The sequence below is a fragment of the Mya arenaria genome, chromosome 3, assembly GCF_026914265.1.
Source record: "Mya arenaria isolate MELC-2E11 chromosome 3, ASM2691426v1".
NCBI classification, from domain to species: Eukaryota; Metazoa; Mollusca; class Bivalvia; order Myida; family Myidae; genus Mya; species Mya arenaria.
The window spans coordinates 70,574,735-70,646,823 of NC_069124.1; the positions used below are offsets into that span (position 1 = coordinate 70,574,735).

General features: G+C 38.3%; 1 protein-coding gene and 1 pseudogene across 1 annotated transcript; both read left to right on the plus strand.

Moving 5' to 3' along the window:
* The first annotated feature begins 11,825 nt into the window (after positions 1-11,825).
* On the plus strand, positions 11,826-12,824 carry LOC128229393 (uncharacterized). Its single transcript, XM_052941294.1, has 2 exons — positions 11,826-11,940; positions 12,381-12,824. The coding sequence occupies exons 1-2, from the start codon at positions 11,892-11,894 to the stop codon at positions 12,734-12,736; spliced, it is 405 nt and encodes a 134-aa protein (XP_052797254.1). The 5' UTR covers positions 11,826-11,891; the 3' UTR covers positions 12,737-12,824.
* A 533-nt stretch (positions 12,825-13,357) lies between these two features.
* Positions 13,358-20,018, plus strand: LOC128226245 (opioid-binding protein/cell adhesion molecule homolog; annotated as a pseudogene).
* Positions 20,019-72,089: the final 52,071 nt, after the last annotated feature.

A 72,089-nucleotide genomic window follows, 5' to 3' on the forward strand; every position in this document is an offset into this window, starting at 1 on the left:
AATATCTCTAGAAAACATATCTTTTTTCTACCTAAAAGAATGAAATCAGATCGATCTAAACAGATATTTTGGTCTCCAAATTTCCACAGTAACAAGGCATGTAATAAGTTTGAAAATAATTTCAATAATAAATTGGGCCTTCTTTTTAAACCAGACTGAAGTAAAATATTAAGACATTACAATTCACTGATAATACATGTCCTTTTTGTTTCTTAAGTCGATAAGAGTTCAGTAAAATAGTATAAAGTGCCGGTGCTAGCTTGTTTGAGCTACATGTTACAATTTTCGACTTTGCTACTTTGTCAATTGATTGGTAACAAATGATTTGGAAAAGAAGTTTCGTTCAACGAATGCTAAATCAACCGAGACTGGACTTCTTTCTTCCCACTCCTTCTTTACTTGGTAGTATTCTCTTTCCTCTCGTTAAAAGGTTATTCTCTGCTTTACACAAAGTTAGTGTTTGCCCTTCTTTTTCAACTATTTAGGAGGGCTAGATTTTTAAAATGTTTAGTTTCTTATTTGTGACGAATCGTTACTTATTGCTCAAACTACTCTTAATAATTAAGTAATTTGGTGTAACTGCGCAATGTCAGTGTCAACGCTTATTCAAAAGACGTAACTATATCCAGGGGGTAATTTTATTCTGATACAAACTCAAGGGTGGTTTCAAACAAAACGAAACATTTATCTTTTTACTGAATGAAGTTAAACAATGTAACATGCAATGTGTTGTGAAAGAAAAATACACAACCGAAGTTTTACACAAGTCTATTGTCAAATATACAGAAAACGTTTCAAAGAGGGAACAAGAAAAATATGCTAGAAGTAATCCACATTAAATGTTAGGGGGAAATCCGTTGTTATTTATAACAAATGTGGAATGAAAGAGCAATTCTTCGCTACCTGAATATCCCGTAGTAATCTGCCAATTCGCTATCGCCTTGTCGCGCTATGCAGTGATTGACATTTGAAAGCTGATGCAATTTGGGAGTGGCTAACAGTAAGTCGGTTAGAATCAATTAAGTAATTTCTTCATGAATAAGTCTTTACAGTTGTCTTTTGGAGTGTTTCACTTGTAACGCGCTACCAAGAATGACCTGATAGTTTTGGTGTGTAAGTTTATTTATACTCGCACTCGGGCAAGGCACATTCGACGAGTGCTCCGATAAGATTGTTAGCCATATAAGGTTTTGAAACATAGTGCGCAGACAGAATTACAACAAATTACAACAAGTTAATGCCAAAAGAAATAAAACCATATCCAATAGTCAGAGCTGTGGGACCACTCTAGATGTCATTCATCGTAGGGCCCGCGGCATTTGGGGTTCAAAATTACTCATTTTTATATATCCCACAAAACGGTGGAAATAAAACTCCCCATTTGGCATCAAAAATATGTTTCAGTCACACTAGGGATGTGACGGGATCAAGCCATAATGCAGCCACTGTAGGGCACGGGCAGACCTTTAAAAACTCAACAACAACAACAACAACTGCGCAGACAGAATGTTACCCTTGTTAGAGCTTCCATGGCTCTTTAGCGTGCACCAGTGTAAAGCATTGTCACACGTCCGGGAGCTCTCGTTAACGTCCCGCCCGGAAGACGATTAGTAATTATTTTAGTGATATGGCGGACAATCGAACCTACGGCCCCTGGATTGACAGTCACATGTGTTACCACGGATCCGCTACTAGACCTTTAACCAACGAGCTGCTACGCATGGTCGTGTGACCAGATTTGGCGAAGCGAACTGTTTGGGTTAGTGATGAAATGATTATCGAGTACAATCGATAAATCGTCGCTGACAATGCTATGTCGGCGACAATTGATAGTGGTTGTCCAAAATCGATGTCGCTAATGTTTCTTCCGGTAACTACGTATTTTTTGTTACGCGGTAAAAGTAGAGTAAATGTTAATTTTTCTTTCCGGTAAATTCTCGTTGAGTTCATTTTAACAAGGGGGGTCACTCTCTTACACAAATGCGTATGAGAACACTTTTGCTTAAAAACTTACAAACTCTCCCAAAATTACAAATTGTTTTTTATTGTTTATATATTTTATAAAACCTCAATAATCTGTCTCTATGTACTGGTCCAGTCTTACCTGCAAATACCGGGGATCCCGGTTCGATGTATTCTGTTTTTGAAAACTGTTTTTGGTATCGTTTGTTATTAACAAATTTACTCTTTTTTTTGTGAAAGTTTTATGAAATTGAGATATTTAAATGAAATATTCAGTATAACATGATGCGGTGTGCATCATTTTGTAATCGATGTATTAAGAATATGTTGTGTTGTTATGTTTTTCGTTAAGTTATTAAAGACAGAAAAGGGCAATGAATACTTACTTACTGTTGAAAAAAGCATGACTATAGCATCACACGAACTGATTCCAGGTTCAACCATATATATGATCATGATTATACTATGTATAAAAATGTATTCTTAAATTATATTATGAACTTTCGATTATTGTCCAATAGTAAATCGAAATACTTCGTTCGATTCGATTTTATTATTGATAGGAAATGGAGTCCGATTTTCAAACACTAGTTTGGGTTTGTTATTTAACCGTAGGGGAATCACCATACTAGTTTGCGTCCTTCAAATATTGACCAAGACATCGTTAATCCGTATTGTTTGCACAATAAATAATACAACGATAACAACTTTCAAACCATATTCATGCGCTACACTTAAAACAATACATTTTAATCAATTAAAACTAAAAAATAGCGTGCAGCACTCAACGGTTTCCGAAAATATTGCTCGGTCAAATATACTTCAGTAAGTTCCAACTGTTCATTATACGTGCTGAAATATAAGAAAAAATTCCACCGTTGCATGTTCACCCATTTTTGGACTGTGATTTACTGATGATACAAAGAGAAGTGTTATTACATTCTGTTATTTACGAGTCAAATTAAACTTGCTTAATGGCAAAAACATTTGTCAAAAGGATGGGGAATTTACTATCGTTCGCATTGTCTCTGGAAATATATATATAAAAAAAGGTAAATAAGTAAGGGTTACAAAATTTGTTTTCAAACTGTTTAAGTCACCAAAGTAAGTTTACGGAACTACGCAAAAGTTTATTTGAAGGACCAAATAGTAAAATGTTTCAAAATTGCATCTTTTATTTTGTTTCGAGGTTCAATTTTAGCAACCATAATACATACATCCGTACATACATACATACATGTGTACTGTGCATACATTAGTTTTTTATGTCTACTTTATTCAGTATGTATATAAAAAAAACTTTGTCTATGAACTGGATCATCACTCGAATACACAAATATGTGAAATATACTGCGTTAACCAGACACATTACAAAACATTATTTGTTTGCTGTCTGAAGCGGATTTCGTAGATTGTTTCCTGCGGCATTGCTGACTTTGTTTGAAAAGTCAAAGTCAATAGATGGCAATTATTTCTGAAAATGCTTTCAAAAGTTCTTCACAGATACTTTCAGTGCATTTCAAATATTTGAATTTATTTCTAACAGGTTTGAGTTGGCAAATAATAGCAACCTGTCTACGTTTGATTCGATTTCAGAGCATTCTATTCATAATAAAGCGTTAAAGTTTAAAAGTTAAAGTTAAAGATAAAAACAGCTTACGTATGTTACGTTGAGAGAGGTAGATGACAAGAATAGGTAGTGTTATTTAACATATTAAACAAATGTCACCTTCGTCATGAAATATTTGCAGGGAATGATGTGAGATTGTATTTATGAGTCCATATCATGTACGATGTATCTTTCCGAAGACAATAAGCAGTTCAACCACCCGTAACAAAGCACTTAGTCAGTTATTCTACACCAAATAATATGAAAGGAAATATTCATAAAATAAAAAAATACATACAGGATAATTGTTTGTGTCAGTGTAAGAACGCAATATAACTTACCGACTGATCACAAAAAGTTATATATGACGAATTAAATATTCACTTTTGGTGTTCACAAGGTGAAATAGTTTTCGCTCTGGGCGGAGCACACACTTACAACATACTGAGATGAGACAACGCTAATGAATGAAAAGCTTGGAAATACAAGCCTTCATTATATTTGATTTTTAATATTCAATCATATACGGATAATTGCTATAGTTTTGTTTGCGATCTCCAGTGGTTTACATGATTTTTTTCCTGCTGTATTGTTACGTTGGTTTGTGATTTTAGAAATATATATAGTTAATCAATTCATGTCCATTTTTTTCTAAAATTTCTTTTGATAGTTTTTACAAAAGGATTCCGTGAACTTGAAAACATTAAAATGTTTTCTAACACTTAAAAATGAAATGACGTATATCTTTCAACAGCAATATCTCATCGTTTTCAAGCATATGCCCATACCCGATGTTGCCAAAACAAGGAGTCGTGTTACCCGTCATGACAACCGCCTTAAGTATATACTTTTTTATTTATACCGATATTTTCTTATTAAATGCTTATATTAAACAATGCGAAATTTATATTTTTGTTGTTATTTTCAATTGTTTTCTTTTTATGAAAGGTTAATCATCAGAGAGTATTATTAAAGACTGCGAAGGCATTTATGAGCATGCATATACTTTCTTAAGATATTTATGTTAATTTGTTTTACTTTAACATTATTTTACTCACAAAACGTAGCCTTTGTATTCTTTAAGCGCTTTGATTAAGACATTGTGAACAGCCTTTTGGATAACTATTTCACCTAATCTTTGCAACTCAATTGCCAAAGTGGCTCTATCAATGCCATTTTTTCTAAAGATTGTTCATAATAGATCGTCCGTTATGTCAGGTCAATAACTAAGTCAATTTGTGAAATTTGTAGATTGCCGCTTTATATTCTCGAGTCGAATCTTCATGAAACTTTCCGTAGAGTTTGAAGGTTAAGGTCTTCATAAAATAACAATATATACGGTACTAATAAACCTAGAATAACCACGATCCCAAACAAGGCACCATTTAGTTCCAAAAATCCTTCAAAATTGTTCAAAATATATTAAACCGTTAACTCAGAATTGAATTTGGATAAAAATGGTAAATACGTAAGTTTAAGTCATAGTCTCATACATATCTTAAATATAGCTTATTTCCGTCATTTAAAACTATAATGAAGGTCATATAATTTACATATTATCTAAGTGTCACAAAAGTTATTTAATCTATACCAATTCTTCTTCCGTTTACCACGAAGATGGATTCAATACTTTAATGGCCATGTGCACAACATATCAACGGATCAATGCAGGAGCTCTGATCGGGGGATCGCCGGTTGAAAAAACACCGCATTAATTGCAGTGCGCAAGAAAAACGAGTTGAGGATAATTTTATAATCTGCTTTGATAACACTTCATGAATTAAATACATCGCGTACATGTAAAATAAAGGTAACAAATACTCTCCTACACATAAAACATTTTGTAATTGTGATGAAAACAATAGCGTAGTTATATGTTGCGTATGCCACGTCCCGTACCATCATATCCTGTCACTAGCTATTATGTTGCGTCCCGTACCGTCACATCCTGTCATTAACTATTGTGTTGCGCCCCGTACCGTCAAATACTGTCACTAGCCTGTCAGTAAATAATGTGTTGAGTCTCGTACCGTCATATCCTGTCACTTACTATTATGTTGCGCCCCGTACCGTCACATCCTGTCAGTAACTATTGTGTTGCGCCCCGTACCGCCAAATCTTGTCACTAGCTATTGTACTGAGTCCCGTACCGTCACATCCTGTCACTAAATATTGTGTTGGGTCACGTACCGTCAAATCCTGTCACTAACTATTGTGTTGCGTCCCGTACCGTCACATCCTGTCACTAGCTATTGTATTGCGCCCCGTACCGTCACATCCTGTCACTAACTATTGTGTTGCGCCCCGTACCGTCACATCCTGTCACTAACTATTATATTGCGCCCCGTACCGTCACATCCTGTCACCTACTATTGTGTTGCTTCCCGTACCGTCACATCATGTCACTAACTATTGTGTTGCGTCTTGTACCGTTAAATCCTGTCACTAACTATTATGTTGCGCCTCGTACCGTCATATTCTGTCACTTGCTATTGTGTTGCGTCCCGTACCGTCATACCCTGTAACTAACTATTGTGTTGTGTCCCGTACCGTCATATCTTGTCACTAACTATTGTGTTCCGTCTTATACTGTCAATAAATATTATGTTGCGTCCCGTACCGTCATATCCTGTCACTTGCTATTGTGTTGCGTCCCGTACCGTCATATCCTGTCACTTGATATTGTGTTGCGTCCTGTACCGTCATATTCTGTCACTTGTTATTGTGTTGCGTCCCGTACCGTCATATCCTGTCACTTGCTATTGTGTTGCGTCCCGTAACGTCATATCCTGTCACTTGCTATTGTGTTGCGTCCCGTACCGTGTTATCCTGTCAATTGCTATTATGTTGCGTCCCGTACCGTCATATCCTGTCACTAACTATTGTGTTGCGTCCCGTACCGTCAAATCCTGTCACTAACTATTGTGTTACGTCCCGTACCGTCAAATCCTGTCACTAGCTATTGTGTTGCGTCCGTACCGTCATATCTTGTCACTAACTATTGTGTTGCGTCCCGTACCGTCATATCTTGTCACTAGCTATTGTGTTGCGTCCCGTACCGTCACATCCTGTCACTAGCTATTGTGTTGCGTCCCGTACCGTCATATCTTGTCACTAGCTATTGTGTTGCGTCATGTACCGTCATATCCTGTCACTAACTATTGTGTTGAGTCCCGTACCGTCATATCCTGTCACTTACTATTGTGTTGCGTCTTGTACCATAATATCGTGTCACTAACTATTGTGTTGCGTCCCGTACCGTCATATCTTGTCACTAGCTATTGTGTTGCGTCTTGTACCGTCATATCCTGTCACTTGCTATTGTGATGCGTCTTGTACCATCATATCCTGTCATTAAATATTGTGTTGAGTCCCGTACCGTCATATCTTGTCACTAACTATTGTGTTGCGTCTTGTACCGTTAAATCCTGTCACTAACTATTGTGTTGCGTCTTGTACCGTCATATCCTGTCACTTGCTATTGTGTTGCGTCCGGTACCGTCATATCCTGTCACTTACTATTGTGTTGTGTCCCGTACCGTCATATATTGTCACTAACTTTTGTATTCCGTCTTATACTGTCAATAAATATTATGTTGCGTCCCGTACCGTCATATCTTGTCACTAACTATTGTGTTGCGTCTTGTACCATCATATCCTGTCACTAACTATTGTGTTACGTCCTGTACCGTCATATCCTGTCACTAGCTATTGTTTTGCGTCTTGTACCGTCATATCCTGTCACTAACTATTGTGTTCCGTCTTGTACCATCACATCCTGTCACTAGCTATTGTGTTGCGTCTTGTACCGTCAAATCCTGTCACTAGCTATTGTGTTGCGTCCCGTACCGTCACTTCCTGTCACTAACTATTGTGTTGCGTCCCGTACCGTCATATCTTGTCACTAGCTAATGTGTTGCGTCCCGTACCGTCATATCATGTCACTTGCTATTGTGTTGCGTCCCGTACCTACCATCATATCCTGTCACTTGCTATTGTGTTGCGTCCCGTACCGTCACATCCTGTCACTAACTATTGTGTTGCGTCCCGTACCATCATATCTTGTCACTAGCTAATGTGTTGCGTCCCGTACCGTCATATCCTGTCACTTGCTATTGTGTTGAGTCCCGTACCTAGCGTCATATCCTGTCACTTGTTATTGTGTTCCGTCCCGTACCTACCATCATATCCTGTCACTTGTTATTGTGTTGCGTCCCGTACCGTCATATCCTATCACTAGCTATTGTGTTGCGTCCCGTACCGTCATATCCTGTCACTTGCTATTGTGTTGCGTCCCGTACCGTCATATCCTGTCACTTGCTATTGTGTTGCGTCCCGTACCGTCAAATCCTGTCACTAGCTATTATGTTGCGTCCCGTACCATCATATCTTGTCACTTGCTATTATGTTGCGTCCCGTACCGTCATATCTTGTCACTTGCTATTATGATGCGTCCCGTACCGTCAAATCCTGTCACTAGCTATTATGTTGCGTCCCGTACCGTCATATCCTGTCAATAAATAGTGTGTTGCGTCCCGTACTTTCATATCCTGTCACTAACTATTGTATTGCGAGTAGCTCCATAAGCATTGTACCAACTCATGAAACTTTTTTGAGAATGGAAAATGGTGCACCGTTGATCTCTGTTCACTTTGTCTAACAAGTGTAGTGGCCCTTCAATAAGGTAAAAGCACCATCTCTATGATAGGTGTATTTATACATACATCACCAGAACTGCCCTTGATCAGGTTTGGGCAATCCACCCATGTATCATAACTGTGCAGGAGCTCTGATCGGGGGATCGCCGGTTGAAAAAAACACCGCATTAATTGCAGTGCGCAAGAAAAACGAGTTGAGGATAATTTTATAATCTGCTTTGATAACACTTCATGAATTAAATACATCGCGTACATGTAAAATAAAGGTAACAAATACTCTCCTACACATAAAACATTTTGTAATTGTGATGAAAACAATAGCGTAGTTATATGTTGCGTATGCCACGTCCCGTACCATCATATCCTGTCACTAACTATTATGTTTTGTCCCGTACCGTCACATCCTGTCATTAACTATTGTGTTGCGCCCCGTACCGTCAAATACTGTCACTAGCCTGTCAGTAAATAATGTGTTGAGTCTCGTACCGTCATATCCTGTCACTTACTATTATGTTGCGCCCCGTACCGTCACATCCTGTCAGTAACTATTGTGTTGCGCCCCGTACCGCCAAATCTTGTCACTAGCTATTGTACTGAGTCCCGTACCGTCACATCCTGTCACTAAATATTGTGTTGGGTCACGTACCGTCAAATCCTGTCACTAACTATTGTGTTGCGTCCCGTACCGTCACATCCTGTCACTAGCTATTGTATTGCGCCCCGTACCGTCACATCCTGTCACTAACTATTGTGTTGCGCCCCGTACCGTCACATCCTGTCACTAACTATTATATTGCGCCCCGTACCGTCACATCCTGTCACCTACTATTGTGTTGCTTCCCGTACCGTCACATCATGTCACTAACTATTGTGTTGCGTCTTGTACCGTTAAATCCTGTCACTAACTATTATGTTGCGCCTCGTACCGTCAAATTCTGTCACTTGCTATTGTGTTGCGTCCCGTACCGTCATACCCTGTAACTAACTATTGTGTTGTGTCCCGTACCGTCATATCTTGTCACTAACTATTGTGTTCCGTCTTATACTGTCAATAAATATTATGTTGCGTCCCGTACCGTCATATCCTGTCACTTGCTATTGTGTTGCGTCCCGTACCGTCATATCCTGTCACTTGATATTGTGTTGCGTCCTGTACCGTCATATTCTGTCACTTGTTATTGTGTTGCGTCCCGTACCGTCATATCCTGTCACTTGCTATTGTGTTGCGTCCCGTAACGTCATATCCTGTCACTTGCTATTGTGTTGCGTCCCGTACCGTGTTATCCTGTCAATTGCTATTATGTTGCGTCCCGTACCGTCATATCCTGTCACTAACTATTGTGTTGCGTCCCGTACCGTCAAATCCTGTCACTAACTATTGTGTTACGTCCCGTACCGTCAAATCCTGTCACTAACTATTGTGTTCCGTCTTGTACCATCACATCCTGTCACTAGCTATTGTGTTGCGTCTTGTACCGTCAAATCCTGTCACTAGCTATTGTGTTGCGTCCCGTACCGTCACTTCCTGTCACTAACTATTGTGTTGCGTCCCGTACCGTCATATCTTGTCACTAGCTAATGTGTTGCGTCCCGTACCGTCATATCATGTCACTTGCTATTGTGTTGCGTCCCGTACCTACCATCATATCCTGTCACTTGCTATTGTGTTGCGTCCCGTACCGTCACATCCTGTCACTAACTATTGTGTTGCGTCCCGTACCATCATATCTTGTCACTAGCTAATGTGTTGCGTCCCGTACCGTCATATCCTGTCACTTGCTATTGTGTTGAGTCCCGTACCTAGCGTCATATCCTGTCACTTGTTATTGTGTTCCGTCCCGTACCTACCATCATATCCTGTCACTTGTTATTGTGTTGCGTCCCGTACCGTCATATCCTGTCACTAGCTATTGTGTTGCGTCCCGTACCGTCATATCCTGTCACTTGCTATTGTGTTGCGTCCCGTACCGTCATATCCTGTCACTTGCTATTGTGTTGCGTCCCGTACCGTCAAATCCTGTCACTAGCTATTATGTTGCGTCCCGTACCATCATATCTTGTCACTTGCTATTATGTTGCGTCCCGTACCGTCATATCTTGTCACTTGCTATTATGATGCGTCCCGTACCGTCAAATCCTGTCACTAGCTATTATGTTGCGTCCCGTACCGTCATATCCTGTCAATAAATAGTGTGTTGCGTCCCGTACTTTCATATCCTGTCACTAACTATTGTATTGCGAGTAGCTCCATAAGCATTGTACCAACTCATGAAACTTTTTTGAGAATGGAAAATGGTGCACCGTTGATCTCTGTTCACTTTGTCTAACAAGTGTAGTGGCCCTTCAATAAGGTAAAAGCACCATCTCTATGATAGGTGTATTTATACATACATCACCAGAACTGCCCTTGATCAGGTTTGGGCAATCCACCCATGTATCATAACTGTTCTTGCGTCCAATGCTAAGGTTAGCAACGGGACCTGTCTTGGATGTCATAGTTTAGCCCATCCAAAGCCCGGTAGAAGCCCTGTTATACATGATGCGCCACACAAGGCCAACATGGCCCTTTTATATTATATATATATCTCAATAGACTAAAGTAATATCCAGTTTTAAGCTGAAAAAGCTGACACAGGTACTTACCATATTCCGGAAGATACGAAATGTTGTTAGTAATGGAATGGAGGCTATTTGTTTATATAGGCGTCAGGATTGTTTTACCTCATGAACACCAAAAGTAAATATTTCACTCGTGGCTTTTCAACTCGTGACCACTTAAAGCACAAATTGCTACATACCTGTCAGAACATATTGAACCAACCCTTTTGTATATTTATACATATGTGCTGAAATATTTTCATTTAAATGTGCTATGTAAACTTGTTTATATGCAATAAAATATGATTAAACCAACATATTGAACATATTAACAATTTTCGATTTTTTTTGTGAATACTTCTGGCAAACGAATACGAATACTTAATTGTAATCAAAAAAAGTTCATTTGCAAATTATAAAATTTACATGTGAACATGTAGCCATATGCATCAATTTGTATTTTTAAAAGAAAAGAAATGTTATCCCTGTATTGTTTGCTTCTTCGATAATATTAAGATCTGTCCGCGCCCATTGGCTGCATTATGGCTTGATCCCGCCGTGACCTCATCACGACTTTTAAGTGGTTTCAAATGTCATATGAAAATAGCATGAGAAAGATGCTGCTGCTGCTTGCTGCTGCTTGCTGCTACTGCTTTTACTACTACTACTCCTACTACTACTACTACTACTACTACTACTACTACAACTACAACTACAACTACTACTACTACTACTACTACTACTACTACTACTACTTCTACTACTACTACTTCTACTACTACTACTACTACTACTACTACTACTACTACTACTACTACTACTACTACTACTTCTAGATGATGTTGACTGAAACCTTCTGCATACTCTGCCAGGTACATGCAGGCCTAGCTTGGCCTAGCGAGGTTACCTTCTTAATCGAAAATCAGGAATTCTTGGCATCAATCCAATGTATCTCACAAGTCTCTCACGCATAACTTGTTTACGTATGTATGTATATACGAGTACGTATCTAGTTATATGAACTGTTTGTGCCATTTCAATAGTTTCTAAAATCTTAAAGCAAAATGAATTCCGGAGTATCTGTTGTTGCTGTATTATCTATCATTGTTCGCGGTAAGAACTTATTTTATACATGAACTAGTTTATTTTACTTCTTAGACTCGATTATATAACTGTTATTTGATTCAAGTCTATACCGGATTATGGTCGTATATGGTCTGCGAACCCCTTCCATTGGTCTGCTATCACTGGACCAGTACAAATGAAGACTCTCGCCTTGGTTGACATTTGCCGATCGTCACATAACACTTCTGTATGATTAAGTGTATGCACTTCTATCCGCGCCCGTTTCGTATTATTACCATTAGTGATATGAGCTAAAAGTGCTACAATTCCCGGTCACATTAAGATACTTTCATAGTTCAAGAAACAGAGTGATATACAACAAATTGCCAGTAATTCGCAAGTACAATTATCATTTCAATTGCGGAAAAATGCAAAAATTGTCAGTAAACACATGTTCCAATATTGCGATGATTGTATTTACATTTCAGCTTTTGGCAACCAGGCATACAACATTGACGATTATGCCATAAATGTTACGGTAATGTCGGGCCGCATGGCCATATTGCCCTGCTCAGTAGAGTTCCTCGGCGGTCACAAGGTGAGGTCGGGCCGCATGGCCATATTGCCCTGCTCAGTCGAGTTCCTCGGCGGTCACAAGGTGAGGTCGGGCCGCATGGCCATATTGCCCTGCTCAGTAGAGTTCCTCGGCGGTCACAAGGTGAAGTCGGGCCGCATGGCCATATTGCCCTGCTCAGTAGAGTTCCACGGCGGTCACAAGGTGAGGTCGTGTTTGTGTCACGAACCAATGTTTAAATCCACATGCTGTTTAAGTAATGTGTTTTAACTCCTTCACTTTTGAAGACATAATGTGAATATGTTGAATCCCATTTAATATATCCATCTATTATACGACTACACTCGACACCACTCAAACTCATACTCACCTTTCGACATGCAGTTCATGACGTGGATGGTTCTTCGATACCACAACTTACACATTTAATAACCTTTACAGGTAGCGTGGATTAACCCCAATTTGACGCTGTTAACTCTAAAAGACCGGCGAATCATCGATGGTGAGAGGATATCGATTGAGCGACCGTTCATGCGCGATTGGAACCTGCATATTCGTCAGGTCCGCCGCAATGACAGCGGCGAATACCTCTGTCAAATCAACACACAACCTGTCAAGAGCACAAAGATTCTGCTCATTGTGAATGGTAAAATATTTCTGAAATTACGTTTTATGCCACTTGAAGATCCGTATAACTGCAATTTCGGTATTAATGGTACATTCAATTGGTGTGTATTGCTTGGATTTTTAGTTTCTGAAGAATGCCAAGGGTCAAAGAAATCCAGTTTATGTTTGAAGACATCAAACTCTTAAAAGGTTTTACATAATAACGATGGAATGGCACGAATTCTATATGAAACTTTGGGCAAATAACACATTACAAAATCTCCTATGATTATTGGCCACAGCGGGAACCTGACCGTACTGGAAGGAGGGACGGTAGAGCTCTGGTGCCGCGTGCATGGGGAACCAGTTCCATCGGTCACAAGCACGAGCAAAGCAAGGCAACTGAAGGTATGAACATGTCTATCATTCTTTCGACGTGGCTACGGAACTTATAATTTTGTACTTGAAATTAAATGTAGTCTAAGATAAATACCAAATTAAAACCCGCATGTGTATCGTATATAAGTATCTATGTATGTTATAAGTTTTGTATCGGATAATGAGATGAAATCGAATGCTAATCGAGCCAACATCAGTGCAAACGATTGTATTCTACTTTAACACAACGTTACGTAACAAAGACGAAGCATTCAGTTTCAAACGATGCCTAAGGCGGAATCAATTAGGTCCTAACGTCATTATATTACTTGATTAACAACCTCGCCATTATAATACATGTTTCCTGGAGAATCAAACAATTTACGAGCTTTTCGGAACTAATTCGTACATTGTACAATGTCAGTTTCGTCTTATCAAGAAAGTACATGAGTGATGTTTTTAATAACATTGACTGTTTTTTCTTCTTTATTCACCATGCCTGTAATAAACAAGTTTAAATAGCACCATTCTGCCTGGTCATTTTTTTCCAATTAAAGTAGCAGCCGACAACGACAACTAAGCGAAACGGAAGAAAAAATAGTTCGTGTTATGCTTGGAACGACCTTTGAAGGATACCACTAAATCAATTATGTAGACACTGAGGGATAAATAACCCATCGACACTTCAGATTTTAAATGAAGCTATTTTATCTGTGTTTCAGTGATCGGCGCGGTTGGTGACGGACTGATAATTTACAACATATCTTGTAACTGCGAAGACGATTATGAATGTGTGGCCGACAACGGCATAGCGCCTATCGCCACACAGATGATGACCGTCACCGTACAATGTACGTGATGTAAATTGGGATATGATAACTGATACAAATGGCGTGAGACCACAGTTGTTTTTACTTTATGTTTCATATAGACACTAACCTGGCTTTTGACTTTATACACACCCCAGTTGAAAAACAAGGACATGGCATCTCTAGAACAATTCAAGACACAAAATATAATCACAAGAAAACACCATGTTGACCATTGACCCGACTGTCAAAATTGAGTTCAAATACATAACCCTTCCGCCAGGGAGTCAATCGGCTACAAACAGCTAATTTTCAGACTTCCACAAGCTATGATTTACCCAATATTTACATTGAAAACTATCAATTTCTGCAATAGAGTGTCAAATTCAGTCAAGTTCTCTGCAAAAAGAACATTTTTTGCTTCTTTTTTATTCAATTTTAATAAATTATTGATACTTGAACACAAGCACTCTTTTTTTCTGTATTCACATCCGGATCTTGGTCAACGGGGGGCAGATAACTGTGGTCTTGAGCCTATTTATTATATGACTGTAAGAAATGAATTGTCGTTTGGAATGCAATTAGGTAGCGTACATGTGCACCATCAATCAGTGTAGTTGTTACGATTTTGTACTTATACACTCAGCCTTCCAAACGAATACTATAACAAACGCGTCCAATAATAAAAGTTTTATTTTTGTTAGATATTTCCTCACTAGTTGTCAAATGTTTTAAGTTTCCTTAAGCAAAGCAGTCTCTCAAATCCTAAACTAGGCAGACTGCCTCAAACTTGGTCCGTCGACCCCAAGACTTTAACCCATTTACAAACTCTCAGATTTTAACCACGCTACAGAATATGACCCAAACTGACGATACTATAATAGAAACATACGACTACGAGTCTTGCTAAAAGTGCATTCGAATTAATCAAAACGTAGCCAAATAAACACAAAACTCGGTAAACAAGAACACACAATCAATTTTTCCAACTTTAACGAATTAGCTTTAAACTGATAGTATGCATATATAAAAGTGTACGTTCAATCAACATAACGATCTTATTTCAACACGAATCCATGATTCCAGTCGCACCGCAGGTGACATTGCTGAGCCATCAGTGGAGCAAAGAGAATGGTGAGGAGATGATTCTAAACTGCACTATCACGGCTAATCCTCACGATATCAGTGTATGAATGTTTCGGGATCAGGAACTGGTCAACAGCGCAAAATACGGCATATCTATCTACGATGAAGACCGTAACACAAAGTTACTCTCGCTGCGGATTGGGAATGTTGTGGAAGAGGACTTCGGCAAATACAAATGCTACGCTACAAATATACGCGGTAGTGATGAGGTGTCCTTCCTGTTATATGGTAAGGGGCATCACTTCGAGAACGGTATGAAACATATTGCTATGGAGTTCGTATACATCCTGAATCCCAGCAAGATATTCAATACAAAGCATTCATTGATGATTGATGATTTATAGATATTTCCGTAAGACATTTTTCGAGAACCCGTAAACAATTGACCCTAAAGCAATTGTTTCATTTGCAAAGCCGTTTCATCTAAAAAGGCAAATTCATTAAATTAACTGCTTTTACAATATGTGTCTTTAAACATAGTTATTCAGAATCGTCTGTTTGTCCATTACCCCAGGTATTACGGACACAGCCCGAGGGCGATCAGTCGCCACAGCTAACCGCATGGTTCCGTTCGTTACTCTGCTCCTACTGACTGGATCCATGTACGTGTAATTTACTGTAATACATTTGAAGCAAACACAAATTCAAACTGTGTATACTCTTAAGTAAAATGAATGTAATTGTTCAATACGATGACAATGGTTATATTATATGGAGCGTCAGTGTCATAGTTACTATCATTCAATTAATAATGCATGTTGGCTACAGTGTTATTTTCATTTGAAATATTTCATTGATTTTGGCTATCTTGTACTGTGTAACATTATATAGAATATATGCAGAGAGAGAGAGAGAGTTGTTATTATCAAACCGCATGATAATCGGAGTATAATCCCTTTGATGCCTTTTCCTCATAATAAAACTGTTCGAAGTTCAAGCTTGATACATACATATTACTTATCTACATTATTGATGCTCGACAAATGTCGCAAAACATATCCATCACTCCTGTAAATAGAGTATGATTCAACATACAATAAAAACCTACTAGGATTTAGTTTCTTTTGGTATTTATTATCATCTGGATCATTTATATATATATATATATATATATATATATAAGTTATATTTATATATATATATATATATATATATACATAAGTAATATTTTTGTTGGATTTTTCTTACAATTATTTATGTGCATGTATTAAACGCATAAAGCAGAAAGTGTTCAATAAAGATAACAAAATTTTAGGAAATTTAATAATAATTAAGGACGGGAACTCTTCTCATTGCCGTAGGTTCAGTTGTCCGCCCTTCTTCATTTGGCGCCTTTCTCACCTGTTCTTTAGTTTGAATCCGTTTTGGACGTTTGTTTTCTTTGTTCGTTGTCAAAATGGCGGAGACTGGGGCTCGTCACAAAGAAAACGTTCAAAATCAGCTGGTTGGTCTTGAAAATGAAGAGGTGCGTTTGAAATCAGACTTATATAAGCTGACGCAAAAGAAAACCTCTCCTGATGTTAATTTACGCGGTGAACTTTTGCGTTAGCGAGCGCGGCTTCAACGGCTTATTCAAGAACGTCGTCATTTGGCTGAGACTCGGAGAGTTCGTAAAGAGATTGAAGAGCTACGACGCCAACTTGATGACTTCGACGTGGCGGATAACAGCATGTCGGCCTTCCCAGAGTTTGGCCCTAGAGGTCACGACACAATTCATGTTCTGCGAGCTTCTGATGTGCTTAACTGGAAAGCGGATATAAAAATGCCTACAGAGATCAGTGACTAAGCCATTCGTGTTTCCTATGACACTCCCGGAATAAAGTCGATCTTACACTGAAATCAACAACTATCCTCTATATATTTAAAAAGAGGATTGCGGAAAGTGGATTTAACAACTCTGAAACCAACGTTCGGCGTAACAATACAAAACTAAGGTCAAGAGTAATTGAAGGGGATTTATTAGAAAATAACGAAATAATTAATACAAATCTAGATTAATTGGTGTGCGTACATCTAACAGCAATCGACATTTGCCTTAACATTAAATGAAATCTATAAAGTAATTGGAAATATAATCCCTTATATAAAACACGGAATGTAATAACAAAGCAACTTCTCGGAGATGTTCCACTTAGTTGAAATTGCTTTAAGTTTAACAAGAATATTTTAATTTAATAATTATCTTAATGTTTGCGAGAATGTATCAATCCTAACCAGAGCGCGCTTCATGGAAATTGCTCGCCTGCCCGACTGTGTCCATACAGCATAAAAATGCGATCAAACCTTAAATATGAAAATAAGTACGTTGTACATTCATGATCAATTCTAGAGCGTTTTTGTTGAAAATAAACTAGTTTCAGTTTTGGTTTCAAGGGTTTCAGCGGTTTGGAAACCTGTTTCGAAATTTTTGTTTGAAGTAACAAATGCATATTTTTTGTGTACAGCTTCAACAACATGATGGAGCATCTGCGTGTAGCCATTATTTCTAATATTTTTTTCAAAACAATGATACCGCAATGATACCGTGAAACCAATATAAAACTAGTTTATTACCAACAAAAACGGCCGAAGACTGCAGGACATTCGTACGTGATTAATGCGAGGCTACGAACCACTACTGCAAGACATTCGTACGTGATTAATGCAAGGCTACGAACCACTACTGCAAGACATTCATACGTGATTAATGCAAGGCTATGAACCACTACTGCAAGACATTCGTACGTGATTAATGCAAGGCTATGAACCACTACTGCAAGACATTCGTACGTGATTAATGCAAGGCTACGAACCACTACTTAAAAGGTTACGTGTACGAGTGAACTATGGATTATGCCCTACGTCACCCAGATACTTGCACAGTGTACAAATTATGAATGCCATGTACAATAAATAAAAAGAGGAACATGATTTATGCGTTCATCAGCGACCTTACAATTACAATTTGTTTTGCAAACAACTCTTAAACTTTCTCGTTGTTCATTCAAAATGAAATGACAGAGCAGGCATTTTAAGTAATGTTTTATCATAATGAATATTTTGGTAAAGAATTTTCCAATTGAAACAGCAAGTATAACGTGTTGATATTTTTTGGACTCAAACATTTTTTTCTGAAAATGATCATAGCTTTCTTTAATGGCATGAGTTGAAAACATGACAGACCAAGTGAAACCGGGAACTGTCACACATTTACTTCGCAATCAAACGTAAACGCTTTATAGTGAGGTTTTAAACGAAAGTGCATGCATACAATGACCACAATACAATAGGAACAAGAATTATCACCTGGACATTTGTCTAGTTGAAGAAATTTGTTAATGTTTCAGAAAGTATAAAAAAACAGTGATCCGGTCGACGAGTAAACACTACAGTCATTTGCAGGGTATGAACTCCCCTTCACAAGTAAGGTCCCTTCTAATAGTACATAGTGCTTACTCGTTGACAGGATCGCTGAATTGACATGTTTTAAGGGGCTGGACAACCTGGAAACACATTATTTCCACAAAACTAGCCTAGACTTGTCAATACGAGCTAGTATGTGGCCGACAATACATCATGTTACATGATAGAAAGAATACTTCGTCGCTGTCTCAGCTCAATTTACCAGTTTGGAAATATCGCTGAATGGTTTCCATGTTAATAGTATGTACCCATCAATTTTCCGCTGTTGAGGTTTTCTGACATTGTTAAACTGCTGGATTTCATAGTTGTTTTCAAGAAATAGTTAAATGTCAATAAACAATTAACAGGTCTTGTGACAACAAAGCAGGAGATTATTTCCATTAAACGAATGACTAAACTCGTGCTTTGAAATATATTTTGGAAGAATGTGTTAGAGGTACATTGTTCACCATGTTTTTTTAGTTACCGTTAAAAATATAATCTAATTATATTGCGACAACTTTCAATATTGTTAAACAATTTGTAAGATTATTAATGTACATATGGCAATTCTAGTATTTCATTTGTTATGTTCTTCATTATTCCACAAGTTGTGTAAATTATATGCACTTAGGCATAGTGTGTAATGAAACTGAGTTTCGGTCCAGGAATGTATTAAGAACGCATACATCAGGTTACGTGGGGAGTATACGAATATCAAAATTATACAGTTTTATGTCAGATACAATCTAAGAACCTAGAAATAGCATTGCATATGGAGCATCTCTCGTTAATCGAAGCACTAGTATAGTTTCAGCATTTTTCTATCCAATTATTTTATTCTGGAAATCCAACTCTTATCAAATATCAATCTGACAGAGAAACTTCTTTATTGAACAACTTTTCCCGTAAAACTGATACGCAGACGACGACACGTATGCCACACAAGCACCCGTACTAACCGGTTCCCCGTGCGCCCAGTTGAATGCGACTTGACTTCCGTCGTGCCACTCAAACATGTCACTGCTACTAATGTATTTTGCAGACATGTAGACGGGAAACAAACTGCTGGCTCCAGTGTAGGCCTTGAGGTTGTTCAGGTCAGACTCGTTCTTTATTGTTCCCAAATGAGCACCGCTACCAAAACTGCTGCAAGTTTGTGCTGCGGACGCATAAGTAGTGACCTGGATAATCCCGACCGAGTACATAGCGTAAACACGGAAACACGTTGACTGCACCAGCTCCCACGTAGCAGGACACTGACAGCGGGGTCCGACATTGTAACTTCTAGGACATTGACACGTGTACGACAACAGTCCGCCCTCACAAACACCCCCATTCAAGCAGGCATTGGACGCACAGTGGCCGATGTCCACGTCACACCTGTGCCCCGTGTAACCGTCGGGGCACGCGCATGTGAAACTCCCGATTGCATCCGTGCAGGTGCCACTGTTTAAGCAGGAGGAAGGCGTACAATCGCCATTTACATTCACGTAAGTGGTCCAGTCCGGGGAGTTCTACAAACATAATTTATATGGAAATAAATGAAAGGGGGAAGCCTGCCAAAACCGTATTGCGATCTTGGTAATTGACTTAAAACGTCATAATGCATTCTCAACAGAAGAACAATCAATAATACAATGAAAATATAAGGACAAGCCCAGCAGTCAAAACTTACAGTAATAATCATGTTGAAAGTGGCAAAATCATTACCAACCGAATATAATAGCAATTTTATCACATGCTACACCTTGTTTCCGGTTTAATATAACCGTCACGTATTTTTTTATATTACACATGTGTAATATAACATTGCTCTTCATCTATTGGTCAGAAAATATATCGCTCCGCATTTATATAAAAAGTTAATTGGCAAAAAGGAACTGCTAATTGGTAATATTCCTGTATACCAAACCTTCAATTCTTATTTTATTTCTATAATAAATATTTGTTTTGTTGGAGTAGTTGAATTTCTTTCTAAATATTAAGAGGATAACAAAGTATGTCGTCTTGATATCTTGAAAAAGCAAATTTAAAAGCGTCCAAAATTTAGTTTATTTTAACCGAAAATGAACATAAACATTATGACGTCACATCTACTAGATGACGTCATGATGTTTATGTTCACTTCCGGTATAACAGAAAGAAAGATTTCGTTAAAATCAAAGTGTTTACAGTGTGATTTTTACTGAATTTCATCTGAGAATGCATTCTTAAATAAACGGAAATAAAACGATCGGGTATATATGCTGTTTTAAATAAATCCTGGTACTACATTCCTGCAATGCATGTAGCGCGGGAAATGACAACACTTGGTGATATTCGGCTCATCAGCATCGCAGGTGAAACAGGTAGGTTTTTTTGCCATTTTATACCGGAAAAAGCATGTGATAAAAAGAATCTGACACTCGTTGTCATTTAATACCAATTTTTATTAAACTCGTCCAGGAAAACAGTCAGTAAGCTCGCCAAAGGCTCGCTAACTAACAGTTTTCCTGAACTCGTTTAATAAAAATTGGTATTAAATGACACCTCATGTCAGATCCTCTATATATGTTAAACGGCAGAATCAATATCAATAAAGACAAAAATTTAAAAAAAATATGCTATTTTGACAAAGCAATGCTTCACGGTTTTAAATGATTTTTTTTATAGTTGAGAAAGATTCTTTTCTTAGTTAATGATTTGTTAAGATGGTAATTAATATCACATAGATATGCATTCTTCATGTTAAATCCGTTTCATGGCATCCCTATTCTGGTATGTGAGCTATATTGCTGTAGGCTGCATGTTTGATAGAACACAATCGAGGTTTGACCAGAAATGGTTAAATGGGAAGTAAGTTTTGCTCTCACCTGAAGTTCGGCCAATTGATTCCCAGCCAGATCATACCGAGGAGCGTCACTGAGGCGACACTGGTGCGTCTGTCTGTTGTACGAGACAAGAAGGCAGCCGCCTGACAACCGACATCCGGCGCTGCAGTAAACCGGGGATTTAGCGAGTGTCTCCTGGTAAAAGCTGCTGTATTGAACATCAGGAACAGCTTTGAAAAGCTCGTTAAGTGTTCTTCCATGCACCATATTTATGAAATGAAATAGAAATGTTGTTTTGAATATTATTCCGGGAGATGTTTCCAACTGTCTTGTTACTATAGCCATTTTGGTCTTGTCTGCCTCCTCTACTAGAATTTCTGAAAAGCTCTGATTTACGTTTTCATTTATAAGTATAGAAATTGATGTGGTTTTTATAATGCAATTTTATACGAATGTGCAATAGAAAAGGACTGCGTTGACGAAACACTTAAACGACTTTTTTCTTGCTGTCTAAAGTGGTTTATGCCGATTGTTTCCTGTAGTTTGTAGTTGCGTTTGTTTGCGATTCAAAACGTTTTAAGGTAATCAATTAATCTTTTCAGAAAGGCGCTTTTCAATGTCACTAACAACAAATCTCCAAGCATTTGAAATATTCTGATCCATTCTTAACAGATTTAATTGGCAAATTGTCTGCCATTAAGTATCAAATTAACTACGTTTGGTTCGCTAACATGACATACTAGAGGCTGTCATTCCACCATCCCTCTTTTTGTAGCCATTTTGGGCGGTAGTGTGTATGCCTCGGCTAGGTATGTTGGATTCCACTGAAAAAGCAGGTTTTTCGGACTTCATAAGAAAACGTATGGCAATACTTTAGTGGCTTTCAGTCAAAAATCAGAATGTCAATATGGTACCATGTTTTAAGAACCCTCGGAGAAGAACCCTGTCGCATAATTAAACCTATATCGTTTGGCTCGTGGGAAAGGGCTCAAGCTCCCCCAATCTCATTAAAATCATATCGTGACGTTCACTTCATTTCATTTCATTACGTTATATTTACACCTCAACTTCCATTCCTTAAATGAACTGCCTTTCGGCAATTGCGTTCATCAATCGATGAACGCAACATCTTCGGATATGTTCGGATCGCAATTCATCGCATAACAATATACATGAAAACTATTGATCTTGTTATTGTTTATATTGTGTCAGCAGGTCCCGTAAAATATAAATCAACATTTTAGAAAGTGCTAAATTATTATATTTTAAACGTGTTGTTGCCAAAAGTGTTTCAATTTTATGTTTAAAAGTGATTTCAAGTGGTTGATCTTTTCCCGCGTTATTGTGACGTCAATACGTAATTAAATTAGACCATACTACTCATGCATTCACTTTCAGAGGAATAAATGAGCATTTTGCAGTATTTTCCCGCGAACTTCCAGGACACCACTTGTAAGTATGTAGAGGGCGGTGTTGATGCTATTATAGTAGTTATATTAAATCGATAGGGGTTATTATATATGCAATATTTTACATAAAAACGTCACAGTCATTGTGAGCGGTACAGTATTTGTTTCGTTAAAATTTGCACATTTCCTCTGACCTCCCAGAAGCTTTTGAACATAAGTTTTAATGCCTGTATACTTGGCTTTCAAACAGCTAATTCTGTTAATAGTACGTAGTTTCCATAGTTTTATAATCAATAATCAATTGCAGTGCAAGAGGAATTCAAGTTGTTCTATTCTATTCAAAGAGTATCGTATTATTTCGGAATTTGACTCTAACATATCGGTTGGTTTTTACTTCTCGAAACATCTTAAAAATGGCCCTCGCCCCCTACCTTATAGCTCATTTCACTCCGAATTCTGTGTGTTATTATTAACTTCACGTAAACATAATTAGTTGTATCAATGATGGTATTGCGATTTCAAGTCACTAAACCGCGGGATCTTTTTTTCACATAATAAACCGGAACTCGTTTTTAATATACTCGCTCACATTTATTCCATAGAATCGAACAGTCTACCAAACAGCATAACAGAACGTAATGGAACACATCGTAGCGCTATTGTACGTATAGGAACGTAAAGGAACGTAAAGGAACGTATGTACGGTTATCTGAAATAACCCAAACACAACAAGCAAGACACTTACATCATATACTTAATAACATTCAAAATAATGCAATTGACATAGCAAATAAAGGTTCACAAAGTATTTTCATGACATTCAAAAATACTTAAAGATACAAAAAATGCTCTGAAGTTGTTTAGCCATCAACAATTGCTTTAACTAACCTTTCATTTATACTGTAGATTACTTTCATTTATAAAAAACAACATGTACCAAAATATAACTTACTACACATTGTTACGTATTACGATTAAGTTAACAAGAACCAAACATACATTCATGTCTTTCCACTCGCAACTCACTTACTGACCAAATTTACTTTCGCCCAGAGCTCTCGCAGCTGCCAGCCGATCAAAACTCAAAACAAACCAATCGTAACCATGCAAAATATATTTTGTATACGTATCTTGCATATAACGGGCAAATAATCTAAACAAGGTCTTGTTAGTTTATGCTATCATTATTACAATAAATCGTAAACGTTTATGAATTTAATAAGCGTATTCCTTGATGCGGCACATAATGTAATAGATTGATCATCATAAAAATGGCTCGAATGGTAACGTAGTTTACGTCGTAGTTTACGAATGTCAATAACGTCCCTCGAATAATTATGTTTTATATTATAATGTATACTACACAAACCAACAGCCGTTTTGCAGAGATGCTTAGATGCTTTAACAATTCTTCACGTAAAAACTGATACGCATTCGAAGAAATGTACATCATACACGCATTTTTAGCCTCGGTTCCCATTTTACCCGGTTAAAATTGACTGAACTTCCGGTGTGTCATTTAAACACGCATTTGTTGCTGTTGTATTGTGCCGACAGGTAAACAGGAAGCGTACTGCTGGAACCAGTAATTTAACAATATAATTCCAGGCCAGAGCACACGGTATACAATGAGGTTGTACGTAAATCATTTAGTGATTAAACATACATGTTCACTTGTATAATGCTACCAAACGTTTTGACATTATTGGTAAAATGTAAAAATAACAAAGATATCTTAACCATACTTTCTGAGAATCAAGCACTTGTTTTAGAAAAATAGATGACGCCGAAGTGTATACAGAACAATATATTGGGAAGGGGGCGGGGGTACATAAAGATATTATTCCTGTAAGGTTTTTTGTTTTAACGTGGCCTAAACTTACATTCATGTGCAGCGTTATGACTTTTATATTCGTTTGTTGTTACCGTTTTGAATTATCCTGCTTACTGGACATCAGCAGCGACAATCTCGTGTGTAATTTGTGTTTACGACGTTTTCTCAGGGCGCTGTGCTTAACACTCAGACAGAGTTACGCAATCAAAAAGGAACTTGATGGAATTTGGAATATGATAGATTTGACTTTGCAGTGGTTATGTTGTCTATACACATACTACTCCGTAGTCAATATCTTTATTCGTACATATAAAAAATAACAATATCAATTTCAAAGCTGATGAATTGTATTGTTTTACAAATGAAAACAATGCCATTTAAAATCATTGGTTTGTTATGAAATAGAACTACATTAAGCAAAATAACTTTACTTGGAAGAAATTTTGCAAATTAATGGGAAAGTTTCTAGAAAAATCTTGTATATGTATAAATGCAATAATTCCCTCTCAGAAGTGCTTACTTTTTTTGAATGATCGTCGTATATGTACAAGTATTTGTAATGTTATTGTGTTGATATGACTGCAATATCGAAACATGTTACCAATACTATTTGTTTGCTCTCTAAAGTGGTTCACGTTATACTTTTCAATACATGTAGTAACATAACTGCAGCCTTTGCTTGCGATTTAAAATGCATTTTATGCTAATCAATTAATGGTCAATACTTTCGAAAATTCTTTAAAATGTTTTACAAGAGCTTTGTGTGCATTTAAAACATTTCCATTTAAATTGTTTTAAGTGCAATTTTAAGTGCAAATTCTATGTTTCATTCGCTTCCATGGCATGACAGTAATATGTTATCGCTTAGGGCGAGGAAAGTGCACGTTTAGTTATTGATCAATAATGGTAATAATACTATCACCAACGGTTTCTCTAGGGATGCTATACTACTGTCACCAACGGTTTCTCTAGGGATGCTATACTACAACGGTTTCTCAAGGGATGCTATACTACTGTCACCAACGGTTTCTCTAGAGATGCTATACTACTGTAACCAACGGTTTCTCTAGGGATGCTATACTACTATCACCAACGGTTTCTCTAGGGATGCTATACTACTCTCACCAACGGTTTCTCTATGGATGCTATACTACAACGGTTTCTCTAGGGATGCTATACTACTGTCACCAACGGTTTCTCTAGGGATGCTATACTACCGTCACCAACGGTTTCTCTAGGGATGCTATACTACTGTCACCAACGGTTTCTCTAGGGATGCTATACTACTGTCACCAACGGTTTCTCTAGGGATGCTATACTACAACGGTTTCTCTAGAGATGCTATACTACAACGGTTTCTCTAGGGATGCTATACTACAGTCACTAACGGTTTCCCTAGGGATGCTATACTACTGTCACCAACGGTAGCTCTAGGGATGCAATACTACTGTCACCAACGGATTCTCTAGGGATGCTATACTACTGTCACCAACGGTTTCTCTAGGGATGCTATACTACAACGGTTTCTCAAGGGATGCTATACTGCTGTCACCAAAGGTAGCTCTAGGGATGCTATACTACTGTCACCAATGGTTTCTCTAGGGATGCTATATTACAACGGTTTCTCTAGGGATGCTATTCTACTGTCACCAACAGTTTGTCTAGGGATGCTATACTACTGTCACCAATCATAGCTCTAGGGATGCTATACTACTGTCACCAACGGTAGCTCTAGGGATGCTATACTACTGTCACCAACGGTAGCTCTAGGGATGCTATACTACTGTCACCAATGGTTTCTCTAGGGATGCTATATTACAACGGTTTCTCTAGGGATGCTATTCTACTGTCACCAACAGTTTGTCTAGGGATGCTATACTACTGTCACCAACGGAAGCTCTAGGGATGCTATACTACTGTCACCAACGGTAGCTCTAGGGATGCTATACTACTGTCACCAACGGTTTCTCTAGGGATGCTATACTACTGTCACCAACGGTTTCTCTATGGATGCTATACTTCTGTCACCAACGGTTTCTCTAGGGATGCTATACTACTGTCACCAACGGTTTCTCTAGGGATGCTATACTACTGTCACCAATGGTTTCTCTAGGGATGCTATACTACTGTCACCAACGGTTTCTCTAGGGATGCTATACTACTGTCACCAACGGTTTCTCTAGGGATGCTTTACTACTGTCACCAACGGTTTCTCTAGGGATGCTATACTACTGTCACCAACGGTTTCTCTAGGGATGCAATACTACAACGGTTTTTCTAGGGGTGCAATACTACCACGGTTTCTCTAGGGATGCTATACTACCGTCACCAACGGTTTCTCTAGGGATGCTATACTACTGTCACCAACGGTTTCTCTAGGGATGCTATACTACTGTCACCAACGGTTTCTCTAGAGATGCTATACTGCAGTCACCAACGGTTACTCCAGAGATGCTATACAACAACGGTTTCTCTAGGGATGCTATACTACCGTCACCAACGGTTTCTCTAGGGATGCTATACTACCGTCACCAACGGTTTCTCTAGAGATGCTATACTACAACGGTTTCTCTAGAGAGGCTGTACTACAACGGTTTTTCTAGGGGTGCTATACTACTGTCACCAACGGTTTCTCTAGGGATGCTATACTACCGTCACCAACTGTTTCTCTAGGGATGCAATACTACAACGGTTTTTCTAGGGGTGCTATACTACTGTCACCAACGGTTTCTCTAGGGATGCTATACTACCGTCACAAACGGTTTCTCTAGGGATGCTATACTACAACGGTTTCTCTAGGGATGCTATACTACTGTAACCAACGGTTTCTCTAGGGATGTTATACTACTGTCACCAACGGTTTCTCTAGAGATGCTATACTACAGTCACCAACGGTTACTCCAGAGATGCTTTACTACAACGGTTTCTCTAGGGATGCTATACTACCGTCACCAACGGATTTTCTAGGGATGCTTTACTACCGTCACCAACGGTTTCTCTAGGGATGCAATACTACTGTCACCAACGGTTTCTCTAGGGATGTTATACTACCGTCACCAACGGTTACTCCAGAGATGCTATACTACAACGGTTTCTCTAGGGATGCTATACTACCGTCACCAACGGTTTCTCTAGGGATGCTATACTACCGTCACCAACGGTTTCTCTAGGGATGTTATTCTACTGTCACCAACGGTTTCTCTAGGGATGCTATACTACCGTCACCAACGGTTTCTCTAGGGATGCAATACTACAACGGTTTCTCTAGGGATGCTATACTACCGTCACCAACGGTTTCTCTAGGGATGCTATAATACTGTCACCAACGGTTTCTCTAGGGATGGTATATTACAACGGTTTCTCTAGGGATGCTATACTACTGTCAACAACGGTTTCTCTAGGGATGCAATACTACAGTCACCAACGGTTTCTCTAGGGATGCTATACTACAACGGTTTCTCTAGAGAGGCTGTACTACAACGGTTTCCCTAGGGATGCTATACTACTGTCACCAACGGTTTCTCTAGGGATGCTATACTTCTGTCACCAACGGTTTTTCTAGGGGTGCTATACTACTATCACCAACTGTTTCTCTAGTGATGCTATACTACTGTCACCAACGGTTTCTCTAGGGGTGCTATACTACAACGGTTTCTCTAGGGATGCTATACTACTGTCACCAACGGTTTCTCTAGGGATGCTATACTACTGTCACCAACGGTTTCACAAGGGATGCTATAATACTGTCACCAACGGTTTCTCTAGGGATGGTATACTACAACGGTTTCTCTAGGGATGCTAAGCTACTGTCACCAACGGTTTCTCTAGGGATGCTATACTACTGTCACCAACGGTTTCTCTAGGGATGCTATACTACTGTCACCGACGGTAGCTCTATGGATGCTATACTACTTTCACCAACGGTTTCTCTAGGGATGCTATACTACAACGGTTTCTCTAGAGATGCTATACTAATACGGTTTCTCTAGGGATGCTATACTACTGTCACCAACGGTTTCTCTAAGGATGCTATACTTCTGTAACCAACGGTTTCTTTAGGGATGCTTTACTACTATCACCAACTGTTTCTCTAGGGATGCTATACTACTGTCACCAACGGTTTCTCTAGGGATGCTATACTACAACGGTTTCTCTAGGGATGCTTTACTACTGTCACCAACGGTTTCTCTAGGGATGCTATACTACTGTCCCCAACGGTTTCTCTAGGGATGCTATAATACTGTCACCAACGGATTCTCTAGGGATGCTATACTACAACGATTTCCCTAGGGATGCTATGTTACTGTCACCAACGGTTTCTCTAGGGATGCTATACTACTGTCACCAACGGTTTCTCTAGGGATGCTATAATACTGTCACCAACGGTTTCTCTAGGGATGCTACACTTCTGTCACCAACGGTTTCTCTAGGGATGCTATACTACTGTCACCAACGGTTTCTCTAGGGATGCTATACTACTGTCACCAACGGTTTCTCTAGGGATGCTATACTACTGTCACCAACGGTTTCTCTAGGGATGCTATACTACTGTAACCAACGGTTTCTCTAAGGATGCTATACTACTGTCACCAACGGTTTCTCTAGGGATTTTATACTACTGTCACCAACGGTATCTCTAGGGATGCTATACTACTGTAATCAACGGCTTCCCTAGGGATGCTATACTACTGTAACCAACTGTTTCTCTAGGGATGTTATACTACAACGGTGTCTCTTGGGATGCTATACTACTGTCACCAACGGTTTCTCTAGGGATGCTATAATACTGTCACCAACGGTTTCTCTAGGGATGCTATACTACTGTAACCAACGGTTTCTCTAAGGAGGCTATACTACTGTCACCAACGGTTTCTCTAGGGATGCTTTACTACTGTCACCAACGGTTTCTCTAGGGATGCTATACTACTGTCACCAACGGTTTCTCTAGGGATGCTATACTACTGTCACCAACGGTGTCTCTAGGGATGCTTTACTACTGTCACCAACGGTTTCTCTAGGGATGCTATACTACTGTCACCAACGGTTTCTCTAGGGATGCTATACTACTGTCACCAACGGTTTCTCTAGGGATGCTATACTACTGTCACCAACGGTTTCTCTAGGGATGCTATACTACTGTCACCAACGGTTTCTCTAGGGATGCTATAATACTGTCACCAACGGTTTCTCTGTGGATGCTATACTACTGTCACCAACGGTTTCTCAAGGGATGCTATACTACTGTCACCAACGGTTTCTCTAGGGATGCTATACTACTGTCACCAACGGTTTCACTAGGGATGCTATAATACTGTCACCAACGGTTTCTCTAGGAATGGTATACTACAACGGTTTCTCTAGAGATGCTATGCTACTGTCACCAACGGTTTCTCTAGGGATGCTATACTACTGTCACCAACGGTTTCTCTAGGGATGCTATACTACTGTCAGCGACGGTAGCTCTATGGATGCTATACTTCTTTCACCAACGGTTTCTCTAGGGATGCTATACTACAACGGTTTCTCTAGAGATGCTATACTAATACGGTTTCTCTAGGGATGCTATACTACTGTCACCAACGGTTTCTCTAAGGATGCTATACTTCTGTCACCAACGGTTTCTTTAGGGATGCTTTACTACTATCACCAACTGTTTCTCTAGGGATGCTATACTACTGTCACCAACGGTTTCTCTAGGGATGCTATACTACAACGGTTTCTCTAGGGATGCTTTACTACTGTCACCAACGGTTTCTCTAGGGATGCTATACTACTGTCCCCAACGGTTTCTCTAGGGATGCTATACTACTGTCACCAACGGATTCTCTAGGGATGCTATACTACAACGGTTTCCCTAGGGATGCTATGTTACTGTCACCAACGGTTTCTCTAGGGATGCTATACTACTGTAACCAACGGTTTCTCCAGGGATGCTATAATACTGTCACCAACGGTTTCTCTAGGGATGCTATACTTCTGTCACCAACGGTTTCTCTAGGGATGCTATACTACTGTCACCAACGGTTTCTCTAGGGATGCTATACTACTGTCACCAACGGTTTCTCTAGGGATGCTATACTACTGTCACCAACGGTTTCTCTAGGGATGCTATACTACTGTCACCAACGGTTTCTCTAGGGATGCTTTACTACTGTCACCAACGGTTTCTCTAGGGATGCTATACTACTGTCACCAACGGTTTCTCTAGGGATGCTATACTACTGTCACCAACGGTGTCTCTAGGGATGCTTTACTACTGTCACCAACGGTTTCTCTAGGGATGCTATACTACTGTCACCAACGGTTTCTCTAGGGATGCTATACTACTGTCACCAACGGTTTCTCTAGGGATGCTACACTACTGTCACCAACGGTTTCTCTAGGGATGCTATACTACTGTCACCAACGGTTTCTCTAGGGATGCTATAATACTGTCACCAACGGTTTCTCTGTGGATGCTATACTACTGTCACCAACGGTTTCTCAAGGGATGCTATACTACTGTCACCAACGGTTTCTCTAGGGATGCTATACTACTGTCACCAACGGTTTCACTAGGGATGCTATAATACTGTCACCAACGGTTTCTCTAGGAATGGTATACTACAACGGTTTCTCTAGGGATGCTATGCTACTGTCACCAACGGTTTCTCTAGGGATGCTATACTACTGTCACCAACGGTTTCTCTAGGGATGCTATACTACTGTCAGCGACGGTAGCTCTATGGATGCTATACTACTTTCACCAACGGTTTCTCTAGGGATGCTATACTACAACGGTTTCTCTAGAGATGCTATACTAATACGGTTTCTCTAGGGATGCTATACTACTGTCACCAACGGTTTCTCTAAGGATGCTATACTTCTGTCACCAACGGTTTCTTTAGGGATGCTTTACTACTATCACCAACTGTTTCTCTAGGGATGCTATACTACTGTCACCAACGGTTTCTCTAGGGATGCTATACTACAACGGTTTCTCTAGGGATGCTTTACTACTGTCACCAACGGTTTCTCTAGGGATGCTATACTACTGTCCCCAACGGTTTCTCTAGGGATGCTATAATACTGTCACCAACGGATTCTCTAGGGATGCTATACTACAACGGTTTCCCTAGGGATGCTATGTTACTGTCACCAACGGTTTCTCTAGGGATGCTATACTACTGTAACCAACGGTTTCTCTAGGGATGCTATAATACTGTCACCAACGGTTTCTCTAGGGATGCTATACTTCTGTCACCAACGGTTTCTCTAGGGATGCTATACTACTGTCACCAACGGTTTCTCTAGGGATGCTATACTACTGTCACCAACGGTTTCTCTAGGGATGCTATACTACTGTCACCAACGGTTTCTCTAGGGATGCTATACTACTGTAACCAACGGTTTCTCTAAGGATGCTATACTACTGTCACCAACGGTTTCTCTAGGGATTTTATACTACTGTCACCAACGGTTTCTCTAGGGATGCTATACTACTGTAATCAACGGCTTCCCTAGGGATGCTATACTACTGTAACCAACGGTTTCTCTAGGGATGTTATACTACAACGGTGTCTCTAGGGATGCTATACTACTGTCACCAACGGTTTCTCTAGGGATGCTATAATACTGTCACCAACGGTTTCTCTAGGGATGCTATACTACTGTAACCAACGGTTTCTCTAAGGATGCTATACTACCGTCACCAACGGTTTCTCTAGTGATGCTTTACTACTGTCACCAACGGTTTCTCTAGGGATGCTATACTACTGTCACCAACGGTTTCTCTAGGGATGCTATACTACTGTCACCAGCGGTGTCTCTAGGGATGCTTTACTACTGTCACCAACGGTTTCTCTAGGGATGCTATACTACTGTCACCAACGGTTTCTCTAGGGATGCTATACTACTGTCACCAACGGTTTCTCTAGGGATGCTACACTACTGTCACCAACGGTTTCTCTAGGGATGCTATACTACTGTCACCAACGGTTTCTCTAGGGATGCTATAATACTGTCACCAACGGTTTCTCTGTGGATGCTATACTACTGTCACCAACGGTTTCTCAAGGGATGCTATACTACTGTCACCAACGGTTTCTCTAGGGATGCTATACTACAACAGTTTCTCTAGGGATGCTATACTACTGTCACCAACTGTTTCTCTAGGGATGCTATACTACTGTCACCAACGGTTTCTCTAAGGATGCTATACTACTGTCACCAACGGTTTCTCTAGGGATGCTATACTACAACGGTTTCTCTAGAGATGCTATACTACAACGGTTTCCCTAGGGATGCTATACTACTGTCACCAACGGTTTCTCTAGGGATGCTATACTTCTGTCACCAACGGTTTCTCTAGGGATGCTATACTACTATCACCAACGGTTTCTCTAGGGATGCTATACTACTGTCACCATCGGTTTCTCTAGGGATGCTATACTACTGTCACCAACGCTTTCAATAGGGATGCTATAATACTGTCACCAACGGTTTCTCTAGGGATGCTATACTACAACGGTTTCTCTAGGGATGCTATGCTTCTGTCACCAACGGTTTCTCTAGGGATGCTATACTACTGTCACCAACGGTTTCTCTAGGGATGCTATACTACTGTCACCAACAGTTTCTCTAGGGATGCTTTACTACTGTCCCCCAACGGTTTCTCTAGCGATGCTATACTGCTGTCACCAACGGTTTCTCTAGGGATGCTATACTACTGTCACCAACGGTTTCTCTAATTATGCTATACTACAACGGTTTCTCTAGAGATGCTATACTACAACGGTTTCCCTAGGGATGCTATACTACTGTCATCAACTGTTTCTCTAGGGATACTATACTTCTGTCACCAACGGTTTTTCTAGGGATGCTATACTTCTATCACCAAAGGTTTATCTAGGGATGCTATACTACTGTCACCAACGGTAGCTCTAGGGATGCTATACTACAACGGTTTCTCTAGGGATGCTATACTACTGTCACCAACGGTTTCTCTAGGGATGCTATAATACTGTCACCAACGGTTTCTCTGTGGATGCTATACTACTGTCACCAACGGTTTCTCAAGGGATGCTATACTACTGTCACCAACGGTTTCTCTAGGGATGCTATACTACAACAGTTTCTCTAGGGATGCTATACTACTGTCACCAACTGTTTCTCTAGGGATGCTATACTACTGTCACCAACGGTTTCTCTAAGGATGCTATACTACTGTCACCAACGGTTTCTCTAGGGATGCTATACTACAACGGTTTCTCTAGAGATGCTATACTACAACGGTTTCCCTAGGGATGCTATACTACTGTCACCAACGGTTTCTCTAGGGATGCTATACTTCTGTCACCAACGGTTTCTCTAGGGATGCTATACTACTATCACCAACGGTTTCTCTAGGGATGCTATACTACTGTCACCATCGGTTTCTCTAGGGATGCTATACTACTGTCACCAACGCTTTCAATAGGGATGCTATAATACTGTCACCAACGGTTTCTCTAGGGATGCTATACTACAACGGTTTCTCTAGGGATGCTATGCTTCTGTCACCAACGGTTTCTCTAGGGATGCTATACTACTGTCACCAACGGTTTCTCTAGGGATGCTATACTACTGTCACCAACAGTTTCTCTAGGGATGCTTTACTACTGTCCCCCAACGGTTTCTCTAGCGATGCTATACTGCTGTCACCAACGGTTTCTCTAGGGATGCTATACTACTGTCACCAACGGTTTCTCTAATTATGCTATACTACAACGGTTTCTCTAGAGATGCTATACTACAACGGTTTCCCTAGGGATGCTATACTACTGTCATCAACTGTTTCTCTAGGGATACTATACTTCTGTCACCAACGGTTTTTCTAGGGATGCTATACTTCTATCACCAAAGGTTTATCTAGGGATGCTATACTACTGTCACCAACGGTAGCTCTAGGGATGCTATACTACAACGGTTTCTCTAGGGATGCTATACTACTTTCACCAACGATTTCTCTAGGGATGCTATACTACTGTCACCAACGGTTTCTCTAGGGATGCTATAATACTGTCACCAACGGTTTCTCTAGGTATGCTATACTACAACGGTTTCTCTAGGTATGATATACTACTGTCACCAACAGTTTCTCTAGGGATGCTATACTACTGTCACCAACAGTTTCTCTAGGGATGCTATACTACTGTCACCAACGGTTTCTCTAGGGATGCTATACTACTGTCACCAACGGTTTCTCTAGGGATGCTATACTACGGTCACCAACGGTTTCTCTAGGGATGCTACACTACTGTCACCAACGGTTTCCCTAGGGTCGCTATAGTACTGTCACCAACGGTAGCTCTAGGGATGCTATACTACTGTCACCAACGGTTTCTCTAAGGATGTTATACTACTGTCACCAACGGTTTCTCTAGGGATTCTATACTACAACGGTTTCTCTAGGGATGCTTTACTACTGTCACCAACGGTTTCTCTAGGGATGTTATACTACTGTCACCAACGGTTTCTCTAGGGATGCTATACTACTGTCACCAACGGTTTCTCTAGGGATGCTATACTACAACGGTTTCTCTTGGGATGCTATACTACTGTCACCAACGGTTTCCCTAGGGATGCTATACTACTATCATCAACGACTTCTCTAGGGATGTTATAATACTGTCAACAACGGTTTCTCTACGGATCCTATACTACTGTCACCAACGGAAGCTCTAGGGATGTTATACTACTGTCACCAACGGTAGCTCTAGGGATGCTATACTACAAAGGTTTCTCTAGGGATGCTATACTACTGTCACCAACGGTTTCCCTAGGGATGCTATACTACTGTCACCAACGGTAGCTCTAGGGATGCTATACTACTGTCACCAACGGTTTCTCTAGGGATGCTATACTACTGTCACCAACGGTTTCTCTAGGGATGCTATACTACAACGGTTACTCTAGGGATGCTATACTACTGTCACCAAAGGTAGCTCTAGGGATGCTATACTACTGTCACCAACGGTTTCTCTAGGGATGCTATATTACAACGGTTTCTCTAGGGATGCTATACTACTGTCAACGACGGTTTCTCTAGGGATGCTATACTACTGTCACCAACAATAACTCTAGGGATGCTATACTACTGTCACCAACGGAGCTCTAGGGATGCTATTTTACTGTCACCAACGGTAGCTCTAGGGATGTTATACTACTGTCACCAATGGAAGCTCTAGGGATGCTATACTACTATCACCAACGGTAGCTTTAGGGATGCTATACTACTGTCACCAACGGTTTCTCTTGGGATGCTATACTACTGTCACCAACGGTTTCTCTAGGGATGCAATACTACTGTCACCAACGGTTTCTGTATGGATGCTATACTACAAAGGTTTCTCTATGGATGCTATACTACAAAGGTTTCTCTAGGGATGCTATACTACTGTCACCAACGGTTTTTCTAGAGATGCTATACTACTGTCACCAACGGTTTCTCTAGGGATGCTATACTACTGTCACCAACGGTTTCTCTAGGGATGCTATAATACTGTCACCAACGGTTTCTCTAGGGATACTATACTACTGTCACCAACGGTAGCTCTAGGGATGCTATACTACTGTCAAAAACGGTAGCTCTAGGAAAGCTATATTACTATCACAAATGGTAACTCTAGGAAAGCTAAATTACTATCACCAATGGTAACTCTAGGACAGCTATATCACTATCACCAATGGTAACTCTAGGAAGGCTAAATTACTATCACCAATGGTAACTCTAGGAAAGCTAAATTACTATTACCAATGGTACCTCTAGGAAAGCTATATCACTATCACCAATGGTAACTCTAGGAAGGCTATATTACTATCACCAATGGTAACTCTAGGAAAGCTAAATTACTATCACCAATGGTACCTCTAGGACAGCTATATCACTATCACCAATGGTAACTCTAGGAAGGCTAAATTACTATCACCAATGGTACTTCTAGGAAAGCTATATTACTATCACCAATGGTACCTCTAGGACAGCTATATCACTATCACCAATGGTAACTCTAGGAAAGCTAAATTACTATCACCAATGGTACTTCTAGGACATATATATCACTATCACCAATGGTAACTCTAGGAAGGCTAAATTACTATCACCAATGGTACCTCTAGGACAGCTATATCACTATCACCAATGGTAACTCTAGGAAGGCTAAATTACTATCACCAATAGTAACTCTAGGAAAGCTATATCACTATCACCAATGGTACCTCTAGGACAGCTATATCACTATCACCAATGGTAACTCTAGGAAAGCTATATCACTATCACCAATGGTAACTCTAGGAAAGCTATATCACTATCACCAATGGTAACTCTTATGCAGCTATATCAATATCACCAATGGTAACTCTAGGAAAGCTAAATTACTATTACCAATGGTACCTCTAGGACAGCTATATCACTATCACCAATGGTAACTCTAGGAAGGTTATATCACTATCACCAATGGTAACTCTAGGAAACTATATTACTATCATCAATGGTACCTCTAGGACAGCTATATCACTATCACCAATGGTAACTCTAGGAAACTATATTACTATCATCAATGGTACCTCTAGGACAGCTATATCACTATCACCAATGGTAACTCTAGGAAAGCTATATCACTATCACCAATGGTACCTCTAGGAAGGCTAAATTACTATCACCAATGGTAACTCTAGGAAGGCTAAATTACTATTACCAATGATACCTCTAGGAAAGCTATATCACTATCACCAATGGTAACTCTAGGAAGGCTATATCACTATCACCAATGGTACCTCTAGGACAGCTATATCACTATCACCAATGGTAACTCTAGGAAAGCTATATCACTATCACCAATGGTACCTCTAGGAAGGCTAAATTACTATCACCAATGGTAACTCTAGGAAAGCTAAATTACTATTACCAATGGTACCTCTAGGAAAGCTATATCACTATCACCAATGGTAACTCTAGGAAGGCTATATCACTATCACCAATGGTAACTCTAGGAAGGCTAAATTACTATCACCAATGGTAACTCTAGGAAAGCTAAATTACTATTACCAATGGTACCTCTAGGAAAGCTATATCACTATCACCAATGGTAACTCTAGGAAGGCTATGTCAATATCACCAATGGTAACTCTAGGAAAGCTAAATTACTATCACCAATGGTACCTCTAGGACAGCTATATCACTATCACCAATGGTAACTCTAGGAAGGCTAAATTACTATCACCAATGGTAACTCTAGGAAAGCTAAATTACTATTACCAATGGTACCTCTAGGACAGCTATATCACTATCACCAATGGTAACTCTAGGAAGGCTATATTACTATCACCAATGGTAACTCTAGGAAAGCTAAATTACTATCACCAATGGTACCTCTAGGACAGCTATATCACTATCACCAATGGTAACTCTAGGAAGGCTAAATTACTATCACCAATGGTACCTCTAGGAAAGCTATATTACTATCACCAATGGTACCTCTAGGACAGCTATATCACTATCACCAATGGTAACTCTAGGAAAGCTAAATTACTATCACCAATGGTACTTCTAGGAGATATATATCACTATCACCAATGGTAACTCTAGGAAGGCTAAATTACTATCACCAATGGTACCTCTAGGACAGCTATATCACTATCACCAATGGTAACTCTAGGAAGGCTAAATTACTATCACCAATGGTAACTCTAGGAAAGCTAAATTACTATCACCAATGGTACCTCTAGGACAGCTATATCACTATCACCAATGGTAACTCTAGGAAAGCTATATCACTATCACCAATGGTAACTCTAGGAAAGCTATATCACTATCACCAATGGTAACTCTTATGCAGCTATATCAATATCACCAATGGTAACTCTAGGAAAGCTAAATTACTATTACCAATGGTACCTCTAGGACAGCTATATCACTATCACCAATGGTAACTCTAGGAAGGTTATATCACTATCACAATGGTAACCCTAGGAAACTATATTACTATCATCAATGGTACCTCTAGGACAGCTATATCACTATCACCAATGGTAACTCTAGGAAACTATATTACTATCATCAATGGTACCTCTAGGACAGCTATATCACTATCACCAATGGTAACTCTAGGAAAGCTATATCACTATCACCAATGGTACCTCTAGGAAGGCTAAATTACTATCACCAATGGTAACTCTAGGAAAGCTAAATTACTATTACCAATGATACCTCTAGGAAAGCTATATCACTATCACCAATGGTAACTCTAGTAAGGCTATATCACTATCACCAATGGTACCTCTAGGACAGCTATATCACTATCACCAATGGTAACTCTAGGAAGGCTATATCACTATCACCAATGGTAACTCTAGGAAGGCTAAATTACTATCACCAATGGTAACTCTAGGAAAGCTAAATTACTATTACCAGTGGTACCTCTAGGAAAGCTATATCACTATCACCAATGGTAACTCTAGGAAGGCTATATCAATATCACCAATGGTAACTCTAGGAAAGCTAAATTACTATCACCAATGGTACCTCTAGGACAGCTATATCACTATCACCAATGGTAAATCTAGGAAGGCTAAATTACTATCACCAATGGTAACTCTAGGAAAGCTAAATTACTATTACTAATCGTACCTCTAGGAAAGCTATATCACTATCACCAATGGTAACTCTAGGAAGGCTATATCACTATCACCAATGGTAACTCTAGGAAAGCTAAATAACTATCACCAATGGTACCTCTAGGACAGCTATATCACTATCACCAATGGTAACTCTAGGAAAGCTATATCACTATCACCAATGGTACCTCTAGGAAGGCTAAATTACTATCACCAATGGTAACTCTAGGAAAGCTAAATTACTATTACCAATGGTACCTCTAGGAAAGCTATATCACTATCACCAATGGTAACTCTAGGAAGGCTATATCACTATCACCAATGGTAACTCTAGGAAGGCTAAATTACTATCACCAATGGTAACTCTAGGAAAGCTAAATTACTATTACCAATGGTACCTCTAGGAAAGCTATATCACTATCACCAATGGTAACTCTAGGAAGGCTATGTCAATATCACCAATGGTAACTCTAGGAAAGCTAAATTACTATCACCAATGGTAACTCTAGGACAGCTATATCACTATCACCAATGGTAACTCTAGGAAGGCTAAATTACTATCACCAATGGTAACTCTAGGAAAGCTAAATTACTATTACCAATGGTACCTCTAGGAAAGCTATATCACTATCACCAATGGTAACTCTAGGAAGGCTATATTACTATCACCAATGGTAACTCTAGGAAAGCTAAATTACTATCACCAATGGTACCTCTAGGACAGCTATATCACTATCACCAATGGTAACTCTAGGAAGGCTAAATTACTATCACCAATGGTACCTCTAGGAAAGCTATATTACTATCACCAATGGTACCTCTAGGACAGCTATATCACTATCACCAATGGTAACTCTAGGAAAGCTAAATTACTATCACCAATGGTACTTCTAGGACATATATATCACTATCACCAATGGTAACTCTAGGAAGGCTAAATTACTATCACCAATGGTACCTCTAGGACAGCTATATCACTATCACCAATGGTAACTCTAGGAAGGCTAAATTACTATCACCAATGGTAACTCTAGGAAAGCTAAATTACTATCACCAATGGTACCTCTAGGACAGCTATATCACTATCACCAATGGTAACTCTAGGAAAGCTATATCACTATCACCAATGGTAACTCTTATGCAGCTATATCAATATCACCAATGGTAACTCTAGGAAAGCTAAATTACTATTACCAATGGTACCACTAGGACAGCTATATCACTATCACCAATGGTAACTCTAGGAAACTATATTACTATCACCAATGGTAACTCTAGGGAAACTATATTACTATCACCAATGGTAACTCTAGGAAGGTTATATCACTATCACAATGGTAACCCTAGGAAACTATATTACTATCATCAATGGTACCTCTAGGACAGCTATATCACTATCACCAATGGTAACTCTAGGAAACTATATTACTATCATCAATGGTACCTCTAGGACAGCTATATCACTATCACCAATGGTAACTCTAGGAAAGCTATATCACTATCACCAATGGTACCTCTAGGAAGGCTAAATTACTATCACCAATGGTAACTCTAGGAAAGCTAAATTACTATTACCAATGATACCTCTAGGAAAGCTATATCACTATCACCAAAGGTAACTCTAGTAAGGCTATATCACTATCACCAATGGTACCTCTAGGACAGCTATATCACTATCACCAATGGTAACTCTAGGAAGGCTATATCACTATCACCAATGGTAACTCTAGGAAGGCTAAATTACTATCACCAATGGTAACTCTAGGAAAGCTAAATTACTATTACCAGTGGTACCTCTAGGAAAGCTATATCACTATCACCAATGGTAACTCTAGGAAGGCTATATCACTATCACCAATGGTAACTCTAGGAAAGCTAAATTACTATCACCAATGGTACCTCTAGGACAGCTATATCACTATCACCAATGGTAAATCTAGGAAGGCTAAATTACTATCACCAATGGTAACTCTAGGAAAGCTAAATTACTATTACTAATCGTACCTCTAGGAAAGCTATATCACTATCACCAATGGTAACTCTAGGAAGGCTATATCACTATCACCAATGGTAACTCTAGGAAAGCTAAATAACTATCACCAATGGTACCTCTAGGACAGCTATATCACTATCACCAATGGTAACTCTAGGAAGGCTAAATTACTATCACCAATGGTACCTCTAGGAAGGCTAAATTACTATCACCAATGGTACCTCTAGGACAGCTATATCACTATCACCAATGGTAACTCTAGGAAAGCTATATCACTATCACCAATGGTAACTGTAGGAAACTATATTACTTTCATCAATGGTAACTCTAGGGCAGCTATATCAATATCACCAATGGTAACTCCAGGAAAGCTAAATTACTATTACTAATGGTAACTCCAGGAAAGCTATATATCTATCAACAATGGTTCCTTTAGGGAATCTATATCACTATCACCAATGGTAACTCTTGGAAAACTTTATTACTACCACCAATGGTAACTCTAGGTAAACTATATTACTATCATCAATGGTATCTCTAGGGAAACTATATTACTGTCACCAATGGTAACTCTAGAGAAGCTATATTACTGTCACCAATGGTAACTCTGTAGGAAAGGTATTTTACTATCATCAATGGTAACTCTTGGGAAACTCTATTACTGTCACCAATGGTAACTCTAGGACAGCTATATTACTATCACCAATGGTAACTCTAGGACAGCTATATTACTATCACCAATGGTAACTCTAGGGAAACTATATTACTGTCACCAATGGTAACTCTAGGAAAGCCTTATTACTATCATCAATGGTAACTCTAGGGAAACTATATCACTATCACCAATGGTAACTCTAGGAAAGGTATATTACTATCACCAATGGTAACTCTAGGGAAACTATATTACTGTCACCAATGGTAACTCTAGAAAAGGTATATTACTGTCACCAATGGTAACTCTAGGGCAGCTATATTACAATCATCAATGGTAACTCTAGGAAAGGTATATCACTGTCACCAATGGTAACTCTAGGAAAGCTATATCACTGTCACCAATGGTAACTCTAGGAAAGGTATATTACTGTCACCAATGGTCACTCTAGGACAGCTATATTACTATCATCAATGGTAACTCTAGGGCAGCTATATTACTTTCACCAACGGTAACTCTAGGAAAGCTATATCACTATCACCTATGGTAACTCTAGGAAACTATATTACTATCATCAATGGTAACTCTAGGGAAACTATATTACTGTCACCAATGGTAACTCTAGGACAACTATATCACTATCACCAATGGTAACTCTAGGGCAGCTATATCACTATCACCAACGGTAACTCCAGGAAAGCTATATTATTATTATCAATGGTAACTCTAGGAAGGCTGAATTACTATCACCAATGGTACCTCTAGGACAGCTATATCACTATCACCCATGGTAACTCTAGGAAAGCTAAATTACTATCACCAATGGTACCTCTAAGACAGCTATATCACTATCACCAATGGTAACTCTAGGAAGGCTAAATTACTATCACCAATGGTACCTCTAGGAAGGCTAAATTACTATCACCAATGGTACCTCTAGGACAGCTATATCACTGTCACCAATGGTAACTCTAGGAAAGCTAAATTACTATCACCAATGGTACCTCTAGGACAGCTATATCACTATCACCAATGGTAACTCTAGGGCAGCTAAATTACTATCACCAATGGTACCTCTAGGACAGCTATATCACTATCACCAATGGTAACTCTAGGAAGGCTAAATTACTATCACCAATGGTACCTCTACGAAGGCTAAATTACTATCACCAATGGTACCTCTAGGACAGCTATATCACTATCACCAATGGTAACTCTAGAAAGGCTAAATTACTATCACCAATGGTAACTCTAGGAAAGCTAAATTACTATCACCAATGGTAACTCTAGGAAAGCTTAATTACTATCACCAATGGTACCTCTAGGACAGCTATATCACTATCACCAATTGTAACTCTAGGAAGGCTAAATTACTTTCACCAATGGTACCTCTAGGACAGCTATATAACTATCATCAATGGTAACTCTAGGAAGGCTAAATCACTATCACCAATGGTAATTCTAGGAAAGCTAAATTACTATCACCAATGGTACCTCTAGGACAGCTATATCACTATCACCAATGGTAACTCTAGGAAGGCTAAATTACAATCACCAATGGTACCTCTAGGAAGGCTAAATTACTATCATCAATGGTACCTCTAGGACAGCTATATCACTATCACCAATGGTAACTCTAGGAAAGCTAAATTACTATCACCAATGGTACCTTTAGGACAGCTATTTCACTATCACCAATGGTAACTCTAGGAAGGCTAAATTACTATCACCAATGGTACCTCTAGGAAGGCTAAATTACTATCACCAATGGTACCTCTAGGACAGCTATATCACTATCACCAATGGTAACTCTAGGAAAGCTATATCACTATCACCAATGGTACCTCTAGGACAGCTATATCACTATTACCAATGGTACCTCTAGGACAGCTATATCACTATCACCAATGGTAACTCTAGGAAGGTTATATCACTATCACCAACGGTAACTCTAGGAAACTATATTACTATCATCAATGGTACCACTAGGACAGCTATATCACTATCACCAATGGTAACTCTAGGAAACTATATTTCTATCATCAATGGTACCTCTAGGACAGCTATATCACTATCACCAATGGTAACTCTAGGAAAGCTATATCACTATCACCAATGGTACCTCTAGGAAGGCTAAATTACTATCACCAATGGTAACTCTAGGAAAGCTAAATTACTATTACCAATGGTACCTCTAGGAAAGCTATATCACTATCACCAATGGTAACTCTAGGAAGGCTATATCACTATCACCAATGGTAACTCTAGGAAGGCTTAATTACTATCACCAATGGTAACTCTAGGAAGGCTAAATTACTATCACCAATGGTAACTCTAGGAAAGCTATATCACTATCACCAATGGTACCTCTAGGACAGCTATATCACTATCACCAATGGTAACTCTAGGAAGGCTAAATAACTATCACCAATTGTAACTCTAGGAAAGCTAAATTGCTATTACCAATGGTACCTCTAGGAAAGCTATATCACTATCACCTAAGGTAACCTAGGAAGGCTATATCACTATCACCAATGGTAACTCTAGGAAAGCTATATCACTGTCACCAATGGTAACCCTAGGAAAGGTATATTACTGTCACCAATGGTAACTCTAGGACAGCTATATTACTATCATCAATGGTAACTCTAGGGCAGCTATATTACTATCACCAATGGTAACTCTAGGAAAGCTATATCACTATCACCAATGGTAACTCTAGGAATCTATATTACTATCATCAATGGTAACTCTAGGGAAACTATATTACTGTCACCAATGGTAACTCTAGGACAACTATATCACTATCACCAATGGTAACTCTAGCGCAGCTATATCACTATCACCAACGGTAACACCAGGAAAGCTATATTATTATTACCAATGGTAACTCTAGGAAGGCTGAATTACTATCACCAATGGTACCTCTAGGACAGCTATATCACTATCACCAATGGTAACTCTAGGAAAGCTAAATTACTATCACCAATGGTACCTCTAGGACAGCTATATCACTATCACCAATGGTAACTCTAGGAAGGCTAAATTACTATCACCAATGGTACCTCTAAGAAAGCTAAATTACTATCATCAATGGTACCTCTAGGACAGCCATATCACTATCACCAATGGTAACTCCAGGAAAGCTAAATTACTATCACCAATGGTACCTCTAGGACAGCTATATCACTATCACCAATGGTAACTCTAGGAAGGCTAAATTACTATCACCAATGGTACCTCTAGGACAGCTATATCACTATCACCAATGGTAACTCTAGGAAGGCTAAATTACAATCACCAATGGTAACTCTAGGAAAGCTAAATTACTATCACCAATGGTACCTCTAGGACAGCTATATCACTATCACCAATGGTAACTCTAGGAAGGCTAAATTACTATCAACAATGGTACCTCTAGGAAGGCTAAATTACTATCACCAATGGTACCTCTAGGACAGCTATATCACTATCACCAATGGTAACTCTAGGAAAGCTATATCACTATCACCAATGGTAACTCTAGGACAGCTATATCACTATCACCAATGGTAACTCTAGGGCAGCTATATCAATATCACCAATGGTAACTCCAGGAAAGCTAAATTACTATTACCAATGGTACCTCTAGGACAGCTATATCACTATCACCAATGGTAACTCTAGGAAGGTTATATCACTATCACCAACGGTAACTCTAGGAAACTATATTACTATCATCAATGGTACCTCTAGGACAGCTATATCACTATCACCAATGGTAACTCTAGGAAACTATATTTCTATCATCAATGGTACTTCTAGGACAGCTATATCACTATCACCAATGGTAACTCTAGGAAAGCTATATCACTATCACCAATGGTACCTCTAGGAAGGCTAAATTACTATCACCAATGGTAACTCTAGGAAAGCTAAATTACTATTACCAATGGTACCTCTAGGAAAGCTATATCACTATCACCAATGGTAACTCTAGGAAGGCTATATCACTATCACCAATGGTAACTCTAGGAAGGCTAAATTACTATCACCAATGGTAACTCTAGGAAGGCTAAATTACTATCACCAATGGTAACTCTTGGAAAGCTATATCACTATCACCAATGGTACCTCTAGGACAGCTATATCACTATCACCAATGGTAACTCTAGGAAGGCTAAATTACTATCACCAATGGTAACTCTAGGAAAGCTAAATTGCTATTACCAATGGTACCTCTAGGAAAGCTATATCACTATCACCAATGGTAACTCTAGGAAGGCTATATCACTATCACCAATGGTAACTCTAGGAAAGCAAAATTACTATCACCAATGGTACCTCTAGGACAGCTATATCACTATCACCAATGGTAACTCTAGGAAGGCTATATCACTATTACCAATGGCAACTCTAGGAAAGCTAAATTACTATCACCAATGGTACCTCTAGGACAGCTATATCACTATCACCAATGGTAACTCTAGGAAGGCTAAATTACTATCACCAATGGTACCTCTAGGAAGGCTAAATTACTATCACCAATGGTACCTCTAGGACAGCTATATCACTATCACCAATGGTAACTCTAGGAAAGCTATATCACTATCACCAATGGTAACTCTAGGAAACTATATTACTATCATCAATGGTAACTCTAGGGCAGCTATATCAATATCACCAATGGTAACTCCAGGAAAGCTAAATTACTATTACCCATGGTAACTCCAGGAAAGCTATATTACTATCAACAATGGTTCCTCTAGGGAATCTATATCACTATCACCAATGGTAACTCTTGGAAAACTTTATTACTATCACCAATGGTAACTCCAGGAAAGCTAAATTACTATCACCAATGGTACCTCTAGGACAGCTATATCACTATCACCAATGGTAACTCTAGGAAGGCTAAATTACTATCACCAATGGTACCTCTAGGACAGCTATATCACTATCACCAATGGTAACTCTAGGAAGGCTAAATTACAATCACCAATGGTAACTCTAGGAAAGCTAAATTACTATCACCAATGGTACCTCTAGGACAGCTATATCACTATCACCAATGGTAACTCTAGGAAGGCTAAATTACTATCACCAATGGTACCTCTAGGAAGGCTAAATTACTATCACCAATGGTACCTCTAGGACAGCTATATCACTATCACCAATGGTAACTCTAGGAAAGCTATATCACTATCACCAATGGTAACTCTAGGACAGCTATATCACTATCACCAATGGTAACTTTAGGGCAGCTATATCAATATCACCAATGGTAACTCCAGGAAAGCTAAATTACTATTACCAATGGTACCTCTAGGACAGCTATATCACTATCACCAATGGTAACTCTAGGAAGGTTATATCACTATCACCAACGGTAAATCTATGAAACTATATTACTATCATCAATGGTACCTCTAGGACAGCTATATCACTATCACCAATGGTAACTCTAGGAAACTATATTTCTATCATCAATGGTACCTCTAGGACAGCTATATCACTATCACCAATGGTAACTCTAGGAAAGCTATATCACTATCACCAATGGTACCTCTAGGAAGGCTAAATTACTATCACCAATGGTAACTCTAGGAAAGCTAAATTACTATTACCAATGGTACCTCTAGGAAAGCTATATCACTATCACCAATGGTAACTCTAGGAAGGCTATATCACTATCACCAATGGTAACTCTAGGAAGGCTAAATTACTATCACCAATGGTAACTCTAGGAAGGCTAAATTACTATCACCAATGGTAACTCTAGGAAATCTATATCACTATCACCAATGGTACCTCTAGGACAGCTATATCACTATCACCAATGGTAACTCTAGGAAGGCTAAATTACTATCACCAATGGTAACTCTAGGAAAGCTAAATTGCTATTACCAATGGTACCTCTAGGAAAGCTATATCACTATCACCAAAGGTAACTCTAGGAAGGCTATATCACTATCACCAATGGTAACTCTAGGAAAGCAAAATTACTATCACCAATGGTACCTCTAGGACAGCTATATCACTATCACCAATGGTAACTCTAGGAAGGCTATATCACTATTACCAATGGTAACTCTAGGAAAGCTAAATTACTATCACCAATGGTACCTCTAGGACAGCTATATCACTATCACCAATGGTAACTCTAGGAAGGCTAAATTACTATCACCAATGGTACCTCTAGGAAGGCTAAATTACTATCACCAATGGTACCTCTAGGACAGCTATATCACTATCAACAATGGTAACTCTAGGAAAGCTATATCACTATCACCAATGGTAACTCTAGGAAACTATATTACTATCATCAATGGTAACTCTAGGGCAGCTATATCAATATCACCAATGGTAACTCCAGGAAAGCTAAATTACTATTACCCATGGTAACTCCAGGAAAGCTGTATTACTATCAACAATAATTCCTCTAGAGAATCTATATCACTATCACCAATGGTAACTCTTGGAAAACTTTATTACTATCACCAATGGTAACTCTAGGGAAACTATATTACTATCATCAATGGTATCTCTAGGGAAACTATATTACTGTCACCAATGGTAACTCTAGGAAAGCTATATTACTGTCACCATTGGTAACTCTATAGGAAAGGTATTTTACTATCATCAATGGTAACTCTAGGGAAACTCTATTACTGTCACCAATGGTAACTCTAGGACAGCTATATTACTATCACCAATGGTAACTCTAGGACAGCTATATTACTATCACCAATGGTAACTCTAGGGAAACTATATTACTGTCACCAATGGTAACTCTAGGAAAGCTTTATTACTATCATCAATGGTAACTCTAGGGAAACTATATCACTATCACCAATGGTAACTCTAGGAAAGGTATATTACTATCACCAATGGTAACTCTAGGGAAACTATATTACTGTCACCAATGGTAACTCTAGGAAAGGTATATTACTGTCACCAATGGTAACTCTAGGGCAGCTATATTACTATCATCAATGGTAACTCTAGGAAAGGTATATCACTGTCACCAATGGTAACTCTAGAAAAGCTATATCACTGTCACCAATGGTAACTCTAGGAAAGGTATATTACTGTCACCAATGGTAACTCTAGGGCAGCTATATTACTATCATCAATGGTAACTCTAGGGCAGCTATATTACTATCACAAACGGTAACTCTAGGAAAGCTATATCACTATCACCAATGGTAACTCTAGGAAACTATATTACTATCATCAATGGTAACTCTAGGGAAACTATATTACTGTCACCAATGGTAACTCTAGGAAAGGTATATTACTGTCACCAATGGCAACTCTAGGGCAGCTATATCACTATCACCAATGGTAGCTCTAGGAAACTACATTACTATCATCAATGGTAACTCTAGGGAAACTATATTACTGTCCCCAATGGTAACTCTAGGAAAGGTATATTACTGTCACCAATGGTAACTCTAGGAAAGCTATATTACTATCACCAATGGTAACTCTAGGAAAGGTATATTACTGTCACCAATGGTAACTCTAGGGAAACTATATTACTGTCACCAATGGTAACTCTAGGAAACTATATTACTATCACCAATGGTAACTCTAGGGCAGCTATATCACTATCACCAATGGTAACTCTAGGAAACTATATTACTATCACCAATGGTAACTCTAGGAAAGCTATATCACTATCACCAATGGTAACTCTAGGAAACTATATTACTATCACCAATGGTAACTCTAGGGAAACTATATTACTGTCACCAATGGTAACTCTAGGAAAGGTATATTACTATCACCAATGGTAACTCTAGGGAAACTATATTACTGTCACCAATGGTAACTCTAGGACAGGTATATTACTGTCACCAATGGTAACTCTAGGGAAACTATATTACTGTCACCAATGGTAACTCTAGGAAACTATATTACTATCACCAATGGTAACTCTAGGGAAACTATATTACTGTCACCAATGGTAACTCTAGGAAAGGTATATTACTATCACCAATGGTAACTCTAGGAAAGGTATATTACTGTCACCAATGGTAACTCTAGGAAAGGTATATTACTGTCACCAATGGCAACTCTAGGAAAGGTATATTACTGTCACCAACGGTAACTCTAGGGCAGCTATATCACTATCACCAATGGTAACTCTAGGAAAGGTATATTACTGTCACCAACGGTAACTCTAGGGCAGCTATATCACTATCACCAATGGCAACTCTAGGAAAGGTATATTACTGTCACCAACGGTAACTCTAGGGCAGCTATATCACTATCACCAATGGCAACTCTAGGAAAGGTATATTACTGTCACCAACGGTAACTCTAGGGCAGCTATATCACTGTCACCAATGGTAACTCTAGGAAAGGTATATTACTGTCACCAACGGTAACTCTAGGGCAGCTATATCACTATCATCAATGGTAGCTCTAGTAAACTATATTACTATCATCAATGGTAACTCTAGGGAAACTATATTACTGTCACCAATGGTAACTCTAGGAAAGCTATATAACTGTCACCAACGGTAACTCTAGGGAAACTATATTACTATCATCAATGGTAACTCTAGGAAAGGTATATCAATATCATCAATGGTAACTCTAGGGCAGCTATATCACTATTACCAATGGTAACTCTAGAGAAACTATATCACTATCACCAATGGTAACTCTAGGAAAGGTATATTACTGTCACCAATGGTAACTCTAGGGAAACTATATCACTATCACCAATGGTAACTCTAGGGAAACTATATTACTATCATCAATTGTAACTCTAGGAAAGGTATATTACTATCACCAATGGTAACTCTAGGAAAGCTATATCACTATCACCAATGGTAACTCTAGGGAAACTATATCACATCACTATCACCAATGGTAACTCTAGAAAACTATATTACTATCACCAATGGTAACTCTAGGAAACTATATTACTATCACCAATGGTAACTCTAGGAAAGGTATATTACTGTCACCAATGGTAACTCTAGGAAAGCTATATCACTATCACCAATGGTAACTCTAGGAAACTATATTACTATCACCAATGGTAACTCTAGGGCAATTATATCACTATCACCAATGGTAACTCTAGGGAAGGTATATTACTATCACCAATGGTAACTCTAGGAAAGGTATATTACTGTCACCAATGGTAACTCTAGGAAAGCTATATCACTATCACCAATGGTAACTCTAGGAAACTATATTACTATCACCAATGGTAACTCTAGGGCAGCTATATCACTATCACCAATGGTAACTCTAGGGAAGGTATATTACTGCCACCATTGGTTACTCTAGAAAAGGTATATTACTGTCACCAATGGTAACTCTAGGAAAGGTATATCACTATCACCAATGGTAACTCTAGGAAACTATATTACTATCACCAATGGTAACTCTAGGGAAACTATATTACTGTCACCAATGGTAACTCTAGGAAAGGTATATTACTGTCACCAATGGTAACTCTAGGAAAGGTATATTACTATCACCAATGGTAACTCTAGGGAAACTATATCACTATCACCAATGGTAACTCTAGGAAAGGTATATTACTGTCACCAATGGTAACTCTAGGGAAACTATATCACTATCACCAATGGTAACTCTAGGGAAACTATATCACTATCACCAATGGTAACTCTAGGGAAGTTATATTACTATCACCAACGGTAACTCTAGGGAAATTATATTACTGTCACCAATGGTAACTCTAGGGAAACTATATTACTATCACCAATGGTAACTCTAGGAAAGCTATATCACTGTCACCAATGGTAACTCTAGGGAAGGTATATTACTGTCACCAACGGTAACTCTAGGGAAACTATATTACTGTCACCAATGGTAACTCTAGGGAAGGTATATTACTGTCACCAACGGTAACTCTAGGGAAACTATATTACTGTCACCAATGGTAACTCTAGGAAAGGTATATTACTGTCACCAACGGTAACTCTAGGGAAACTATATTACTGTCACCAATGGTAACTCTAGGAAAGGTATATTACTGTCACCAATGGTAATTCTAGGAAAGCTATATCACTATGTTATTTTTCTCATTTTTGTTATTGGTAGTTTTGTTTTGATCTGGGTTTTTTATATTACGGGTACAATTGTATTGCAATATGCAATATGTAATGATATGTCTGTTTGTTAAATGTATGGTATGGCGCTGATTTGTGCTGTACGTGTGACGTTAAGGTGTTTTTGTTGTTGTTGTTGTTGTTGTTGTTACTTTTTTAGCATGTGACGAATTTGTTTCAGTTCCACAATGGGGTAGGGTAAGAAAACTTATATAGCACAAACATTGTGAAGAATTATTGCCAATTCCCAACAGCTTGCAACGTATTCGTTTGTGTGAAAAATATGTCATTACAGTGCCATTCCGCATTTAGTGTAAGGGGAACAAGTGTTACTATTTCTATAAAGATTTCAAATGAGAGTTATAGACGTTTGATATTAAAACGCGAATTGAACAATTATTGTGTAAGGGAAACAAATCTTACTATTTCTCAAAAGGTTTCAAATGAGAGTTATAGACGTTTGATATTATAAAGCGAATTGAACAATTACTGTGTAAGGGAAACAAATCGTACTATTTTTGTAAATACTGAAATGAGATTTTGGACGTTTGATTGACGATGGATTTTTTTCAAAAAAAAACTATTATTTATCCTGTTGTTTAATTATATGTTTATGTGCTTGTTGACTTTCTACTTGAAAAGGTGTGTAAGGACAGAAGTGTTTCTGAACTAGACCTCGATATGTTGTCCAAGAGCAAACATTAAATTATTATAATTAGATTATTAAATAACAGACGATTGTAGGTTATATAAAGTTGGGCCTTTTGAATGAAACAGTTGTTGATAACAAGTCCTCAATTTTTTAACTATTTCAATGCATGTCAAGTTTGTTCTCAAAACGCAATGTCGCAAATAATAACTTTCATTAGCTTTCTTTGTATGCTCTCAGATGTTATTGGTTTCTTCTGGCATTTAACTATTTAAGAGTGTTGAACTATGGCATGATGTATTTACATTAACTAGTATTCACAGTGTTCTAACCGCATCAAATTTCAAAGTCTCTTAGTTACTGCACGTAACATAAATTGTGAAAAAGGACGCAAACTCTAGAAAATGGCTTGACTTACAACAAGTCTAGTTTTCTAACAAGTAACACATTCTAAACTAGGTTTTTGTAAAAGATAAACTTGCTGTTTTGACATGGTGTCAATGTAGGGATAAATGTCCCTCAATGTAAGGATTAATGCCCCTCATGACACGTGTCATTGTTAGGATTAATGCCCCTCATGACACGGTGTCATTGTTAGGATTAATGCCCTCATGACACAGTGTCAATGTAGGGATTAACGCCCCTCATGACACGGTGTCAATGTAGTGATTGATGCCCCTCATGACACGGTGTCAATGTAGGGATTGATGCCCCTCATGACACGGTGTCAATGTAGGGATTGATGCCCCTCATGACACGGTGTCAATGTAAGGATAAATGCCCCTGATGACACGGTGTCAATGTAACGATAAATGCCCCTCATGACACAGTGTCAATGTAGGGATTAATGGCCCTCATGACACGGTGTCAATGTTAGGATAAATGCCCCTCATGACACGATGTCAATGTAGGGATTGATGCCCCTCATGACACGGTGTCAATGTAGGGATTGATGCCCCTCATGACACGGTGTCAATGTAAGGATAAATGCCCCTGATGACATGGTGTCAATGTAACGATAAATGCCCATCATGACACAGTGTCAATGTAGGGATTAATGGCCCTCATGGCACGGTGTCAATATTAGGATAAATGCCCCTCATGACACGGTGTCAATGTAGGGATTGATAAACTTGCTGTTTTGACAGGGTGTCAATGTAGGGATAAATGTCCCTCAATGTAAGGATTAATGCCCCTCATGACACGGTGTCATTGTTAGGATTAATGCCCCTCATGACACGGTGTCAATGTAGGGATTAATGCCCCTCATAACACGGTGTCAATGTAGTGATTGATGCCCCTCATGACACGGTGTCAATGTAGGGATTGATGCCCCTCATGACACGGTGTCAATGTAAGGATAAATGCGCCTGATGACACGGTGTCAATGTAACGATAAATGCCCCTAATGACACAGTGTCAATGTAGGGATTAATGGCCCTCATGACACGGTGTCAATGTTAGGATAAATGCCCCTCATGACACGGTGTCAATGTAGGGATTGATGCCCCTCATGACACGGTGTCAATGTAAGGATAAATGCCCCTGATGACACGGTGTCAATGTAACGATAAATGCCCATCATGACACAGTGTCAATGTAGGGATTAATGGCCCTCATGACACGGTGTCAATGTTAGGATAAATGCCCCCATCATGACACGGTGTCGATGTAAGGATTAATGCTTCTCATGACGCAGTGCCGATGTAAGGATTTATTCTCCTCATGACGCAGTGCCGATGTAAGGATTAATGCCCCTCATGACGCAGTGCCGATGTAAGGATTAATGCCCCTCATGACACGGTGTCGATGTAAGGATTAATGCTTCTCATGACTCAGTGCCGATGTAAGGATTAATGCCCCTCATGACGCGGTGTCGATGTAAGGATTAATGTCCCTTATGACACGGTGTCAATGTAAGGATTAATGCTCCTCATGACACGGTGTCGATGTAAGGATTCAGGTCCCTTATGACACTTTGTCAATGTAAGGATTAATGTCCCTTATGACACGGTGTCGATGTAAGGATTAATGCCCCTCGTGACACGGTGTCAGTGTAAGGATTAATGCCCCTCGTGACATGGTGTCAGTGTAAGGATGAATGCCCCTCATGACACGGTGTCAATGTAAGGATGAATACCCCATCATGACACGGTGTCGATGTAAGGATTAATGCCCCACGGATTGATGGCCCTTATGATGACTTATTTTAAACTGCATAACACGTATTTGTGCTTGACTCAGCATGTACAGTCACATGACCGGAATCATGTGTGCAATATTCAAGAAATAGTCATGCCCTTACCTTGGTGTGACTCGATCCAGTCTTCGTCCAAAACCTTCAATATTGGCCATACCAAGGAAAACATTTAAGATAACGAATTTGAAAACTACACCCGGTGCATATATCACAGTTATTGCCGTCGTACTTATACACCAGTCAATTGTAAACACGCCACCCCCAGGTCGGGGGTATACCGGGGATGCCAGGGGAAATCAGGCGTGTTTTTACCTTCCAGGTGGCCCCACAGTGCCCCACAGTGCCGAGTGAATGCGATGGTTTTGTCTTCGCGACCTAAATAGCGGGGAATGGGCCTTACCTAGGGTCCATGGGGAGGCATGGGCGGAGGCATTTTGCAGGGATTCTAACAGAAGTTCGTTCCCGCAGAGCAGGGATGTTACCCGGGCTTTGCTGGACCGAAAATCAAAGTCCCCGCTATTCACCGGACCTGGGGGCGTGGTTAAATTGATACGTTGGTTCTTCATACAGTGAAACAAAGGTGGGTCATATCTTCATAGGGGCGAATTGTATAATTTGATTTCGAAAAGTATTAGAAGAAATGAATTGCTGTGTATTTTTTTACGTCGTATAAATAAGCAGGTTAAGCGATAGCAAATAAAAATATGTATTCTTTAAAATTTCCAAACATTATCCCAACTAGGATGATCCAACTAGGACCTGGCTTTCTTGGAAGATACTGATAATCTTAAGTTTTAGGCATTTTAGGTGCAGGGCTTATGCAAACGGAACGCATATTTTATTCGGGGTGTTAAAGTGTTAAAGATGCAATCTTACTCCCAAATAAGATTTACGGCAAGTTATACCATTGTTTTAATATACCAAGAAGGATGAATAAATGTCGAAAGTAATGGTTCTTATGAAGGATATCGTGTTTAATTTGAAAGAAAGGTGCAGAGAACACGGTATTTCAACCTCATGAGACGATAGTAGATCACAAAAAAATCTCTAAGCACCCACCAATCAATTATTTTTTTTCCATAAATGCACTATTCAGTTAATAGTTATAGCATTATCCCTCAAAACTTATGTTTGTTATACATGTGTATGTATCGATTTTGAATAAGAGTGTCACTTTGTTATTCTTTATATTTCTATATTGTAATGTGTAAGTAAAGTATGCTCTCCATTGTTGTATAAATAAAAAATATAACTTTATGTGTCCTTTTGACCTTTAAGAACGGTTTGCATAGATACACCGAGAAGAAGCTGTTCACAAGTTTCATTCTTGAGGTATTCGTAAAACATTACCGAGTATTCATCCGCTAAAATAAAGTTTTAACATACGCTAACATACGCTAACATACGCTAACATTAATGCGTACAAATCGAGTAATAAATAATTCGATAAAGTTCCGATAAACCATTTACAAAAGATACGTTTATCAAATAGTTCTTGAATTGTTCGCGTTTGTTTTTTTTTTGTTCAGCTGTTCTTCGCGGAAGGAACTTATTATTCAGTAAAAGTCTTTCTGTAATAGCCTAAACACCCTTGTCCTGGGATAGCCTTCCTTTGACGTTATGTCTCCGAATGGCTTAGAATCTGTCCTTTTCCATGTTAGTTGAGTATAGTCGGTCTCCGTTAAATAGCTTAATTGAGATGTATTGTAATTCATTTGATAAGCAAATTTTGCGACACACGACTGTTTGTCTCGTTCCAGGCAGTATATCTATATAAAAGACTTCTAAAATCTAGCAGGTTGTTCTTATCAGACTAAGAGCAGAAAACGTTTCAAGATTTCTGTCTCTTTGGACGATATGGAACACGGTATAAATTCTTATATGCATTACTTCATGTGTCTGATTGCATTTATACTGTTGTTGAGTTTTGTGTAGTTGGAGGGAAGTAAATTCACGTTACAAAAACACAAACAATCATTCGGATTTCTTTTAAACCATTTCTTATGATAATTTTAGCAATGGCGTTTTTCTCATAATCCATGTGGATAAAACCAAAAGAAGTCCCGATCAAAACATGAGCTTTCTTATATGGACACATATTGGGATGTTGAGCGTTAAACTTGCTCAGAAAACAAATGACATCATATTTTGTTCTATTGTTTACTGTTATGTTTAATGCAATGATGAGTTTGTAGGGGTGTTTCGTTGTTGTTGAATGTATTCTATGATAAATTATTTTACAATATATTAATGAAAAAACGCTATGTCGATTGAATGTCTGTCAATATGAAGGATATAAAAAGGTCATAAGATTTAAATATATTTCATCTGCTGGCCTGTACGGTTGCTCTTGTTTGTTTATTCGATGGGCTATCATTTGCATAGCCGCACCCTCCCCCCCCCCCCACACACACACACACCACCCCTTGAAAAATTGAAGTGCTCCAGGCGATGTTATTACAGACCAGCCAAAGCTACACATGTTCTTCGACTGTAACCAAGTATTTTCATTTATTTTGAATTGGTTAAAGATTTGGGCTGGAGTAAATAACTGTCCGCATAAGTATTGTATGTCTTACTTATTGTTTTATAACCCTTCTCACAAAATGTCATTACAAATGGAGAAACATAAACTCACGCGGAACAAATCTGTCTGCATTTCTATTAAAGTCAGAAACAGACAAAGACGAAACAATGAATAAAAAGCTCTAAGGAATGTTAATGGTTTAACGCGAACAGTCTCGGAGTGGGCGTGTTACTAAACAATTTAAATTGAATAATTAAAAAAAAGCCTCGTGATATAACTTTTATTAAATTTCATTTTTTACTATATTATGTTCATCAAAGAGACATTTTTATATCATTCCCATATTAATTTAATTTGGAACATTTCTAGACAGTAGTCAATACTAAGACGTTTTTTATTAATCACGTGATATAGAGGGAGTTTATTTGATTTTTTTTAAACAGTACCTCAATGTCAGATATCAAGTGTAATGTTGCCGTTGAAAGTGAACTAGGTGAAATTCCATAAATTTGTCAATTCTGCTGATGACCTATTGTCAATGTGTTTTTGATATTGTGGTAACCGAATATTAACGATTCTTGGTATTTAAATGTTTGAATTTTGTTGTACGATGATGGATTCAATTTTCTCCCACCTCAGATAAGTAGATCCAATAATTTAACCATGCTAGATATTCTTATCTTGCCCACGGGCTTAGATAAAATGCCCGTATGGAACTCCATTTACCACATTGTAATTACCTCCCTTGTTGAAGACTGTCGTCAGTAGCATCAAGGAAATCTTGTCTTATGGTGATATTTAGAACGCTAATTAATTATTTTTCGCTTCAAATGTCACCATAAAACAGTTTTCAGGCACCATTGAAGAAATGATGCTTCATTCTCCTTAGAACTATTTAAAAAGACCGATTTGACTATTAACATTAACTGGATCACTGCGCGTATATCCATGACAACCACGTGTTATCGCATATCCATACGCAATTATTTTCACTAAGCAAAAAAGAGTTCCAGCAAAAAATACATTTTTACTTAATTTTGTTTAACTGAGGTGGTAGAAAAAGCATCTACCATAGCCGCTCGTATAAGATAGGTTCATCCCGACCCTCGCGCAGGGTGTTTTGCGGAAACTCGGTAAACCTCCTTTCCGCAAAACACCCTACGCTCGGGTCGGAATGAACCTATCTTACACTCTCGGCCATGGAAGATACTTATAATCTTGCCCAAGGGCTAAGATAAAACAAGTGCCCGTAAGGAACTCCTTTTTAATGGTCATCACATTGTAATTACCTCCCTTGTTGAAGACTGTCGTCTGTAGCATCGTCTTGTGGCAACATTAAGAATGCTTATTATTATTTTTCGCTTCAAATGTCACCATAAAAAAGTTTTCACGCACCTTTCACGAAATAGTGCTCCACTCTCCTCAGAACTTTTTAAAGACCGATATGACTATTAACATAATCTGAATCACTGCGCGCATACCATTGACAACCACGAATAATCACATATCCATACGCATTTTTCTTACTACGCACAAACTAGTTCCAGCAAAAAATACATTTTACTTCATTTTGTTTAACTGAGATGGGAGAAAAAGCATCTACCGAAGCCGCTCGTGTAAGATAGGTTCATCCTAACCCTCGTTTCCCCAAAACACCCTACGCTCGGGTTGGGATGAATCCATCTTACACTTTCGACCATGGGAGATACTTAAAATCTTTGGGATAATATGTCGATTACTAAGTTACAACTGCCGAAAGTTATTGAACGCTTATATAACAAGCATATGCTAAAATGGAATGCAACTATAAATAAATTATCAAAACTGTGTACATATAGTCAAATAAAAACAATATCGTGATAGTGTCACTAATGATAATCATAGACACGCTCTTAGCAGATTGCGTTCTTAATAATTTGGCTATAGAAGAAGGACGATTTAGGAATAACCCTAGAGATGATGTCTGAAACTGTGTCTTTTGTAATAAATATAATTATAAATGAATACCATTTTGTTATTGTTTGCCTATTTTAGAATGATATTATAAATACTCGTTTACCTAAATACCTCGTAGTATTGCCACTGGCCAACTCAGCAAAATGTTGTTGTTTGTTAAGTGCTGAGAATACAAATTTGCTAAGTATACTCATATTGCTACTAAAAAACGTGTTTTCATGTATATATTATGCAATTATGTACATCTTATTCTGTGATCATGCTCTTCTCGTTACAAAACTGTTTCTTTTTTTGCCGTCGTGAATGTGAATCTATAAATGTTTTTGGCGATGAACATGCGTATTGTTTATGCCTAATAAATAATAATATATCCTCTGTTCGGTTCTGGTCTTTAATCAATGTTATTCAAAATTCTAAACTAAAATGGTGTGAAATTAATTTATATGTAAGGGAGTTCAAACCGTTGCTTTCATAAGTGGAACATCATTTTCTTGTCAAATTCACTTTTTATCGTCGTTTCATGAATATTCTGAATGATTACATGTTTTGGTTGATGTAATGTTGCCATAAATACATATGATAACATTTAATGATAGACAATTGGTTAAATTTAGATGAATATCGAAATCACGTTTCCCTCAAACCGTCACAATTGTTTGGCACAGATCATCCTAAATGTTGCCTTAATAGTACTCGGTGTGGTGGACTTTACCATAATTTAAAGGCTTTTTTACTTAATGCACCAATCCATATTATCAACTTATCCAAGGACACAGTCCATGCCGCTTGATAAAACGTATTTGTTAAAACATGATCTATTAAATTACATAACAGGTATGAAAACTAAGCGGTACATAAAATAAACAGTACTTTTTCCATGGATCGGTAATATGCACGATATTCAGATAAGTGCAAACATCAAAATATTAAATAATTTAAAGCTCGACACATAATAAGTATTGCATTGTTTAATTGTGTAATACATATTGCAAACAAATGATCAGAAGTCATGTTGGAGCTCTTCATACACCAGCATGCTGCCATGAAACATCACTACTGCTGCCATGACAACTGAATAATTGCATCCGTGGATATCTGCACTATATACAGTACAGACTACTGTTGCCATGACAACTGAATAATTACATCCATGGTTACACGAACTGCACACAGTCAATGCGATTTCTACAATGACAACTGAACAATAACATTCATGGATACCTGCAATACATAGAGTAAAGGTAAGTGCTATCATGACAACTGACAAAAAATATTCATGGATACATGTACTACATACAGTTATATTACTGCTGCCAAGCTACTGCATAATAATATTCATGGATCCATGCACTTTAAACAGTAAAGTTTTTGCTATGACAACTGAATAATTGAATTTATGGAAACACGCACTGCACACAGTAAAGGTAACTTCTACAACTGAATAATAACATGCATGGATACATGCACTACATACAGTAATATTAATGTTGCCATGACAACGGAATGATTACGTTCATAGATACATGCACAACATATAATAAAGGCAGTTGCTGCCATGACAACTGAATGATTACATTCATGGATACCTGGCTTACTTAGAGTCAAGGTTACTGCTACCATGACAACTGAATAATTGCATCATGGATACATGCACTTCATTCCGTAAAGTTTACTGCTACCATGACAACTGAATAATAACATTCCTGGATACATGCACTGCGCACAGTAAAGGCTATTGCTGTCGAAACCACTAAATAATAGCATTCATGGCTACATGCACTCCATACAGTAAAGATCACTGCAGCCATGACAACAGAATAATTACATTCATAGATACCTGCACTAAATACAGTAAAGACTACTGCTACCATGACAACTGAATAATTGCATCATGGATACATGCACTTCATTCAGTAAAGTTTACTGCTACCATGACAACTGAATAATAACATTCCTGGATACATGCACTGCGCACAGTAAAGGCTATTGCTGTCGAAACCACTAAATAATAGCATTCATGGCTACATGCACTCCATACAGTAAAGATCACTGCAGCCATGACAACAGAATAATTACATTCATAGATACCTGCACTAAATACAGTAAAGACTACTGCTGTCATGACAACTGAATAAATACATTTATACATACATGCACTATCTACAGTAGAGGTTCAGGTTGCAATGACAACTGAATACTTACATCATGGATACATGCAATACATACAGTTATAGTTACAGCTGTCTTTACAACTAAATAATAACATTCATTGGTACATGCACTTCAAACATTAAAGGTTGCTGCTTTTTTGAAAACCGATTAATTACATTCGAGGATACCTGCCATACAAACAGTAGATGTTACTGTTGCCATGACAACCAAATAAGTGCATTATTGATACATGCACTATTTTCAGTAAAGGTTACTGCTGCCTTTATTATTGCATGCGTCGATACATTCATTACAAGCAGTAAAGGCTACCGTATATATACTAACACTTTTTGCAGCAAATGTTACTGCTGCCATGACAACAACATTTCGGCATACATGAATACATGCAATACACAGAGTAAATGTTACTGCTAAAATGCCAACTTATAACTTGCCTGCGCGGATACATGAACTGCACACGGTAAAGGTAACTGCTACCTTGACAACTAAATAATTCCATGCATGGATACACGCATCGCACACAGTAAAGATTACTGCTTCCTTGACAACTAAATAATTTCATGCATGGATACATGCAGTGCAAACAGTAATTGTTACTGCTACCTTGACAACTGAATAATTGCATCATGGATACGTGCACTATATACAGTAAAGGTTACTGCTACCTTGACAACTGAATAATTGCCACATGGATACGTGCACTATATACAGTAAAGATTACTGCTACCTTGACAACTGAATAATTGCCACATGGATACGTGCACTATATACAGTAAAAGTTATTGCTACCTTGACAACTGGATAATTGCATCATGGGTACATGCACTACCTACAGTAAAAGCTACTGCTACATTGACAACTGAATAAATCCACCATGGATACATGCACTACATACAGTAAAGGTTACTGCTGCCATGACAACTGAATAATTGCATCATGGATACATGCACTACCTACAGTAAAGGTTACTGCTACCTTGACAACTGAATAATTGCATCATGGATACATGGACTACATACAGTAAAGCCTACTGCTACCTTGACAATGGATACATGGACTACATACAGTAAAGACTACTGCTACCTTGACAACTGAATAATTGCATCATGGATACATGGACTACATACAGTAAAGCCTACTGCTACCTTGACAACTGGATAATTGCATCATGGATACATGGACTACATACAGTAAAGCCTACTGCTACCTTGACAACTGGATAATTGCATCATGGATACATGGACTACATACAGTAAAGCCTACTGCTACCTTGACAACTGAATAATTGCATCATGGATACATGCACTACCTACAGTAAAGGTTACTGCTACCTTGACAACTGAATAATTGCATCATGGATACATGGACTACATACAGTAAAGCCTACTGCTACCTTGACAATGGATACATGGACTACATACAGTAAAGCCTACTGCTACCTTGACAACTGGATAATTGCATCATGGATACTTGGACTACATACAGTAAAGCCTACTGCTACCCTGACAATTGGATAATTGCATCATAGAAACATGCACTACCTACAGTAAAGGTTACTGCTGCCATGATAACTGGATAATTGCATCATGGATACATGGACTACATACAGTAAAGCCTACTGCTACCTTGACAACTGAATAATTGCATCATGGATACATGGACTACATACAGTAAGTAATACTGCTGCCCTGACACCTGAATAATTGCATCATAGAAACATGCACTACCTACAGTAAAGGTTACTGCTGCCATGATAACTGGATAATTGCATCATGGATACATGGACTACATACAGTACAGCCTACTGCTACCTTGACAACTGAATAATTGCACCATGGATACATGCACTACATACAGTAAAGCCTACTGCTACCTTGACACCTGAATAATTGCATCATGGATACATGGACTACATACAGTAAGTAATACTGCTGCCCTGACACCTGAATAATTGCATCATGGATACTTGGACTACATACAGTAAAGCCTACTGCTACCTTGACAACTGGATTATTGCATCATGGATACATGGACTACATACAGTAAAGCCTACTGCTACCTTGACAACTGAATAATTGCATCATGGATACATGGACTACATACAGTAAGTAATACTGCTGCCCTGACACCTGAATAATTGCATCATAGAAACATGCACTACCTACAGTAAAGGTTACTGCTGCCATGATAACTGGATAATTGCATCATGGATACATGGACTACATACAGTAAAGCCTACTGCTACCTTGACACCTGAATAATTGCATCATGGATACATGGACTACATACAGTAAGTAATACTGCTGCCCTGACACCTGAATAATTGCATCATGGATACATGGACTACATACAGTAAGTAATACTGCTGCCCTGACACCTGAATAATTGCATCATGGATACTTGGACTACATACAGTAAAGCCTACTGCTACCTTGACAACTGGATAATTGCATCATGGATACATGCACTACCTACAGTAAAGGTTACTGCTACCTTGACAACTGTATAATTGCATCATGGATACATGGACTACATACAGTAAAGCCTACTGCTACCTTGACACCTGAATAATTGCATCATAGAAACATGCACTACCTACAGTAAAGCCTACTGCTACCTTGACAACTGAATAATTGCATCATGGATACTTGGACTACATACAGTAAAGCCTACTGCTACCTTGACAACTGAATAATTGTATCATGGATACATGGACTACATACAGTAAAGGTTACTGCTACCTTGACAACTGAATAATTGCATCATAGAAACATGCACTACCTACAGTAAAGGTTACTGCTGCCATGACAACTGGATAATTGCATCATGGATACATGGACTACATACAGTAAAGCCTACTGCTACCTTGACAACTGAATAATTGCATCATGGATACATGGACTACATACAGTAAAGCCTACTGCTACCTTGACAACTGAATAATTGCATCATGGATACATGGACTACATACAGTAAAGCCTACTGCTACCTTGACAACTGTATAATTGCATCATGGATACATGGACTACATACAGTAAAGCCTACTGCTACCTTGACAACTGAATAATTGCATCATGGATACATGGACTACATACAGTAAAGCCTACTGCTACCTTGACACCTGAATAATTGCATCATAGAAACATGCACTACCTACAGTAAAGGTTACTGCTGCCATGACAACTGGATAATTGCATCATGGATACATGGACTACATACAGTAAAGCCTACTGCTACCTTGACAACTGAATAATTGCATCATGGATACATGGACTACATACAGTAAGTAATACTGCTGCCCTGACACCTGAATAATTGCATCATAGAAACATGCACTACCTACAGTAAAGGTTACTGCTGCCATGATAACTGGATAATTGCATCATGGATACATGGACTACATACAGTAAAGCCTACTGCTACCTTGACAACTGAATAATTGCATCATGGATACATGGACTACATACAGTAAGTAATACTGCTGCCCTGACACCTGAATAATTGCATCATGGATACTTGGACTACATACAGTAAAGCCTACTGCTACCTTGACAACTGGATAATTGCATCATGGATACATGGACTACATACAGTAAAGCCTACTGCTACCTTGACAACTGGATAATTGCATCATGGATACATGGACTACATACAGTAAAGCCTACTGCTACCTTGACAACTGAATAATTGCATCATGGATACATGGACTACATACAGTAAGTAATACTGCTGCCCTGACACCTGAATAATTGCATCATAGAAACATGCACTATCTACAGTAAAGGTTACTGCTGCCATGATAACTGAATAATTGCATCATGGATACATGGACTACATACAGTAAAGCCTACTGCTACCTTGACACCTGAATAATTGCATCATGGATACATGCACTACATACAGTAAAGCCTACTGCTACCTTGACAACTGGATAATTGCATCATAGAAACATGCACTACCTACAGTAAAGGTTACTGCTGCCATGATAACTGAATAATTGCATCATGGATACTTGGACTACATACAGTAAAGATAACTGCTACCTTGACAACTGAATAATTGCATCATGGATACATGGACTACATACAGTAAGTAATACTGCTACCTTGACAACTGAATAATTGCATCATGGATACATGGACTACATACAGTAAAGCCTACTGCTACCTTGACAACTGGATAATTGCATCATAGAAACATGCACTACCTACAGTAAAGGTTACTGCTGCCATGATAACTGAATAATTGCATCATGGATACTTGGACTACATACAGTAAAGATAACTGCTACTGCTACCATGACAACTATATACTGCTGCCTTAGAATAAAGAATTTCATACATAGATATACGCACTGTACATAATAAAGGTTGCCAGTTATTGCATCTTGGATACATGTATAACATGTGGTAAAGGTTGCTGCTGCCTTGACAACTTAATATTTGCATTCATGGATACATGCACTTCATACGGTAACGGTTACTGCTGCCTTGCCAACTGAATACTTCTACGCTAATTTACAGACAATCATCAACGCCCTTCTACGTGTCATGCCAAACACTTCTATAAACATTGATGCATGCTGAAAATAGCTCACACACAGCTTAGTGACATCAATTACATCAAGTTAGTTTCAAAGGCAGGTTAATTATCTGTCTCTTGTATGTGATGGTGTTTAACTTACCTGTCGCAAGGGTATTTCTATGGTGATTTATTATACACTCGCTTGTAGACTGACATGACAGGGTGCTATTGCATATGCTATTTTTTTTCTCCCACCTCAGATAAGTAGATCCATTAATTTAACCATGCTAGAAATTCTTATCTTGCCCACGGGCGAAGATAAAATGCCCGTATGGAACTTCTTTTAATGGTTACCACATTGTAATTACCTCCCTTGTTGAAGACTGTCGTCTGTAGCGCATCATGGAAACCTTGTCTTGTGGCAATATTTAGAACGCGAGTTAATTATTTCTCGCTTCAAATGTCACCAGAAAACAGTTTTAACGCACCTTTCAAGAAATAATGCTTCACTCTTCTTAGAACTATTTAAAGACCAATCAGACCATTTAGGCATTTACATACTCTGAATCACTGCGCGAATATCCATGACAACCACGAATTATTGCATATCCGTACGCAATTATTTTCACTAAGCACAAAATAGTTCCGGCAAAAAAATACATTTGTACTTAATTTTGTTTAACCGAGGTGGGAGAAAAAGCATCTACCATAGCCGCTCGTGTAAGATAGGTTCATCCCGACCCTCGTGCAGGGTGTTTTGCGGAAACTCGGTAAACCTCGTTTCCGCAAAACACCCTACGCTCGGGTCGGAATGAACCTATCTTACACTCTCGACCATGGAAGATACTTATAATCTTAACAGCATATATGACTTTCTATGTTTAATGGACATGTTCTGTTAATTAGATATTACTTAATAATGTATATGAAAGTCGAAAAAGTATGACATTCAGACGCGCATTAATACGAATCACTCTGTGCACATGTATCAATTATTATATAAAGCAATGAAATTGAGGAAGTTATTAAAGATCTTTAAGTAAAATTTCATTCATTTTATTAACGAATATTTTTATTTTAAAAATCATATTAATAAATGTTTTATTGGCCGTACTTCAAGGCTACATGGCCAATATATTGGTCATACACATTGAACGTGTAATTTTATAAGTCCTCTTATTATTGTAAGCAGTAATGAGTATTTTACTACCAGACGCTTTAAATGGAACTTGCACTAGAAATATAACAGTTCTGTATGTGAAACACGAGTAATTTTCGTCAGAGGATAAATGATCATATAAACGACCATGAATTGTGTGTAATTGACAAAATACGTAATATACAAATTCCTACATTCATATTACTTCATTTACCGTTTTTAGGAAAACTTCTGTTCAGATAAACCCGACAAGAGCTCAATAAGGCGGGTTTTGTCAGTAAGAAATAATTTCAACCATAATGTACGTAATCAATTATTTGGACGTATTTATGAAAAATAATCGTTCGTCTAGCTGCGGCAGACTTGAACGATTAATATGTATATATAGTCCTCCAAGTATACAATTAACTTTACATAATAAGTTTATACATTCATGCCTATTTCAATATCGTGTGTATTACATGTAATCAGTTTATGTGTGACATTGTGTACAATGGTGCGTGGTGGGTGGCTTATAGCTAAATAGATGCGTTGACATTGTGTTAGTATTTACTCGAACAACAACGTCAATGCATTTATTTCAAGGGACATAATTCGACTTTACAAGAAACAAGGCAAACCACAATTATCGTGTGCACCATGTTAGTGGGAATGTCCAACCATCATAGAGAACGAGAACTTCTGCCGGATGGATGCTGGATTTACTTCACATTTACTTTGCTCTTATTGATAAATAATGTAGACCAGTCCCGTTAGACGTTAAACCAGTTCCAATGCGGTAAATCCATCATAAATTGATCACGATATTTTAGTATATGTTTGTTAAAGATGCACTCTTACTCCCAAATAAGATTTACCACAATTAATGCTATAATTGTTTTAATATTCCAAAGGATCAATACATGTCGAAAACAATGGTTCTTATTATATTTAAAAGGATCTTTGACTTTTAGGCTCGTCCTTTTAGGGTCAATTGTGATATTCATCATGACGATTGCAAACAAATTCTTATCACGCAAGTATATAAAAATGTTATCTGGTTTTCGTGTCCCATATACGACACCTATTTCAAATATATTTTATGATCATGATTTTGAAGGTCTATTGCTAATTCCATGTCTTTTAAACGATGGCTGCATATCGCAGTTGAGCTTTAAGAAGTTTAACATTAATCTCGTAATACGGTTTTCCATGTTGGGGTTGTCATGCGCATAGCATGCACTGAGAAAAAAAGAATATTTCGGTAGAAGTTATCGGTAAGGTGTCTGATGTATAAAATTACAGTACATGTATATGCTTTTTATTTTATTGAGCTATTACGGTTGATGTCTTGTGACCATACCTATTAACTTTGGTATCATTTGAAAGAGAAATATTAGATCTGATTACTAATATGTTAGACTTAGGACAGAAAATTTTTCAAAGATAATTAAAGTTATCACACAATCGTCCATTGCAATAAAGCTTGTTTGTGTTATAAGGTATCAGTTTTGCATTGTTTTTTTTTAAGCGTAAATCCATTTCAACTGATGCCAATATAATAATGGGGTCACCTTATCCAGATATAACATGTTGTAGGTAGAATACCTTAAAACCTAGGACCATTTTGTATTGTTATTCTTGTGGTACAGAGAATTTCCATAACAAAACATCCATTTATCCTATTTTTACCCAACACAGAAATATAACATATGGTATTGTCAGTCCTGTTTTACATTACGGGTACTGGGTTTGGAATGCCGCAGTTTGCCCTCGGGCCAATACAGCCCAGGTGTTGCAGTATCGCATAACTGCCTCTTTATAACTTATGTATTTATTGCAGCATTTTTCTTCGCATATTTATTACATAATTATTATCACCACCTGAATACTTTAATTTGAAGGCGATAAAATTCGTACATACACGCCTTAACTGACAGCAGTGTAATTACTTGTAGGTGCTAGCAGGCTGAATCCAGCTGTAGGAGCTATTCAAATGAGCTTTTATTACGTAATGTACATTTTCACACGAGAAACAATATGAACTTTATTACAAATGCATTATAACGTTGTGTTAATAAAAAGTATATTCACAATTAGAAGAAGTATCTGTTTAATAATATTCCAAACGTAAAGAATCGCGTATTCTTATACACGAACAAGTGCATGTAGACTCACAATAATATAAAGGATCATTGTGTTCCATGTTGAAACACAAAAAAAGGAACTCAAATAAATGTAGCAATTGCATGTAGGAACACAATTACATGTAGAAACTCAATAACATGTAGGAACACAATTATATGTGGGAACACAATAACATGTAGGAACATAATTACATGTAGGAACACAATTACATCCTACATAATTACATGTAGGAACTCAATTACATCTGGGAACACAATTACATGTAGGAACACAATTACATGTAGGAACTCAATTACATGTAGGAATTTAATAACATGTAGACACTCATTTACATGAGGGAACTCAATAACATGTAGGAACACAAATACATGTAGGAACTCAATTATATGTGGTGAAACAATTACATGTAGGAACTGAATTACATGTAGGAACACAATTACATATGGGAACTCAATTACATGAAGGAACACAATAACATAAAGGAACTCAATAACATGTAGGAACTCAATTACGTGTAGGAACTCAATTACATGTAGGAACTCAATTACATGTAGGAACACAATAGCATGTAGAAACTCAATTACATGTAGGAACTCAATTACATGTAGGAACTCAATTACATGTAGGAACTCAATTACATGAAGGAACACAATAACATGTAGGAACACAATTACATGTAGGAACTCAATTACATGTAGGCACACAATAATCTGTAGAAACTCAATTACATGTGGGAACTGAATAACATATAGGATCACAATTACATGTAGGAACACAATTACATGAAGGAACCCAATAACATGTATGAACTCAATTACATGAAGGAACTCAGTTACATGTAGGAACTCAATTACACGTAGAAACACAATTACATGTGGGAACACAATTACATGTAGAAACTGAATTACATATAAGAAATCCATTACATGTGGGAACACAATTTCATATATTGTCACAATAACATGAAGGAACTGAATAACATGTAGGAACACAATAACATGTAGGAACTAAATTACATGTTGGAAATATAACATGTATCAACACAATAATATGTGCGAAAACAATAACACGTGGGAACACTAGTACATGTGGTACATGTGAGAACACAATTACATGTAGGAACACAATAACATGTAGGAAAACAGTAACATGTAGGAACTCAACTACATGTAGGTACACAATTCACATGGGAACTCAATTACATGTAGGAACTCAATAACATGTAGGAACACAATTACATGTAGGAACACAATAACATGTGGGAAAACAATATCATATATGTAGGAACTCAACTACATGTAGGTACACAATTCACGTGGGAACACAATAACATGTAGGAACTCAATAACATGTAGGAACTCAACTACATGCAGGAACACAATTACATGTGGGGAACACAATTACATGTAGGAACTCAATAACATGTAGGAACACAATTACATGTTGGAACTCAATTACATGAAGGAACACAATAACATAAAGGAACTCAATAACATGTAGGAACTCAATTACGTGTAGGAACTCAATTACATGTAGGAACTCAATTACATGTAGGAACACAATAGCATGTAGAAACTCAATTACATGTAGGAACTCAATTACATGTAGGAACTCAATTACATGTAGGAACTCAATTACATGAAGGAACACAATAACATGTAGGAACACAATTACATGTAGGAACTCAATTACATGTAGGCACACAATAATCTGTAGAAACTCAATTACATGTGGGAACTGAATGACATATAGGATCACAATTACATGTAGGAACACAATTACATGAAGGAACCCAATAACATGTATGAACTCAATTACATGAAGGAACTCAGTTACATGTAGGAACTCAATTACACGTAGAAACACAATTACATGTGGGAACACAATTACATGTAGAAACTGAATTACATATAAGAAATCCATTACATGTGGGAACACAATTTCATATATTGTCACAATAACATGAAGGAACTGAATAACATGTAGGAACACAATAACATGTAGGAACTAAATTACATGTGGGAAATATAACATGTATGAACACAATAATATGTGCGAAAACAATAACACGTGGGAACACTAGTACATGTGGTACATGTGAGAACACAATTACATGTAGGAACACAATAACATGTAGGAAAACAGTAACATGTAGGAACTCAACTACATGTAGGTACACAATTCACATGGGAACTCAATTACATGTAGGAACTCAATAACATGTGGGGAACACAATTACATGTAGGAACACAATAACATGTGGGAAAACAATATCATATATGTAGGAACTCAACTACATGTAGGTACACAATTCACGTGGGAACACAATAACATGTAGGAACTCAATAACATGTAGGAACTCAACTACATGCAGGAACACAATTACATGTAGGAACACAATATTATGTAGGAACTGAATATTTACATGTAGGAACACAATAACATGTTGGAACACAATAACATGTAGGAACACAATTACATATAGGAACACAATAACATGTTGGAACTCAACTACATGTAGGAACACAATCACATGTAGGAACACAATAACATGTAGGAACACAATAACATGTAT

Coding starts and splice junctions, on each gene's coding strand:
- LOC128229393 (XM_052941294.1), top strand. CDS start 11,892: ATGAATTCCGGAGTATCTGTTGTTGCTGTATTATCTATCATTGTTCGC. Junction 11,941..12,380: donor ATTATCTATCATTGTTCGCG/GTAAGAACTTAT, acceptor TTTACATTTCAG/CTTTTGGCAACCAGGCATAC.